The 60,948-nt window shown below is 31.0% G+C and overlaps 6 protein-coding genes across 10 annotated transcripts in view; all 6 read left to right on the top strand.

Moving 5' to 3' along the window:
- Positions 1-583: 583 nt before the first annotated feature.
- On the top strand, positions 584-8,421 carry LOC114924304 (uncharacterized). Of its 5 annotated transcripts, XM_029288300.2 has the most exons (10): positions 584-4,202; positions 4,338-4,742; positions 5,254-5,443; positions 5,607-5,754; positions 5,879-5,957; positions 6,543-6,597; positions 6,801-7,071; positions 7,153-7,195; positions 7,273-7,376; positions 7,850-8,421. In XM_029288300.2, exons 1-10 carry the CDS (start codon positions 737-739, stop codon positions 8,258-8,260), a joined length of 5,172 nt encoding a protein of 1,723 aa, XP_029144133.1. In that variant the 5' UTR covers positions 584-736; the 3' UTR covers positions 8,261-8,421. The 5 variants fall into 5 exon arrangements, 4 of the variants coding, with proteins under 4 accessions (XP_029144133.1, XP_029144132.1, XP_029144131.1 ...); XM_029288299.2 differs by having other exon boundaries at positions 584-4,742; positions 5,628-5,754; XM_029288298.2 differs by having other exon boundaries at positions 584-4,742.
- A 146-nt stretch (positions 8,422-8,567) lies between these two features.
- LOC112706018 (NAD(P)H-quinone oxidoreductase subunit M, chloroplastic) lies at positions 8,568-10,349 on the top strand. Its single transcript, XM_025757088.3, has 2 exons — positions 8,568-9,342; positions 9,982-10,349. The coding sequence occupies exons 1-2, from the start codon at positions 8,866-8,868 to the stop codon at positions 10,165-10,167; spliced, it is 663 nt and encodes a 220-aa protein (XP_025612873.1). The 5' UTR covers positions 8,568-8,865; the 3' UTR covers positions 10,168-10,349.
- Positions 10,350-11,234: 885 nt separating this feature from the next.
- On the top strand, positions 11,235-18,319 carry LOC112706017 (UDP-sugar pyrophosphorylase 1). The gene is made up of 17 exons (XM_025757087.3): positions 11,235-11,393; positions 11,477-11,581; positions 11,670-11,786; positions 11,996-12,136; positions 12,307-12,397; positions 13,081-13,208; positions 13,286-13,357; positions 13,501-13,565; positions 13,850-13,910; positions 13,990-14,107; positions 14,771-14,895; positions 15,124-15,200; positions 15,808-15,913; positions 16,065-16,124; positions 16,329-16,409; positions 17,250-17,489; positions 17,952-18,319. Exons 1-17 carry the CDS (start codon positions 11,346-11,348, stop codon positions 18,117-18,119), a joined length of 1,803 nt encoding a protein of 600 aa, XP_025612872.1. The 5' UTR covers positions 11,235-11,345; the 3' UTR covers positions 18,120-18,319.
- A 1,454-nt stretch (positions 18,320-19,773) lies between these two features.
- Positions 19,774-20,949, top strand: LOC112706015 (probable calcium-binding protein CML44). Its single transcript, XM_025757086.3, has one exon. It carries the CDS (start codon positions 20,173-20,175, stop codon positions 20,659-20,661), a length of 489 nt encoding a protein of 162 aa, XP_025612871.1. The 5' UTR covers positions 19,774-20,172; the 3' UTR covers positions 20,662-20,949.
- A 29,938-nt stretch (positions 20,950-50,887) lies between these two features.
- On the top strand, positions 50,888-56,441 carry LOC112706014 (chalcone synthase). The gene is made up of 2 exons (XM_025757085.2): positions 50,888-51,170; positions 55,253-56,441. Exons 1-2 carry the CDS (start codon positions 51,011-51,013, stop codon positions 56,260-56,262), a joined length of 1,170 nt encoding a protein of 389 aa, XP_025612870.1. The 5' UTR covers positions 50,888-51,010; the 3' UTR covers positions 56,263-56,441.
- A 2,124-nt stretch (positions 56,442-58,565) lies between these two features.
- Positions 58,566-60,948, top strand: part of LOC140174577 (chalcone synthase-like) — a 3,076-nt gene continuing 693 nt past the window's right edge. Inside the window, exons 1-2 of the mRNA XM_072200083.1 lie at positions 58,566-58,799; positions 60,505-60,948. The exon at positions 60,505-60,948 is cut by the window's right edge and continues 693 nt beyond it. Of these exons, the coding sequence (XP_072056184.1) occupies positions 58,646-58,799; positions 60,505-60,948 (598 nt within the window). The 5' untranslated portion in view covers positions 58,566-58,645. The remainder of the gene's footprint in view (positions 58,800-60,504) is intronic.

Genomic DNA, 60,948 nt, shown 5'->3' with positions numbered 1-60,948 from the left:
TAAAATTTAGAAGATCTAAATTCTCATCAAATATGACAGGATACTAATGGATAGAGTAAAAATTAGAGTTCAAAGACCTTGTACATGTAGTAATTCATTGGCCAACAACGAATTTTTTTAATTTTTAGTGTTTATTTAAATGTCATTAAACTGATAAAAAATAATGTTTTTAATAAAAAATATTTTTTTTTATTTTTAAACATATTTGATAAATTTTTAATAATAAAAATAAAAATTCTAAAAAATATATATCTTTTGAGAAGTTACCATTCATATTTTTTTAAATATTTTTTAAAAAAAATATTTTTTATATAATAAATAAATAATATTTATTATTATATTTAAATATAATTAATAAATGAATTATCTTTTCTTAAAAAAAATCTTATAGGAGTTTAAAAAAAGATAATTCAAGATAAGATATTTATTATTATATTTAAATATAATTAATGAATATAATTTTTTTAATAAAATATTTAAATATAAAATTATTTTTAATTTCTTATAAGATTTTTTATTAAAAAAGATAATTCAAGATAAGATTTTTTTTTTAAACTTCAGGCTATCAGCCTTTCAGGGTTTATCGTTAACTATATATAGCAGGAAGAAGGAGAAGGTTTGGAAAAAAAAAAAAAAAAAACCAAAATTAGAGACATTGTGATTTCTTCTGACGAGTGTGACTGTTGCTCGATTATCGATCAATAATTCTGTCCTTCTTTCTCCTCTCTCCGCCGCCATGGATCCCTACTTTCATCACTACCGTCGCCCAAATACGTACATTCCTCTTCCTCCGCAGTATAACCACCACCATCTCCGTCAGGTTCCCAACCACGTTCTTGTGAACCCTACCGCATTCAATTTCAACCCTCCCGTTTTTTTACCCGCCAATCCACTCTTTGTTCCTCAGGTTCCTGTTCTTTTCGAACATGATTCGCGTCACCGTAGTTCAATGCTGTCGCAGTCTCCTTCAAATTCTAACCCTAGCCGCAGTGCTTCCAGGTTCAGTAACGAGTGCTTTGGCGGAGCAAACCGCCGTTGCCGTGTGGTTGTTCCTCCGAATTCCGGTATCGAATCGAAACTTTGCTCGGAAGAGGCGCGAGACTCTTCTCTCGAGACTACGGCTTTGGAACTGGATAGGTACGATTACGATAGAGTAGATAAGGTTCATGAATATACTGGCATTCCAAAGAAACAGGTTAAGAGAAAGAGTGCTTTTCTTAGAATCCAGGCGCCAAAACCGAGCAATGGTGAGAATGAGGATGATGAACAATTACATTGTGATGATTGTGCTGTTGTTGACTCAAAACCTTGTTCTAGTTCTTCGAGAATTGAAGACAAGCATTGTTTGAATGATGGGAAGCAAGCAGAAGTGGGAGAAGAAATTCCTTTTGGGGTTGATGTTTTCTTTGAATCGAATTCTATGGTTGCCAAGGCTATTGTGGGGTCTTCCAGTTCTTCCTTTGTTTCTAATCCTGGAACCACTGCAGTTTCTAATACAGCTTTTTCTAATCCTGGAACCACTGCAGTTTCTAATACAGCTTTGAGTCCTATTGGAAAGACAAAGAAAAAGAAAAAGAAGGCTAAAAAAAGGAAGTGTTTGGTTTCTGAAATTTCTTGTTCTGATGCACATAGAGTTTCAGAACTACCAGCAAGTGCTGCCCAATCAAATAGTTCCCAGCACCTGGCAAACGACATCTCTATTTCTGGAAAGGACTTGACTGCACAGAAGGATGTGTCTTTGGTTTCTGAAATTTCTTGTTTGGGTACACATCAAGTAGAACTACCTGCCGACGGTTCTGTAAATTCTCATAGCTCTCAGTGTTTGGCAAATGGCACCTCGAGTTCTGGTGAGGACTTGATTGCACAGACGAATGCATCCTTGGTTTCTAAAAGTGGTTGTTCTGATTCACAGCTAGTAAAACTGTCTGAAGTGAATTCTATGGTTGCCAAGGCTATTGTGGTGCCTTCAAATTCTACCATTGCTTCTAATGCTGAAACAACTGCTGTTTTGAAGACAGATTTGAATCCTAATCAAAAAGGGAAAAAGGCTAAACGAAAGTCTAAAAAAAGAAAGCAATTGGTTTCTGAAAGTTGTTGTTATGAATCAAAGCGAATAAAACTAACTGAAGGTGCTGCCAATTCAAATAGCTCACACTGCTTGTCATATAACACCTCTTGTTCTGGGAAGGACTTGACTTCACAGAAGAGCGTAGCTTTGGGTTTACAGCAAGCAGAACAATTTGCTGGTTCTGGAAATTCACATAGCTCCCAATGCTTGGCGAATGGCACCTCTAATTCTAGTAAGGACTTGATCACAGAGGTGAATGTATCTTTGTTTTCCAAAGATTCTTGCTCAGAATCACAGCTTGTAAAACTATCTGAGTTTGCTGTGATTTCAAATAGTTCACAGTGCTTGGTAAATGGCACCTCTAATTCTGGGAAGGATTTAAGGCCAAAGAAGAATGTATCTGATTGCTTTTCTCATCTTCATCCGAGTCCAGTCCAAAATCCTAATGGAAAAACTAAGGTGGCACAATCCTCTAAGGGGATTGTAACAGAAGAAGTTGCCAATACAATTTCCGGTAAAGCAACTCCAAGGGTTGTTAAGAAGAAAAAGATTGTTAAAAGAGTGGTCAAAAAGGTTGTGAAACCAAAATCAAGTAGGTCAAGTTCAATATCAGCAAATATGTTTGATGGGATAGTGAAAGAAGATAATGTTCCTGTTAGTTCATTAACTGCTGCTGCTCCTTTGGACAAGATCCCAACGACTTCTTTTGAGGAAAAGACTGCCCCTGTTGACAAGATGTCAGTTCCAGATTATTTCCAGTCTTTACCAAGTGAAGGAAATTTGTTGCTTGAAGACAAAAATGCTGTTGTACACCTTGAAGAAAAGCATACTGAATTATTCAATGGAAATACTTCTGACATTAATCACATTGAGGCTTATAGTAAGCAATCATGCCAACATGAAAAGGAGAACTGTGACATACAATCAGTTCCAAATTCTGATATTTCCATTGATTGTGTTAAAGGGGACACAGGTACTGTTGAAGAGAGAGAGGTTAGAACTCTCTTAAAATTTTCTCCTTCAAAGATGGAGGGCATGTCTCTAGATGCAGAAAATCCAGTTGGTCTTGCAAATGTTGTCGACACAACCTCAGATCTGTTGAAGGGTCCTAGTCTTTCAGAAGCCTTAGATATATCTGTTCCAATGTTAGATTTTGGCTCACAATCCAGAACAGATGGGATCACAACTTTAACTGTGAAAAGGGGGATTTCTGTGGCTGATTTATATGAGGATGCAAACAAGATTTCACCCTTGTACAAAAGGCGCAGAACCACAGCTTGTCACTCTAGTATCACTGAGTGTCCATCTGAACTCAGTGATGTGATTGTGGCTTCCACCACATCTTGTGCAGAAGTCCCTATTCACTTTAGTGATATGCAAATACATAAGGAAGAAGTTGAATTGCTAAGCATGGCTGTTATGTCTACTCCGTTGCTGACTTATACAGAGGATATTGCTAAATTGTCTGACATTAGCTTGGGTAGAGATTCTTTTGAGTCTATGAATTTAAATAGGGAAAGAGATTCTCCCAAGAGTTTGGAATTGCAGCACTCAGGCATTGCCTCTAATTCTCTTCTTGAATACTCAGCCACTCCAAATGTTCATTTTCCAATGTTGGAAGGTGAACCGAAAGAAAATGCCACTTCAGTTGTGCCAATCAGTACGGAGACAAGCATTTTGGCTGTTGAAAATGTTCAGGGAGAAAAAATTAATTTACAGGACGTTGGGGAAAATCATCAGAAGAGAGTTTGTGTGCAAAGATCTCCAGATTGTGTCATTCCTAAAACTTCAAAGGACCAGTCCTCCTTTTTTCCCCGATCAAAGCCATTTACTTCTTCATCCCGTTCATTAAAACCTCGAACCTGGCTTCGAACAGGTAATAATTATCCTGGTTCTTTTTCTGGAAGCAAGCCTTCGTTGATAACTAGTCCTCCTAACAAGTTAATTCCACAAATGAAAGGGAACACTCAAAATACTCTTTATACCCGTAAGGGTAACAGTCTTGTTCGGAAAGTTATCCCTGTTTCTGCTTCAACATCAACATCCGTTGCTAACCAGTCACCATCTTTGGGCTTTGACAACTTTGGAAAGAGCATCAGATCTGAATGCATGGTTAATGTTCCAGGTCAACCAGGTGCTTTGAAAACTGGAGTAAATGATGTTCCTTTGAAGGGTCACATAATACTTCCACTACCCACTGACACCAAATTGGAGAGTGGATCTTCCCCATTTACAGAGAATCTTACACTTGGTTGCTCTGAATTTGCAGCTGATCCTAAGAATGTTGGAGAAACTAATGATGCCGCAAAATCTTATGAGGAATTGTGCAAATATTCTGAAACATACGAAAATCAAATTGGTTCAGACAATCGTGGGGCTGGCCAAGTTGAGATTTCTTCTTCAATTGCAAAGAGAATAGTATATATGAAGCCCAAGTCAAATAAATTAGTTGCATCTTTGGATTCTAGTAATCTCTCTGTCTCTACTGATGGCAAGACTCAAACAGCATACTCCAATGGCTACTACAAGAAGAGCAAAAATCAGATAATAAGGACTTCATTTGTTAGTCATATCAGCCCAACAGTTACAATGCAAGATAGTAATGTAAATTCTGATGGTCCATCGGATTCTAAAGAGATTTGCAGCAGGTTTACAAAGAAGTGGTCGCAAAAAGGTATGTTAAGTACCTATTTTTTAACCTTCACTTGTATGAATCTAGTCCTAGTTTCATCACGAACTGATTAACTGAAAATGAATGTACTTCTTTGTGCTTGAGACCATTATAGACATGTTCAATATGTTATAGTGGTTTATTTGATCAGCACTGCAGCAAATTGCCTTCTCCTTTCTGTCTGTTTGTTGGCAAAAAATTTCTTAAATCTTAGCACTTGTTTATGTCTCATGTATCTAGTATGCTTGTTTGGAAGTTATGTTCTTCGAAATATTGGCTTTGCGAATTTCTATTGTCTCTGGAGCCTTGCAAATATTGACCTCTTTCTTTTAGTTGTTTTCTTTGTGAATAATCATTTTTGTGTGTGTCTGTTCTTGGAGCTGATAGCGGGAAACTGGATATTTGGTCACCATTTTTCAACTATCTGGATGAATATGGAATGCTGTTGATGATCCATTTTTTAATTTCTTTCACTTTATTAGTTGTTAAAGTTAACTGGATATTTCATCTGCAGTTGCTGGGACCTTGTGCAAACCTTTAAAAGCCCCACTTGTTGGGACCCTTTCATCAAAAAACAACACTGGCTCAGGGCATTATCGGAAGATTTTGCCTCACTTTTTTCAATGGAAAAGATCAACATTTCGAAGAAGATTTGTTCACAATCGTGATTTAAGCTCCAATTCTACTCCCTCATCAGCAAACAGGTACCTAATATGTTACTGCTTTTCATCTTCGAATTTCTCCCCTCCTTCATCCCTCTCTTAGTTTGTGTCTCCTTTGGTTATATGCCTTAGAAATATTCACTTGAAACTATTAATTACTCTGAATTTATATCCCAAAAAAAACTTCAATTACTGTCTTTTTTAGCAAGAAATTGCTTCTTTTAAGGAAGAGGGATGCTGTTTACACTAGATCAACCCATGGGTTTTCTCATTGGAAACCTAAGGTATTACATGCTGGTGGATCCATAAAAGGGTCCAAATTTGCTGGCAGGCACTCTGAGAAGGTTAATGAGGTTAGTTTGGCTTTTGATACTAAAGCATTGTCCATTGAAGTTTTCCTTTAAATTTAGCTGGTTTTTATACCAAGTAAAAGATTTTTTTCTCAATAGTATTCATGTTTTCTTATGATCGATTCAGGAAGCACTTGCTGTTGCTGTGTTGGAGAGGAAAACAAGAGAACAGAAAGATGTTGCTTGTAACAGTTCTCAGGCAAAAGGTAGGCACAAGTGTTTGTCATGATTTCTTATGGTCCATGATCTGCATGTTATCGATTTCTGCCCTTTCAAAATAATGCATTTTCAAATATAGTTTTGTGTACTGTCTTTAAAAGTAGCAGCTGATGTAGGAAAAGTTATATTTCATATTGGTTCAGTTTGTTACAGATGGACCCTTTGAAGGCAAGCATTCTAGGATTTAATTTTGTCAACTTTTCATATAAATAGTTTCACTTGGTTCTTACATGAACCATCACATTTCTCAGTATTCTGTGATTAACTGAATGGTACATGCTTTTGGACATCTAGCAGTCTAGCACATTCTTAAGTACTTCAGGTTCACTATTTCAAAGTTTGATGTTGGAATCATCTTTAAATTTGATGATAACTTTGTAGTTTATATAAATGGACACAATGCGTCCTCATTGAGCTTTTGTACATTTGAGTTGATTGTCAGCCTAGACAAGGGGGAATTATGATTTCATCAAGTACCATTCTTTTGTTTTCATGTTGCGAAGTCTTCAGATTTATGCCTTTCCTTTTATGCAATTAATCTCCATCCCTCCTCTCTGCCTCTAACCTTGCAGGCTTGGCTGCCAAAGAAGGTTCCATCCAACGAAGATTAGTGATTGGGGAAAATGTGTATGTGGAATGTTCTTATTTGTTGCTTTGATATCTTATGTGATAGCATGATAATGTCAAATTTCATTAATATTGGTACTCTTGTATGTTTGATGATATATGATGGAGAGAAGAAGTGTGCATAATATTAACTCTTGCAGTTTCATTTGTCCTCCAGCATTTGAGACTTTGAGTATTGAAACTATTACTTTCATTGCTGCAAGGTATTTCCAAATTGGCAAAGGTAATCAGCTTATTAGGGACCCAAAGAATCGGACTCGGATTTTGGCTAATGAAAAAGTTAGATGGAGTCTGCACACTGCTAGACAGCGCCTTGCACGAAAGCAGAAGTACTGTCAGTTTTTTACCAGATTTGGGAAATGTAACAAGGATGATGGGAAGTGTCCTTATATTCATGATCCCTCAAAAGTTGTTGTCTGCACTAAGTTTCTAAATGGTTTATGTTCTAATGGCAACTGCAAATTGACTCATAAGGTTATATTCGTCTAGGCCAAAATTGAATTTGATCTACTGAATTTACTGATCTATCTACAGTCTAATTTATTTGTTGTTCAGGTTATTCCGGAGAGAATGCCAGATTGTTCTTATTTTTTGCAAGGTGCATTATAGAAATTTTTATCTTATATCAAGTGAATAATGTAAATGTATGTATCATTCTTACAAATTTCATGACAGGTTTATGCACAAACAGAAGTTGTCCTTACAGACATGTCAATGTGAATCCTAAGGCTTCTATTTGTGGAGAATTTCTCAGGGGCTATTGTGCCGATGGAAATGAGGTATTAACTCAACCATGTCAAATTTTCTAGTTAATGTACAATTTGAACACTGAATCTATTTCTCATTTACTGCAATAAAGTAAATCAATTTCTGTTATGATTGTGTTCTATACTCATTCAAGGAACCTGCTACTCTGCTATGTACTTTCATTTGATGATTCATTGCAGTTATAAACTTGTAATGGTGACTGTTTTTTATATTGTCAACTTGGACTTCTATATTGTGGTCCTCTTTTGAAGAATGACACATTAAATTTGTCTGCAACTTTTTTTTTTTCTTCTTGTTGCCTTGCTAGTTTTGATAGTCAGTTAAGTTATATTTGCAAGTGTATGGTTATATTTATATTCCCTTGGTAATTAATGCCCGTTGTAAAATTTCTGCATCGCCATTTTCGTCCACTTTTATTGCATGTCTCTGCCTCCTCCCGTGTTTGTGGTACCATGCTGATACCTGCATATATATGTGGTCTCAGTGTCGGAAGAAGCATAGCTATGTCTGTCCAACCTTCGAAGCAATGGGAAACTGCGAAGAAGGAACCAAATGCAAGCTTCATCACCCGAAGAAACTGAGTAAGGAAAAGAAAAGGAAGAGGTCCAGAGATGAGAATGTTGGTAGACGGCGTTACTTTGGTTCCGTTCTCACTGATATCAAAGAAACTGGGTTAATGGTGGCTCAAAGGCAATGGCAACAGAGTCATGACAAAGACGGAGATGTTGCTGACTATATCGGCTTCGAAGTTGAAGAAAGTGTTGATCAACCATATGAACAGGCAACACCATGTAACAATGATATTTGGGACTTGCAATTGGACAATCTTGATGAACCTATTAGACCTGTTCTTACGTTGAAAAACATTTTTATGGCTCAATCATCTTCAGTCTAGTAGTATACAGGCTTAACGAATTGGTCGGAAACTAGATACAATTGTAAATGATGCAATGCAGGGTCTCTTTTTTTTTTTTTGGTTAGGTTTCGTTTATGAATCTGAAATGTAAATGAATTTTTAATGAAATTATAGCAATGACAATTGTTATATTCTGAGCATGGAATTATCTTGAGCATAGTAAAATATCAAAAATATTCATCAAACTTTGGTTTGAAGATTGGGCTTAAGCATTTGTTCCCTTTTCATGATCTTCCATATCAGGGATTACTAGATGAAAGTAGATATGTTATAATAAGATGACAAGAGTTTATTCGTAAAAGAATAGACTAGCCCTGGCAACCCAAATCTGCATTTTAATTTTTTAAATATATCTCAAATTGTCAATGGATATAAAACATTGCAAGAATGCTTTTTAATTTCATTTTTAAATAGCAATATCTGTGGAAGAAACTTTTGTCATTTCTGACCACACAAAATCCTTCCTCTTATGTATATAAGAAATCTTATCTATAAGAAGGACCAAAACTACTGACAAGAGCTTCTAAATCCAGGGTACTAAAAAGCAAACCAACTAGAGAACTAAACTGACAAAGCATTAAGTCATGGCCACAAGTTGTTCGTACATGGTGTCAACAAGATTATCCATGCTTGGTTGGAGTGGAGGAGGAAAAAAAGAACTCAGGAACAGAAGAGCATCCTTCATTTCAGCTCAGCAGCAACAAACAGATGTGGAGGAAGCAGAGAGTGTGAAGGCACCGCCGCAGGAAGAGCAAGAGCAAGAGCAAGCAGAGAGCAGCCGGAGTTGGAAGCCGAAAGGGACGAAGCCAAGGCCGGTGGAGCCGCAGCTGAATGTTAAGAGCAAGAACATGACCAGGGAGTATGGAGGGCAGTGGCTGAGTTGCACCACCCGCCATATAAGGATCTTTGCGGCCTACATTGATCCGGTGACTTGCGAGTTTGATCAAACCCAAATGGATAAGCTCACCCTTATTCTTGATCCCAGTAATGAATTTGTGTGGAAACCTGACACATGCAACTTGGTCTATTCTTACTTCCAAGAGCTTGTGGATCACTACGAGGTAATTTTCCTTAATCACCAATTCAATAATGCTCCATGTCTTTTCTAGTTCTGAATTTGGGAACCAAATCTCCGTAATGGTCCTGAGATTCAAGACGTATATTGATTTAGTTTTTAAAGTTTTAATTGTATTATTGATGTCTTTATGATTGAGTTTCGAATACCATAGTAGTTCCTCAATCTTTTTTAGTAGTAACTCAACAAATAAAGTGATGAATTCGCACCCCCTTATCAAAAGGACATGTTTTTGCTTTGATTGGAAGTCAAAAACAAGTGTGATTTTCTTATTGTCCGTCATGGCAAGAGTGTGCCAACTCATCTCTCTATTTGTTGAGTCACTGCCGAAAAAGAGTTGATAAACCATTATGGTATCCGGAATTCAATCTCGAGAACAGCAATAATACAATTGAAACTTCATGACGAAATTAGTGTACGGCGTGAATTTCAAATACCACTTCAAATATTTTGTCGAATTTAAACTTACATCTAAAGAAGAGGTCACCTTAGTTTTTTGAGTTGAATTAGTCGAATTCGAGTATGATAATAGAGTTAGCATATTGGTGAAAAACTAACGAAAAACTACTAGAGCGTTTTGATGAAAATAATGATTCCTTCATGTTTTGATGAAATTATGAACCAGGGTGCTCCATTAACAGAATACACACTTCGCCTAATTGGTTCGGACCTAGAGCACTATATAAGGAAGCTGCTATATGATGGTGTCATCAAGTACAACATGGACGCTAAGGTTCTGAATTTCAGCATGGGAAAGCCACGCATCATGTTCAACAATGATAACCAACTTGAAGAGCCACCGGAGAAATGAGCAAAGCAAAGTGCATTTGCATATTGCTGTAATGACAGTTCCTTTTTAAAGGTGTATAAAATTGTTGTACATTAGAATTTTAGGGACTGAGTTAAACCAATGGCAACCTAAATATCATTATACTTATAGCACATAGTATTGTCTATCTACATATATTAATATAAATATTTTCTGGCTTTCAATATTTTGGTTAAAGATATGATATTTGAACATCAAAAGCGAGGTATTTATAGTTAGGGTTATTATGAGATCCTTGTGAATTTAATTTTGATTCTATGCATTAACTTTCCTACCAAAAAAAAAATCACCTTTACTTGGAAAAAGGAATTGAGTAGATATATATACTTTTAATTCAATTTAGGTTCTTATAGTTTGGGTTTTTATAGTCCAAAAGTTTGTATTAAATTTTTAAATTAGATAAAAGAAACTAATTAGATTCCTTTTAACTATTTTTGTTAAAAAATATTTTTTTTAGAAGTATGTATTTTTGTATTTTATTCAAAATGATTAGTCTAATATTCTAAAAGTAAATATCTTAAAATTATTGTGTTTTAAATTTTAATTTTTAAAAAAATAACTAATAAAAATTTAATTATAAATTTTTATCTAGAATAATGATCAATTATAAATTTTATACTATAAAAATAAAATTAAAAAATAGGTAAAATTATAAGAATTAACAAAGTAATTAATAATTTAATTTAATACTATCAAGTATCAATCTATCATTGTGTTCAACAATTCATCATTTTTTTCTACAGATAAAACAACAATAATAAATAATATCAAAATTCAAAATACTCAATTAAAAAAAAAAAAAAGAGAAAACCCCAGAATTCAGAAAATAAATAAAACAAAGGGGGAATGCCACGTGACATGATGTTGAGTGGGCCCAATTAACTAACATACCGTGACCCGTGCCATCCGGTCAGAGACAGGTAAACTCGGTGGGTATGAGACTGAAACCGAGAAACATTGACATCTCATCAGATCCACAAGCTTCACCGTCCCATCCGGTCACACACTAATCAACTATTCAAAATCACTAATCATTAATTAATTAATTGATTAATTAATTAATTCATAGTGTACTATCCTCTTCACCACCTTCTTCTACCCTCTCTCTCTCTCTCTCTCTCTCTCTCTCTCTCTCTCTGTTTGCGATCTGATTCGGTTCCATGGCTTCCACTCTCGGCGACAATTTCAGCCTCCTCTCGCCGAAACAGGTTCTTTTCTTCTTCATTTTTTTATTCCGAATCACTCTAGATTCTTGTATTCTGAATTATGATACTGATTGTTGAGGATTCAGCAAGAGCTGGTGAAGATGCTGTTGGATAATGGCCAAGAGCACGTGTTTCGCGATTGGCCGGGTCCCGGCGTCGACGACGACAAGAAGAAAGCGTTCATCGATCAGGTTCGTGTTTCAGTGCATCCTGCATAATTAATGCTCTGAATAATTTTATTTCAAATAGATCTCTAAACGGCATTGCGTTTTTGTGCAGGTGACTCGGCTGGATTCCAGTTACCCTGGCGGCTTGCAAGCTTACATTAAAAACGCTAAACAACTCTTAGCTGATTCTAAGGCTGGCAAGAATCCTTTTGATGGCTTCACACCTTCGGTAAGTCATTATTTTCATTAACATGTATGCATTTATGTGCATCAACGTCTTATGTGATTTGAATTTGGAGATGCTTCATATTTGTGTGATCAACAATGCAATGTAAAGGATGTAATTCAATTCAATTTGAACTTTTGGTTGGGACATTGAGGTTATCTGTAGATTGTGTGCGTGTGTGTGTAGAATGTTGTTTGATGATGAATTTGCAGGTTCCAACGGGTGAAACCTTGACATTTGCCGATGAGAACTTCATAAAATACGAGGAGGCGGGTGTTCAGGAGGCTCAGAAAGCTGCCTTTGTTCTTGTCGCTGGCGGTCTTGGGGAGCGCCTTGGATATAGTGGGATTAAGGTAATATCTGGTCACTTTGTGTCATTTGATAGTTTTATTCATAATGGGATGCCTTGCATATATCATTGACTCTGTTTCTGATGTGCTGTAAAGGGCTTTTTGGATTAGCTTCAGATTAAAGATTTGAAGGAATTAGCTCTTGAATTTTGAGCATGCTCTATATTTTGCAGGTTGCTCTTCCTGCAGAAACCACTACTGGGACATGCTTCTTACAGCATTACATTGAATATATATTGGCACTTCAAGAAGCCAGCTCACAAGGTTAGTATTATTCGTAATTGGTGTATTGAACTAGAGTCATAGTTAGATTTTTTTACTCATATGGTAAAACAAATGACACTTGTACAATTTAAGGACCAAGGATCCATTTGTTTTGATGGAAAAAAAACACCTTAGTATAATTGTCTTTCTCCCTAATAACATTCTGCTGCCACCATATCAAAATTGATATATTCTGTCTACACTATATTTTTCTGGAAAATTGCTTCCCTTTTTAGAAGGATATGCAATTTTTTCCTCCTTAACTGTGTTGTAACTGTTGCCTAAACTTTTAAAAATCAAGCATAGGGCAAGTGTTATTTTGTTAAAAAAAAAGCTTTCTTAAAATACTCTCCACACTATGCACCAAAAAATACTGAACATATATTTCTCTATAGAGTTTTTCTGTATAAACAAATTCACCTCTTTAGCAATTAGAATGGTACAAAGTTCATGACTTCATATATCATAGATATCTTATGAAATCATAGTCCATGTTCATGTAGCGCATAATGATAGGTTCTACAATTGTTGGCCCTTGCTTCTTTTTTTTTTTTTTTTTTGGAGGGTGGGGGTGTAAAATAACATAAATCCTTAGGATTTCTTTCTTTGTTCTTATTCTTTTTTCCCTCCTTTTCTTGCAATGTTTCAGACTATAGCTCACTCAAAGTCCTTTCTTTTATTAGGTAAAAACCAGACACAGATTCCTTTTGTTATTATGACATCTGACGATACCCATGGGCGTACCTTAGAATTATTAGAATCAAATTCTTACTTTGGTATGCAGCCCAAACAAGTAACGCTTTTGAAGCAGGTATGTCTTTTGGTGTCTCACAGAAAGTTCAAATTTTAATTTATTTTAAAAATTTCTTATATTTCTGTATGATTCAGGAAAAAGTTGCATGCTTAGAAGATAATGATGCCAGGCTTGCATTGGATCCTCAAAACAAATACCAAATTCAGGTATTGTTGTGCATGGTGATAAAAGTAAAACTATGACTGATATGTATATGTCGCAAAAGACAACAAATGGAGTGTTTCTTACTAATTTATCATTATTATATTTTCAAGCACGGTCAATCTACTAATGATTTCTCTTTATGTAGACAAAACCACATGGCCACGGAGATGTGCATTCTCTTCTCTATTCCAGCGGTATTCTGAAAGTATGGTACGGCTCAGTACTGTTTTCTGACCCTTTTTTAAATCTGCATATGCATTTCCGATCTCACTATTTTTTGTTTTAGATAAAGCAAACTTTATCTGTTTGAGTAATTCTGGAGATGTTATAATTGGTAGATTAAAAAAGCTCTTATGTAAAACTAAGATGTTGGTTGACGGTTGTGTATTTTGATGGATTGTCTCCAAGAATTCCTTGAAATTAAAAGAACAAATGGATCTTTGTCTTCTGTTGATATGCTTTGTTAGATTTATATCTTGATATGCATTTGTTAGGAATGATGCTGGGTTGAAGTGGGTTCTCTTTTTTCAAGATACAAATGGACTTCTCTTCAAGGTTAGTTTCTTTCTCATCTCTTCATGCTTTTGGTTACTTTTTCCGGTCCCCTTTAGTCTTCATTGCTTAGTAAATACAGGCAATTCCATCAGCACTAGGCGTAAGTGCTACTAAACAGTACCATGTCAACTCTCTTGCTGTACCTCGGAAAGCAAAAGAAGCCATTGGTGGAATTACCAAACTCACTCACTCTGATGGTAAATTTTAACTTTCCATCCCTAATCTGGTAATCCTAATATACCAAAAAAAGGGCTGCTTGCTTTTGGTGTATGTTATGGTGGAATACAACTTTTTCCTTACCTGTAAATGATTTGCATCTATGTATCAGGATTTTGATATACTCTTAATGAGATCAAATATATACTTATTTTATAACAAATGTATAGTTTTAATAAATTTTGGGAGTATATACATTTGCATTGTTGCATAATAATTAATGGCAAGTTATCTGTGCTTTAAAGGTTACCATCTAATTTTCCTGTTCAATGGTAGTTTTAAAACAATACTTTTGTTCTTTCATGCTAGGAGGTGGTATTTTATTAGAACTATGGAGGTTTCTTTAGTACCTCCTTTTTTTAGGGTACGAAGTATCCCATAATGATACGTGGTTAATATTGCCCATATATGCTATCTTATTAAAATATAAATGTAGAAAATTACTTTAAGATTTATATTTAATTAAATGTGGCATGGCAAATTGGGGACACACTTGACCCTCAAAAAAAAAAAAAAATCAAGGGCATTTAGGGGTCTTAAAATATTATGTTACTTATAATCCATCTTTATCTTGACATCATTATGTCACTTTTAATTGATTTTCCTGCACCCATTCCCATTGATTCCAATGCACTTAATCATAGGGAGATCTATGGTCATAAATGTGGAATACAATCAGCTAGATCCTCTTCTGAGAGCAAGTGGATACCCTGATGGTGATGTCAATGCTGAGAATGGCTACTCTCCCTTTCCAGGAAATATAAACCAAGTAATTCTCTTTCATACTTAAACATTCTCCTTTGTCCTGAGTGGCATGAAATCTACCACTAGTGGATGTGAGCCCTCAACTGACCAATTCATAATTCACTTGGAATACTAGAAATATCTTGATGTCGTCAGTCATTGTTAATTATTGTTTTATTTGTGGCATCCATGTCCTTATTTGGTTAAATGTGCCAATGCGATTACTGCATAGTGACGATATCTCATTCAACAGTTGATTTTAGAACTTGGTCCTTACATTGAAGAACTCTCAAGAACAGGAGGTGCTATAAAGGAGTTTGTTAATCCAAAGTAATGCTTCTTTTTTATACTCATTGCACTTTGTTATTTACACTTTGCTGTGCCATCAATTTTCTTTAACACCAATTCTTATACTTTTCTCGTGCATTACGCTTTGCTTGGAAACTTTTTCACTTCCTCTCTTTTTTTTTTTTTTCACTCAACTATATTAATGCCATTGTTAAAGGGAAAATTACAGTAACCTTGGTTAACATTTGTTGAAATTCAGTGTTGACCTTCTATTTGTTCAGGTCACAACTATTAGACCTCCTTCTATGTGATGATAGTGTTATGTTTGAGGGATTTGGTGTCATAATTTATATTATTAGGGTATCGGGACAACTATTGTCTAAACCTTAGGGAGGTCAACTTATGTTTTTTGTAAATTGGGGAGGTCACAGTGAATTTTACCAAATTTCAGGGGAGGTTAGTGTAATTTCCCCCTTATTAAACCTTCTTGTTATTCCTATGAATTTGCAATAGAACTAACAATTTTTGGCATTTTGAAGAAAAGTCTATTTGGCTTAATATGGCTACATTTTGAAACAGAAACAGAGTTAGATGACTTATCTGTGACACCTGTTATATCATATTATCATGCTATATTTCCTCCATGCAGATATAAAGATGCCAGAAAAAATGAATTTAAGTCCTCAACCCGACTAGAATGTATGATGCAAGACTACCCAAAAACACTTCCCCCATCAGCCAGGGTTGGATTCACAGTAAGTTATCTTCAGTAGGTTACATAAATTTTCACTAACCAAAGCTCAAGGTTGTCCTTTCATTCATCCCTGGGGCTTTCATGTAACAATATCTTTTTTGAATAGATGCTGAGTTTACTATTTTTGGTAGCTCACTGGAACTATTCTGCAGGTGATGGATGCTTGGCTTGCTTATGCACCTGTGAAGAATAATGCTGAAGATGCTGCCAAGGTAGTACTTATATTCTAATGCAATTAGTTGTTGCAGTGATTGACCTCATTGTTCATTGGCTTGCAAAATATTTGATATGGAGAATCAAATGTACAGCAAAATAAATGCAGAATACCAGTTTGAGCACTTGAATAACAGTTTTAACTTGCTAGGATTTTTCAGGAGAGGAATTATTTCTAATTAATTTTTGTAATATTACTGTAGGTGCCAAAAGGAAATCCATACCATAGTGCAACATCTGGAGAAATGTCCATCTACCGTGCGAATAGCCGTATTCTCAAACAGGTATTTTAGTCCTTTAATCTTCTAAATGTTGAATGTCATGACACGCTAGTTTTTTGTTTCAGTAATGTTGTTTATTTTAACGTTACTGTTATTTTCCTCTGAATCTAGTTGAAAATATTAGTCATTTTGGGAATTAGTAAATATTTATGATATTTATTGTCTACTTGAATTCATTTAGGGTACTTTGGAAAGTTTAGAAGAACTTTTACTTGAGTTACTCTCTAATATGCCTATATTTTTTTCAAGGATAAAGTATATTTCTTGTCCCCAAAGTTTGGTAAAAGTTTTAAAAATAACCCTAAGTTTTATTTTGTTTCAACTTTGTTCTAAAAGTTTTCGATTTGCATCAAATATATTCCCGACAGCTAAATTTTCAAAAATTTTAAGACCAATATAACAACAATGCATGACAATTATGTTCGATTTGCTTGTGTTGAAGGTTGTTCTTATGAAATTATTGTTGAATTGGTCCTAAATTTTTTGAAAAATTAGCCGCCATGGGGTATATTTGATGCAAATCGAAAACTTGTAAGACAAAATTGAAACAAAATAAAACTTAGGGGTATTTTTAAAATTCTTGCCAAACTTCAGGAACAAAAAGTATACTTTACCCTTTTATCAAAATAAGATACAACTTATATTTTTATTTATGATTTATGAATGGTTTATTTCAAGGAATTTCGTTGTCTCCATATAATTTCAGGGTATCAATCCATTGTCTTTTAGCAGCTTCTCCTATCTCTTGTGCTTTTATCTGACCTTCATAGAAGTTAGCTGCTCGAACTCGATGATATGGTTCAGGTTGTAAAAAATTGCATTTCCTTTTTGTTTTTCTTACAGGTTGGTGTCCAAGTAGCTGATCCAGTAGTGCAGGTTCTCAATGGGCAAGAGGTTGAAGTTTGGCCCCGCATCACATGGAAGCCAAAATGGGGTCTGACCTACTCTCGGATCAAGAGCAAAGTTAGAGGAAAAAGCTCTATTTCCCAGAGGTCTACTCTGGCGATTAAGGGTCAAAATATTTTTATTGAAAATCTGTCCTTAGATGGGGCTCTTATCATTGATGCTGTTGATAATGCGGAGGTATGATGATAGTTTTTTGGTATTTTATCTGCTTGTGTGTCCTGCATATTGCATCTTAACTGCTTAGAAGGAATAGTTATTAGATGTAGCGCAGATAAAACAATTAGAGCTTGGTGAGAGAAGATAATAATTTAAATTTTTAACACCATAACATATATAGACTGAAATAAAATTAAGTCAATCCTACAATCTACTGGACTCCAACTTATCCAAATAACTAGTGAAGATATCCCAGTTTTAAAAAATAAAAGTTTTGAATTTTTCTATGAATATCCTAAATACTTTATATTGTCATTCGCCTTATAATTGCATTGTTTCTATTTCATTTTTATTTTACATACCCCAAATTAATCAAATCTTGAAATTTTTCTTGTTCAGTATTAATACACATGCATGGAAGACCTTGTTTTTTATTTAATGTTTAGATTAATGCGAGTTTTTTTTTCTCTTCTTTTTTAATAGGTTAATGCAAGTGGTTCAGTTCAGAACAAAGGTTGGACCCTTGAAACTGTCGACCATAAGGATTCCAAGGAGCCTGAGGTATTGAGAATCAGGGGTTTTAAATTTAACAAAGTTGATCAGCTAGAAGCAAAATACACCGAGCCTGGCAAGTTTACCCTCAAGCCTTGAACCTGCATCTGCTCTTAAGAAATTTTAGCCTCTCATCTGTAAGTGTTGTTATGGACTGGGTTTGGAAGTGCCTTTCTTGTAATAACGTGTGCTCAGCAGTTAAATTAAGAGTTTTGCAGGTCTGCTTATTGCACTTTTTTTTTTAGTTTAATATTTTTTGGATGACTGGTTGTAAAGTCTTTAGTATTTTGGTTCAAAAATTTTGCATCCCAAACCCCCCCCTCCCCCCCCCCCCCCCCCCCCAAAAAAAAATCTTCCTCCTCCTCCTCTGAGCAGGGAAATTATTCTTGCGTTTCCAGCTAATTGTAAAAAATCATAAGCTCATCTGAGTTGGTCCCCCTTCTAATTGAGCATGTTAGCTTGCACACGGAGAATGGGTGATGTAAAGATAACCAGGGCAAAAGGCCTTGCTGATTGTTTCCCATCCAATATATTCCAGGGACATTTTATGCAGCAATATTATCAGTTTGAGACGAGCAATCAACTTTTGTCTAACTGAAGGTTCAATTGAATTACGTAGTGGTACATAGTGCTTGCAGCTTTTCTCATCATATTGACATCGAAACTGTAATGTGAACATTACATTAAGCCTGGGCCCTAGTCACAGAAACTTTTAACAACGTATAGTAGTGTTTCCTCAACCCTTTAATATGGATTTAGAATTTTATTTCCATTTCATGCAACCAAACTGATCGATTAATTATTGAGAACCGGAATTATCCAATCAATATTAATATGTTATCTGAATTCAAATCTGGTTTGAAGTTGGAACATTAGCGAATATCCCTCATTTGGTAGCAGTAAATTCCGTGCAAGGTGAAGATGTCAAACGGCACGTAAAGGCAAGAGGCTTGCCCCACGAGGAACTAATAAGGAATTGAGAAACAAATGCATCACTTTTTTTTCCCTTAAAAAAAAAGACAAAAGACAAAAACGAACGAAAAGTGTTCAGAACAAAACATGATAAGTTTTCGTGTCTTGAGCATATTGATTTATCCATGCTATCACGTAGCTTAAAAGTTAGTGAACAAAGTATAACTAAATTATACAAGCGCCTTATTATGAAATGGCACTTCTTCATTCTTTTGATGGTGTATTTGCTCTCAAACAAAACTCAGGTCATTGAAGACTCCCTGTACCAAAAATGACAAAATAAAAAATGAATGCATCCAATGCTCCATGTCGATAGCACGTGTTCCTCATGATAAGAGCAGAAAATAGGCACGACGCACGCACCCCACACGCATTTGAATGTACTTCTTAGTCCTTTGTTTGAAGTCTATTTCGAAAAATCTATGCAGTACCCTTTATTCTTAAAAAGCATGAAATCACATGGAAAAGAGACCTTAGATAACTTCCACTAAAATATTAATATAAATAAATAATTAACTAATTATACTCCTACACGATTAGGAGAATATAAAGAAGTTTTTTGCAGTTCTTATGTGATTGTCTGGTTACATTGCCTATAAAATTACCTTAACCTGAATTTACTTAAATTTCAAATCTAGGCATTTAGGTTCAATCTGATTCACTCAAATGATATTCGATTTCGCTAAATTTTGTAATAGCACCCAACTTAGATCAACTTAACTTGTATTTATTTTGACTGATTTTAGTTGATTCATCTTATTAGATATTACTATCAGCTATATGAGATAGGTTAACTGAACCTCTTTATTCCATGTAAAAATATGTTGACTCATTTTTTGGACAATATGTTTCAGAATAGTATGATGTAACACATACATATTTTATATCCCATAGTAGATTTTACTAGAATAATAATAATAATAATAAAGTTGCTTTCAGAGCAAGTGCACAGAAACTTCATGCATCTATCTTAGACTATTCTTATCCTTATTCTTAAACAATTCATGTGGGCCAAATCAATTCCTGTTCCATTTGTGCGCATCTAATATTCACCAACCTATACGTTTTTGCAACCATTATATAATTTTTTCTTTTATATATAAATACCCTTACATGGGTGACATTAGTTGCAAGTATTTTGATTACTAAGAAGCACAAAAACAAGAGAAGGTTTTTTCACATGTTGTTTGCAAATATGACGTCATCAGTTCTAACTGCCACTGATTTGCGGCGGATATTTGAGAAGCTTGACATGAATTGCGACGGTTTCGTGAGCCTTGAGGAACTCAATTGGCTCCTCCACAACATAGGCTTCCAATTAACGTTAGATGAATTGGAATCCCTTGTTGAGAAGAAAAGCCTTAACTTGAACGAGTTCTTGTTCTTCTATGACTCAATAATATCCAAGAAGAATTGCAATGATGAAGAGATGGATGATGAGTTGTTGGAGAATGATCTTGTGGAAACGTTCAAGGTGTTTGATTTGGATGGAGATGGATTCATAACGAGCAACGAGCTTCAGTGTGTTCTTAAGAGGCTTGGGTTGTGGGATGAGAGAGGTGGCAAGGATTGTGGTTCCATGATTCGATTCTATGATACCAATTCCGATGGCCAGCTTGATTTTGAGGAGTTTAAGAATATGATGTTGCTCACCATCACCACCGCATGAATCTATATCCATGCTCCTTCTCAATTTTCTCTTCATAATTTTTCTCAAAATTTCTTTGTGTCACTCTAAAACAGAGGATTTGTAATGTAAGCCCATGATTGTTTCATCTTTCAGCTTAGACATGTATATGCAGGAATTTGTTGGTCAGTAACAAATTTTTTAATCTGAAAATATCATGAGAAAAAAAAAAACCTTAGACCTTGGCACAATTGGCCTATAATTTTGTGTGTATATATATTTAATAATCATAAATAATATGTACATTATTGTCCCGTTATGAGGATCAAATAATACTAGCCTATATGTATTGATTATTTATTATTTATTAGTTTATTTTATTTTGCTTCTCAATGTGTCTTAAAATTCGATAGATTAAGAAATAATTTATGGTCGAGTTTCACTTTGGATAATGAATTATTATATATATAAAGCGAGATTTAAACTTTTGACATTTATTTAAGTATGAAAAAGTATATAGAACCAACTCTAAATCAGCCAAGAATGGAACAACTTAATTAATTATAAATATAGTAATTAATTTTATTTATTTATAATTTAAAATATTAGTTATTAAATGTTTCACCACATTTAAATTAGGAGGAGATATGTTTAGTATCATTGCAACGTGAATCACAGAAACTGATTCAATTAACTTCTATTTCTTCACCCTCCTTCTCTCTCCAAATGCCTAAAACATGATAAATCAGAAAATAAATTCAAAATCATCTAATTTACAAAAAAAAAATATCTTAATACCTATCATAAACACTATTTACGTAGAGATTTTGGATTCACCTAAAAACATTTAATTGGTTTTTTGCTGGAACTATCTTAGTTCCCTAGTATTATTAAGTATATAAGTGAATTAATCACTTGACTAATCTCATTGAGTTATTTATAAGTTATTAGTTAATTGGTTTTTACTTGTTAATAAGCTATGTAACTAAATGTTGTCTTATTAGGAGTGTATTATAAGTATGCAGTTCTGTATATATGGCTAAATGAAATAGTGTATGTAATCCTTTAATCAAAACAATGTACTTCAATCCTCTTTTCTAAATAATGAAGTAATTGAAGATTTTTCTGTGTACTAAAACCATACAATGTTCAGTGTGCCAAGTTACATAAAATGGATTTTTCTTTAAATGCTAAACGCCATAAAGAATTTCTTTTTTTCTTAACTTTTTTTCAAAGAAGAGTGTGTTAGGGTGGTACATTTATTCATGAATTTTCCTTAAAATCAATATTTTTGTAAAATCTTTTTGCTATATATGTGAAAATCTTTAACATTTGTAACCATTTTATTTTCTTCCTTCATATATAGAGTAGAAGTTTCATAGTGTTTCCTAGTTTTTATTGCAAATGCTTCTCTATGGATGTAATTAAACGTTCACAAATAAAATTGAATGAAATTAAATATTAAAAATATTTTAAAAACAAATTATAAACATCAGAAATAAAAAACATATTTAAAAAAAATTACAAACATCATATTCGTTTTCAAAGTCCCCACAATAAATTTAGTGTAAATACTAAATACCCCCGTAAAAAGAGACTTCTAAAACTTCTAATAATCAAAGATTTTTCTAAATCCATGGGCGGTGTGCTGTTAACGTGGCAAATATTATATGGTTTGGAAAATAAACATAAAATGTCAAGTTCATTTAGTCTTTTTTTTTTTTCCCAAATAAAGTCGTACATTATACATGGGTCACAATGGTAGTTTCTGAGGAAATTCATTCTTTGATTAATGACATTATTTACTTTGAAAACCTCGTGCTACATCATTAAGCTAAGCCCATCAAACATAAATAATCCGTGTGTAATGTTGGAAACTTAGAATCCACATTATCATTTATCTATTAAGTTACATTTATTTATAGGCACGAAACACTATATTTAATAAATAAAATTTATATAAAAATATTATATCTAAAAATATTAAATTAGTATATTATATTTATCATGATAAAAAATATAAAAATATTAATAAAAATATAATTTATTTTTTATTATTTTTTATAATTATATTTTTAAAAATTTTTTAAATTAAAAAATAAAAATAAATTAAATTTTTATAATTTATTTTAATTTATTATTAAATAAAATACGAAAACACATATATATTTTTTAGTTCTTTTTAGTATTTTGCCTTCCTTGATTTCATAATACAACTCTATTATATATTTTCTTGAAGCCACTTGTCAAATGTTTAAATTCCTTTTTATCTAATGTGTCAGCATAGTTGGCTAAAGAGATATAATTAACATATATAACTCATAGATATATGCTATATATGTATGCAACTTAATTATTATTTGCATGTAATTATTAGGTATACAATTTCGTTAGATAAACAATAGAAATTATTGTGAATAATATAAATAATAGATTCTATTTTAAATTTATTAAATATAAATGAATTTAATTAATTTAAAATTAAATGTTAAAATTAAAATTAATTTTTTTAATTTATTATTTATATTGTTAAAAAACGTTATTTTTCTGTACTTTCTCATTAGAAAAGGCATTTATTTGAGTTTTATTAAATTGTCTAATTATGTAACATGGCACACGTTCTTACTTGAGATAATTTAAAAAAAAAAAAAATAGGTCCAATCTACATTAGGACCTAAACCTCAATGAGTACGGCCGTAATAGTAACAGAGACATGAAAATAATTAGATTGAAATAATATTTATTTTTATTAAAAGAGAAGTCTTATCTGGATATAAGTCTTAAGCACTATTAAAATGACTAATTTCAAAATTAATGAATCATACTATTCGTTGACCAAGACTCGTTGATAATAACTCAAGTCGTCTTCACAATTTCATCTAGTATATAGTATATACACATGAGGAGGTAAAGAGAAGGAGAAATATCTCTAGACATTGTAATTAGGCAAAGGTTATTTCTTTTTTCATCATGGGTAATTCTTTTACTATTTAGACCTTTAGTTAGAGTATACTTAAAATGAAATATTTTTTAAATTAATTTGATTGAATTTATAATAAATTATGAATTGTGTTTAGAATCAATTATTTAAAATATAAATTGATTTGATTTATAAATTGATATAATAATAATATAAGTTTACCTTTTATTTTTATTTATCAATTATCGCACATACTTCTATCACCACCAATAATCATCATGGACGACCTCCAAACTCTTCTTTTTTTATATTAATACCTTTAATGGTAAAATTAACTTTTTATGTATTTAACACATATGCCAAATAACCAAATCATTTTAATTCTAATCAAATTTTAAAAAGAATATTTGAGCCAAATATTTTAACTATTTTTTATTAATTCAAAGCAAAGAATTTAATTTTAAAATTAAACTAAGTATAATTCCATTATATACCAAACACGTCTTTAAAAGTAAACAATAAACTATGAAAATCTCATAGTAATCGAATCGGTGATCGAATCGATCATGTTATTATTGATTTATTAGTTTATTAATTAGTTTAACTGATAAATTATTAGTTAAACCGGTAGAACCAATCTTATATAAATAAAAAATATAAAATAATTAAAAATCTAAAATTAAAATTTAAAATACATATTTTAACTAATATTTTAAAAATAATTAAGTTTTAACGGATTATAATCAATAAGCTATAATTCGATTATTATTAAATAAGTATATAAAATTTTAGTATTTTTTATGATAGATATTTTTAATTTTATTTTTATATTAAAATATTTTATATTTATTATATTATTATATACTAGATGTATTTATTAAAAAATAATATTAATAAATATTATATAGTCATTAAAAAATAATATTGTAATTAATAAAATATTTAATATTTTTTATTTTTATATACTTAATAATATTTATTTTAATAATTATGAATAACAAAAATATAATTAATTTAAATATAATTGAATATAAAATTAAAATAATATCTAAAAAAATTATTATACAATTTTACTATATAATTAATATTTAGCATATGAAATAACAAGAAATAACATAGCACATTACAAGAAAGACCTAAGTTCAAACCACATCATTTTCGTTAATTTTTCGGTCGAATTGGTTGGTCATATCCAATTTTTTACCACCATAGAAAATCTATCTATTCGCAAAAAAAAAAAACTATTTAAGTCAAAGCAAACTCATAATTTTTTTATGGTAAATTTGATGCGATAAATAATTTAGTCTAGTACATTATTTTAATCTTCTTTTCGAATACAGTCTAATAGTTTGCATAAAACTCGTCTCGTCTTTATTTATGGGTAATAAAAATCTATACCTTAATTCATTCCTACAAATACTTATTCCGTCTTTATTAATTATTAAAATATAACAAATAAAATTAAATTTTAAAATTTATATAATTATAATTATATACATAATATGAGGTAATGACTAAATCAGTACCCAAAAGATTTAGACGCTGATATTTTGGTATCTCATTATTATTATTATTGACAAAATGGTACCTGGATGATTTAAAAAATTGTCAAGCGTGTCCTCGTGCTTGCCGGACCATAGCTCCGGCGAGGACGATGCTAAGCTGGACACCGATTTTTGATGATAAGATAGGTTTTATTTTAGCTAGAATTTATAATTAAATAAATTATAAACCTAGTTGAAAATAAACCTAATTGAAATTGATTTTGCCCCGAATCAAATGAATTTGTCCTAAACCCTAAATTGACAAGTAAATGGCAGCTGACTGGACTACCATACTGTCATGAGATTGCAGCTATCCAGAGAAAGAATGAGAAGTCTGAAGATTATGTCCATCACAAGCTCACCATTAAGGCATACAATAGGACTTACCAGTTTCACATTAACAGTATACTGAGTCAAGAGTATTGGGAGTATCATGAAGGGTTGTCATGTCTACCTCCTCCATACAAGAGGTCTATTGGCAGATCTATAAAGAAGAGGAAAAAGGACAGCACTGCGCAATATTTTGAGAGCCAATACAATGCCAAGAGAAAATATGGACAGATAACATGTCAAATCTGCAAAAGAGTAAGTCAAACAAAATCTTTAATTAATATCTATTTACAAAATATGATTGAACTGTTTCTGTCTATGTGAATGCTAATTTACTTTATTCATTGTCTCAATGTAAGGCTGGACATAATAGTAGAACTTGTCCTGAAAGACCAACTGGAACAGCAGCTGAAGAGCAATACATTGATGAGGAAGAAGGTAGAGAACAAGAAGCAAACTGGGAGGAGACCATGAAGACTGCACATGCTGCACATGTTGCAAATGAGGAGGAACTCACTCAAAACCATCCATAAAGTCAGCTTGATCAGGTAAACAACGCAATTTAGCTTATCTTTTGTTGTTAACAAAGTGTTGGATCTGAACCTATAAAACATTTTTTTAACTAATGACTAAACTAATTCAGAACACTATCAATGATAGAAACACTACAACAAAGGCAGCATTTCCTAATGCAGACACTATACCAGTAGGATCCACTTTGGTTAGACTAGCAACTAGCTCAGAACCATCACTTTCAGTGACTACAAGACCAACAGCACCAACACCAACACCAACAAAAAGAGGCAGACCTATTTTTGTAAGGAACAACCAGTTCTGCCAAGAGGAAGAGACAGCACCACTCGAAGTAAGCTGGCAGCCACCTTAACCACATCTCTAAATCCCACACAAAATGCAGCAGCTACACCATCACCCCCTACTCAACTTAGGGTTGTCAGGCCTTCTGTTGGGTCTAAATCTCAAATTCCATCCTTATCATCGAGTGTTGCAGTTCCATGTAGTGGGTCTGGGTCAATGACACAATGTCTAAGGCCCACTCTTCAAGCCCAACCTTCAGCTCCATTTAGGCCACCAACTGTGACTAGAAAAATTATGGCAGCAGCAAACTCAGCCACCCAGAGCAGGTTTACAGACTTCATGTCTATCCCATCTTTGAAGAGGAAAAAGTCATCTGGACCACCACCATCAAAGCCATCCACTAATGAGAAGAAGTGATATGAGAATCTTGGGTTTTCAGCTTGATATTAGTTCCATTTCGGGTCTTAATTAGTTACTATAAACTTAAGTGACGTTATGACATGTTAGTGCTAACCTAGTTTTTGTGGTTTGTTAGTGTCATTTTGGGTCTGTAGTAGTTAATATGAACATAAGTGTCATTATGACATTTTAGTGCTATCCTAGTTTTTTATGGCTTGTTAGTGTTATTTTGGATCTGAATTATGTTACTTTGAATAGTTATGGATTATAATTTCATGTTATGCTACTGGTATTTTGTTTAGTTTTTGTTGCTACATCTATTTTTAAATGCTTACCTATCTTCTATATTGCTTGCTCACATCACAACAACAATAATTCAGTCACAGAACAAGAATAAAATAGCTTTCATTAAATTATCTTAATTACAATAATTTCAGCATTACAAAGGAAGAAAGTGTCATTGTTAAACTCTTAAACTATCCACTATCTACTTACTTAACTAAATAAAACATAGTCAAAACCAGATTTAACCAAATCAATATACAAATGAAAATCAAGAATAAATCAACCCTTTTCAGATGCTCCCTCATTTCATTCATCATAGATAGCACCATCATCATCCTATCAATTTTCAGGCCATCCCCATACTCGACATTGATTCTGCTTTTCTCTTTTGGTTCTAATTTGCCCACCATGTTACTATTCTCCAAAGAAACTTCTCCTTCCACACATTGCTCTTGTATTTCATCTAACCATTGAAAATACCCACATCGCATTTATGTGTTCTAGCACAACACAAAAAATTCATGGATCAGAGAACAATTGAAAACTAAAACTAAATAACCAGAGAGGACGAAACAAGGAGGGCTATTGCATTACTTCGTTACATATCCATCAACATTCCAAACTTACCTTTTACATAGGGCAGCGTAGAAACTATCTATCAGGTTTGCTACTTGTCTTCGACTTTAACAGAACCACTGAAAGGGGACAAAAGCAACAACCGTCATAGATTTTGCTCACAATACCTGAACCATCATCCACGTCGAAGGTTTGTATCGATGACTGCTTTCTCACGGTTGCAGTTTTTTTCACGAACCCTAGCTGTATGCATCTTCCAATTTTAAAACCTGTAGTACGCGTGAACGGAAAGCGCAATTTAGGGCTTAGGGCAAATCTATTTGATTTGGGGTAAAATCAATTTCAATTAGGTTTGTTTCCGACTAGATTTATAATTTATTTAATTACAAATTTCAAATAAAATAAAACCTATTTTGTCAGCAAAAACTGGTGTCCAGCTCAGCATCGTCCTCGTTAGAGTTGTGGTCCGACAAGCATGAGGACACGCTTGACAATTTTTTAAATCATTCAGGTACCATTTTGTCAATAACAATAGTGAGATATCAAAATATCAGCGTCTAAATCTTTCGGGTACTAATTTAATTATTATCTCTATATAATATAAATTAAACTAACCCCTTAAAAATGATATAATATCAAACAATATTATTAATAATTTTATTATTATTTATATATATATATATATATTTATTTATTTATTTATTTATTGTGACGAATAAAAGCGGCTCAAATACCATGCAAATTTGAGTAGTTTTACCATCCCTATTTGACGGTGTGCATTTAATGGGAATAAATTCTTTTAAGTATTAAAAGAAATTGAGAGTGTAAAGTGTGATTTTTAATCTTTTATTGTTCTCTCTTTTATATTTATTCTTAGTCCCACTTATACAATTAATTATGTGAGATCATATTTTACTCCCTCAATTGTTAAAAAAATTGAGAAGATCCATTCCCATTCAATGGCTCCAAAAAGTTTGGACCTTCAGTAAATCTTTGAATTATGGTTAATTGGATTGTGTGGCTGTGGTGATTTCAATGGGATTAATGTAATAGAATTTTTTTAATAATAAAACAAAAAAAATTTATATTTCTCCCGACATGATTTTTGGACTTTAATTCCTAAATTATAATTTTTTTTGGCACTTAAGCAAGTTCGTTGGACCTCGGCGAACTCTATAAAAATTGGCAAGTTCGCCTAATTCGCAGCAAACTTTATAAATTTTATAGAGTTTGTCTAATCTGGCGAACTCCCTCTTACATTTTTTGAGTTTTACGTTTTTAATTCATTATCGTTATTTCCAAATGGTATATAGATCTACAAATAGTAGATAGGAATACACATAAATACACTGACAATAAACATGGCTTCTTAAAAAAAATTAATTATAAATTAAAAAAAGTCATATTTAACAATAGTAAGTATTGTTATTGTCTCTAAAAATACGTAAGTATATCGGAATAAGTCATATTCAATAATTTTTTTAATTACGAAGGATTAAGAACGTGGAACTCAAAACACGTAGGATTAGCCGAACTTTATAAAATTTATAGAATTTGTCGAGATTAGGCGAACTTGCTCATTTTTATTAAGACAAACTTGTTTAAATGCAAAAAAAAAAATCATATTTTAGAAATTAAAGTTCAAAAATTATGTTGAAAAAATATAGATTTTTTTTAATTTTATTATTGAAAAAAATCCTGTAATTAGCTGCGTGTTTTCGTTTTACTTCATTTAAAGGAGGATTCTTATACAAGATATATAGGAATAATAATATTAGAGATACGATAGTATAAATGATCTTATTTTTAATTTAATAAAAATATTTGAGAAATAATAAAAATTAATTTAAAGTTATTTTTTATTAATTATTGTTACAATAATTATTTAATGTTATATGTAATAAATATATAATTATATATGTTATATGCATAAAATTGTAGCTATCAAATTAAATAAAATAACTGAGTTATTATCTCTCTTGCACTATAGGAATTCAGTTTCTATAATTTTATATATATAACATTAATTTTATATATTTATTATATATAATATTACTTAATTATTGAAGAAATACAAAATAAGATAAACTATAATTAAAGAATGAAAAATAAAGCAATTTGGACTTTCTGTTATTTTCCAAACAATTTTTTTTTATAGAAATGGTTTGATTAAAAAGTTGCTTCATAAACTGTTATACGTTGTTTTCATTGTTTCTCTTTCAATAATTTGCCGCCCAATTGCAACTAGTCTTGGCTCTCCAGCCTCCACACTCCACTCCACCCATTTGGTGGCTGCTCGAATTGCTACAAGAGATGACATCTAGCATGATGGCAGCCCCCCGCGATGGTGACGCCGGAAGGAGTTGGGGATGGTGGAGGAGCCCGGCTAGCTAGGCACCTATATTATCGATAAGAACAAATAAATAAATAAGCAAATTATGACGAATTTTCAAAATGTTGAAAAGCTCCACGTGCCAAAAAAAGATTTTCATAATTCATAACAAAGCTCCTTTATTTTTTTTTTTTTACACTTATTAGATTAGATAGATTTTAACTTTGGTTGTGTTGCAACGTGGATGTCCATTAATTAAATATTGGAGAGTGTTAGGTAAATAATGATCATCTTAAATAACATGAATAACTACCAATCAAATAAAAATATATTATATTTTTAAATTAATTATTTAAATTTTAATATTAAAATAACTATCTATACACCTAATAAAATAAATATCTAATATATCTATTATTTATATTATTTAATAATTTCATTGTCTATCTATATTTCTTCTTAAATATTTATGACTTATCAAAATCATTTAGGTGATTCAAAATTTTAATAGTAGACGGTACAAAATTTTTAAAGTTGGACTCAACATTAATAAAATTAAAAATGAGAACATTTTTACGTATCTAAATAAAATAACATAACATGAGGCAAACTACAAGAAAAATACAATAAAAGTCACGTACACTTTTACTTACATAATATATGAAAGAGTGAATGTAATATTAACTTGTGTATTATTTCAGTTATATAGAGATAATTATATTAAAAATATTAATAATAGAATTTTTTATTTATACTTCTCTCTTTTATATTTATTATTTATTTATTTATTTATTTTGTAATAGGTTATCACTTCTTCGGCTTTGAATTCATTTGCATTAATAATTGGCGACATCACTTACTTTAAGAGAGATTGAAATTTTCAGTCCCAAAATTAAAATTTTACTTCTAGTCTTAACTTAATAAATATGATATTGAGTCCAAATCTACTTCAAAACAAATACCATCTTATATTCAATGAAAAATGATAGGGTGTGGATTGGAATTCAAAAAAGAAATATCTACAGCTATGAATCATGTCTGAGCTATTTTTCTTAATGACATTTATTATTGTGATTTTTCTGCCTTTCTCAGAGCTGACTAACGCGGACAACAAACTTAAAATTAGAGTGTGAATTAAGTGTTAATGAAGAGTTTTGTTTTGTTTAGACCCGTTGAGATTGATCCAAGCAATAATAAACATTATAAATTGTTTCTTTTTTTGGTGTTTTTTTTTTCGTATTTTCTACATGCACGTTTTTTTTTCCTTTCTTTCTTTTATTGTCGTCATTCGGTTTTTTCACCAATGAAACTTTTTGTTTTACAAAAAATCAATGGCAATGGTAGAATAAAACCATAATAACATCTTAAAAAGAAAAGCCCAGAACGTATAAGGGCCGTTTCTGCTTAGACCAACTTCATTTGGCCCAACCTAAAAAGATAATACTCTTCTCATTAGCACTTAATACAAAGGTTCTGAAAATCGGTTCGAACCGGCCGGTCGAACCAATCGAACCGTAAACCGATAAAGAAAACGGTTCGAATAGAAGTTATAACCGTTTGTTTTAAAAACCGTAAATGAATCGTTAAACTGGTCAGGAACCGTCCAATCGAACCGAACCGGAACCCGGCCGGTTTTTCTCCTTTTTAACATGAACGGCGCCGTTTCATTCATTAAGATAACGCAGGAACCCTAATCTCCTTACTCACTCACGCAATCACTCCCTACCAGAGTACTAGGCAGCAGCATCTCTTCCTTCTCACTCCTCTCTCACTCCCTCCCTTGCTCCGTCCAACATCCGCCGTGTCACCGCTGCCGTCCGTGCTTCTCCAGCGTCGTCACAACGCCTCTGTTCACCCGCTTTCCGCCGCGCTTCCGTGTCTGTTTTGTCGAGCTTCTCCTCTGTTTCGCCGTGCTTTTTCCGCCATTTTTCCGTGCTTCCACTGCGCTCCAGCCATCGCCTTCCGGCCTCTGTTCAGCTTCGGTTCCGTTGCGTGGTACAACCTCTGTGTAGACGTTGTTTCACCACTGCTCAGCCTCCTTTCCGCCGCAGCTCAGCCCTCTGTTCAACCATCTCCATCGAGTTATAAAGTTCTAGCTCCCTCTCCCTCCTCTGTTTTTAGTTATTATTTTAGTTTGTCGTTGTTTTAATTATTAGGTTGCTGTTCCAGACTTAGAGCTTTTGTTTTTCGTTGGTTTACTGTTTTGTTAACTTGTTTTGATTATTAACTCGTTTTGTGATGTTCTTGATTTGATTATTAACTGGTTTTGATATGTTCTTGATCTTATTAATTTGTTAATTTGATAAATTGTTGTGGTGTTGTTCTTGACCTTGTGATTGTTAGATTGTTGTGTTATTATATCAGTGGTAGATTTTGATCTATGTCTGTCAATCTTTAGTACCCCAGAAGCAGAATCTCCCAAAGGTGAATTATTTTTTATTTATTTCTTGGAAAAAAATTAATTTTGTTTACTCCCCGTGAATTCTGATAGCCATCAAGAGTGGAAGAAATCTTTTGAGGATGCAGAATGTAGCATCTTTGATGTAATCCACAATGCAATTGATGCGGCTGCTTTAGATTATCCCAAAATATTGAATATATTGTTTTGTATTTGCTCTGTTGCCATTAGTTCGTCTCTATTTTTAATTATCCAGCACTAAATTGATTCAACTGATCCTGCTAAACTGAATTGTGAACTTTGGTTAATAATTGTTGTTTATTGATTACTGAAACTGAACTGATTTTTGGAGAATTTCTTGATTCCTCTTACAAAAATTCTACAAGATAAATTTGAAATGGAATTGTTTGTTTTTCTGTTTCCATATACATATTTATTATGCCATTAAACATGTTCATGAATTGGACAATTTCTGCAGAAAAATTTAATAAAGAATAAATAACTTCAACATAACAGGATTGAACACCTTTATCTACAGGTTTTGAGGGGCCATCGAAACATGCAAGATCTTTTTCCAAATATTTTGCTAGACCTATATGATTAGCCTTCTCTCTTACATTTCTTTTTAGTGCACTACTATGACAAACCTCAGAAGCATGTTGAAGGAGTTTCCTATACAGATATTACTGTTTTTTTCTTAGGGCAATATAGACAAGTGAAGGTCTCATATGATATTCTCACAATGTGAATTCCCTTCTTGAGCTCTTCATAAGATTCATCTACATACCATGAACTTATTTGAGGTGCACTTGCACTAGTATCCGTGTTAGATGTGGAGCAATGAGTCATTACAATTTCTCCCAGCCAAGGTATTACAATAACTGAAACACAGATATTAACACTAGAACAGTGTACAGATGGTTGCCATTTTGGTTTACCTATCGCTTCCATGAAAAAAATAAAAAAAAACATTGTGAAGTACCGAATTTCTTCAAAAAATTCTCTAATTTAATCAAATTTAATGTGTTTATTTATATTTATTTATTATTTTATTATAAAACGGTTTTTTCGGTTCAATCACGGTCGAACTGGTTGAACCTACCAGTAATTAGAACGGTTCAATGACTGGTTCGATTTTCAGAACCTTGCTTAATACACTTAAACCAAATTAGATTGATCTAATAGTTAGCTCACTAGTCCTCTTAAATAAATATCGAGAATTCAAATCCCATCTTGTGCATGTAATAACCTATTAACCAGCAACAAATATTTAAATGAAGCTCCGATCCACAACATCGCATCTAGCTATAAATGTTTATCCGATCCACACTTTATAATATTATAAATTAACAACTTTAAGTCTATTGATCCGTATATTTTTAATCAGCAAATTGCAGATCCGCGATAGGTTAACTCTTAGCCTTTCGTGAAAAAAAAAAAAACAATGTTATCCATTTAATCATATATATGTGATAAGTTAAATGCATATTCATTTTCTATATACATCAAATTAACCTACATTTCCATCCCCGTTAGATTAGTATTATTAAACTTTAAATAAGTTTTTGACAGTGGAAGAATGCAAGGGCCACATTCTCTCACGGAGAATAGAATCAAGGGCCAAAGTGTCTTTTTGGAAGGAATCACGGAGAATAGAGAATGTTATGTAAAATTTTCAAGCCATTAAAATTTTCAAACCGATCTCATGGCTCCTCTAAACTGATGAGATTTGTAAGGTGAGAAAGTGAAGAATTAATCATCTTTAATTTACTTTTTTTGGTGTTTCGGATTTAAATCCCTTTAATTTTCTCACTTTCTAAATCTCTTTCCTTTAAAAGATCCAAATATACAACAGTACAACAGGATAAACTTTTTAAAAACAAAAAATATATGAAATGGCAAATAAATAATATAATCCAAAATAAGCTCCAAAGAAATGCAGCAATTTTCGATTTCGCAAACCTTAAAACAAATAATGAAAACAAAACTTTCAGCAAATAATATCAACAATTGCTTATTTATACAAAACCACGAAAACATCACATCCATTTCACTAAAAATATCAGCATAAACTATATTAAATAAATTGTTCAATTCATTGCTAAATTGAATACAATAAGAGATATCAATTCATTCTTTGTTCATAACACATTACATACCTAAATAAAGTTAAAATCTTTATAGCACTATTACTTAAAAATATAAATCAATCCTATAACTAAAATCACAATTATCACTCCAATAGATAAAAGTTATTATCATATTCATCTTCATCAACCCACTTGAAGAAGTTACAATGACTATCTTTCTACAGAAATTTAAAGAATATTATGATTAAAAATGCCTACAACTAGTAAGAATATTGAAGATAAAAAAATTTATGAGAACAATTCACTCAGTATATCTTAGACATATATGAAACAATTTATCTAAATTTTCTAAAGTTTTAGATTTTTTAATCAATGTCTTCAACCCACAATAACATATAAGATCTTCATTCTTCCTCTTTCCTCGCATAAACAAACTAAACCCATAGCTATCAAATGAGTGATAAGAGACTCCTCCATGACGACTTTTATTTTCACCACCCATCATGCCGGTGATTTCCAATATTAGTCTCTAAATCTCTGTAATTTAATTCCAACATAAAAAAATATATATGCACTATCAGAGATTAAAATTTATTAGTTAGAAATTAATTTAATGAAATTTCATAAAATAATCGTGTTAACAGACAATTGGAATAAATAAAATGTGCTAACATGGATCCTAACATATCACGTTAGCTTTCGTTAACATAAGAAAATATCCAAAATCCAAAATATTTAAATATCCTATCTCAACTTATTCCTACCTCAAATAATAAATTTTAGTGGTAATAAATTTTGTGCTGTTAACTTTCTTGCTGACAATACAAATCTAAGAAACTTATTAAGAGGTACCACGTACACGACTTGGCAAGAACCATTGTATAAAAAAACCATTGTATAAAAAATTTAAGAGTGCATTTAGTCTATATTTTTATTTTTTATATTTAATTTTAATATTTTTATTTTTTTAAATTTTATAAAAAAAATAAAAACAATAAAAATATTAAAAATAAAAATAAAAAATAAAAACAAAAACCAAACCAAATATATCCTAATTATAGGATCGCATGTGATAAATCTAGGGATGGCGAAGTAACGAAACTTGTTGTATTTGGGTATTTGGGTAAGAGCTGACATGTCTCGATAGCTATGATAGAGAGGTTTAGATAGAAGGTATTTTATTATATATATAAAATTAGTTTTTAAGTAATAATTTTTTTATAAAATTATTTCTCTTAACTCTCATTTTTTTAAAAATTGAATTTAAAAAAAAATAAAAAATAAAAATAAAATTAATTTCAAAAGATTAGCTGATATAATTTAAAAAAATAAAATATTAAAAATAAATAAATTATATGATATTAAAAATGTATCATAAAACAAAAATTGGATTATCCATGTGTAATTCAGACTCTTGCAGGAGAAATGCTAACTTCTAAAAGAAATTATTAATAAAAAAGTCTATAAATCAACATTTTTATTAAAATTTAACTAATATTTAATTAATAAAAAAAAGTGAATAATCTCACATCATTAAATATAATCTCATATTATTAAAAATATTAATAATAACTAATTAATAATTATAAATTACAAAATTTTTTGACCCTAACACTTCTCCTAATAACATCCAACTTTTGACAAGGCATATGATCCACATGCTTAAAAGAAGATAAGACTTAAGAGTAGAGGTAAGTTTTAAATTGGTCTTTAAGACTGCCTGTGTGCATTAAAGCAGTTTTCTAAGTCTTAATTACATCAATTATTTATTTGAAATTAACAAAATACATCACATTATAGTCTTTAACAACATGATAAATCATTTGACTAAAAATTTGAGACACTTGATAAAAAAAAGTGAAGGAACTAAAATAATACACTTTTTTTTTACTTAAAGATATAATTGGGATTTCACAAATTATTTTAACGTATATATATTGTCGTTCTAAATAATTATTTTGGAGCTTCATTATTCACTCGATGAGAGTATTTGGAGCGATTTGTTTATTCCAATTTGACATTGAGCTTTTCTTGATTTTATTACCTCATTGTCTTGTGCTAATATTCAGTGATTCATAGAATCATAGTAGATTATGAGTTGTGATGATGATGTCGCTCATGCTTGATTATTTCAAAGCTCACAAGTCATAATAATGCAATTAAAAAGAAGAAGAAAAGTAGTAATTACTTACTACTCTTGTGTGAGTGGAGCCTTATCTTTTCTAAAAAAACGACAAACAATCAATCATATGTATCGCACATTATTAAATGTAATTACTAAGCCTTACTAATAAGCATCATGCCCATATAATAGAGTAGTAACTACAACGATATAGATTATTTTTTAGGGTTATAATGTGTTAAAAAAAATTAAAATTTGTCAAAAAAATAAATTTTAACATTATTTTAACTATGAAAATATGTTAATAAAAATTTTGTCAAAAATAGTATTTTTAACATATAAGCGATTGTGAAAAAAAAATTAAATCTTATTTTGATAAATATTAGCTGTCAAAAATAATTTGTTAGAAAAATTTGATAACATATTTTCTGTGATATTTATTAATTGTCAAAAATACTATTTATTTTGACACTTATTGACTATAAAATATTCTCAACAAAAAATTTTAACAAAGAATGAGATGTGATCTTGAAACTAAAGAATAAATTGAGATTTTGAAGATAAAGAATGAGTAGTATAATCCTAAACTAAGAGCAGTGTGATGTCAAAATTAACAGAGCCCAAAAAAAAAAATAGTAGAGTAAATTGAAAACAAATGAGTGTCAAAATTGAACAGTAATTTTCTACAGTCAAAATTTTTGTCAAAAAAATATAAAAAATTTGACATTTGTAATATTTATCAAAAATATATATTAATTTTAATATTTAATTATGATGTTAAAAAATAAAGTGTCAAAATAATTCTATTTTCTTGTAAATCACTTCCGTAATTGATCTAACAACATTTTAACCAACGACAAAAACAGTAAAAAAATGCAATCAGAGCCAACGTAAGTGTCACAAAAAGAAAGGGAATTTGGCTGATATCAGCAAGCTTGCGACATCGGAAAAAAACGACAACACGGGACTGGGACCTATTGGCCCGCATTACATTATTATCTAGTATTAAAAAAATACGGCCAAATGGTAAGAAACAATAGATACTATGTAAAAATTTTATAATTATTTTTATATAAAAGTATACTTTTTTATTATTAAATGATAAATTATAAAATTTTAATTTTGCTATGTTATAAAAATATTATTTTTTTAAAATAATAAATAAAATATATTTTTAACATAAGATTTTTTATAAAAAAATATTTTTAATATTTTTATTTAAATAGATGTCTTAAAAAATACCATATATATGAGATATTTTATTATTTTTTCACTTATGTGGACAAGACAAACGGCTCAAAACATGCAATTAGAATTTCAGAGGTGACATTTATTTAAAAAATTAAAATCACTACTGCAATTTAGGTATATGTTACGTTTTTGAGAAATTTTAATCTTATAATTTCGACAAAAAAAAATTTAAGAATGACCACATTATCTAAATTTATAGGTATTTAATTCACTTCTATTTAGTTAGAACACATAATTATTTGATTTGGTATGGGACGAGATTTTGAGTAGAGTCAGGTTAGAGAATATCTGTTTTTTTTTATCTATTTTTGTATTATATATAATAAAATAATTAATAAGATGTTTGACATTGTATCATTTTTATATTTTTAGTTTAATTTAAGTTATATACATTATTATGGTTATATAAATTTTAATAATATAAAAGTAGATAGACGTAAAATGACTACTTACAGAAACGAATTAAGATTTAATTTTTTTTACTATCAATAGATAAAAATAAGATAAATTAAAATTTATGCACTACAAAAAATATTAAATACGGTTGGAATTAGCGTCGAACGTTAGCAATAGGTTGATCGGCGGATTTATCGGCAAATATGGTGTTGAGTTTGAAAAACTTATATTTAATTAAATGATGATCAAACATTATTAAAATATAAATTAGAAAATTATTAAAATTATTATTAAGTGTCTTATTTAATAGCTTTCAATGAGTTGTTTGATATTTTTATTAGTGTCCAAGAAGAAAAATAAAACTGTTATCTTGGCCTAAGTGATGAAAGCCCAGTTTGGTTACTAAACATGCTTAGCCCAATAATAATTGTTCTCTTCAAGTGGCTGAATATTAAAAGAGAAAGAAATATAAAGGAGTCCAAATCTCTCAAAGCCCAATATTATTGTTCACTTCATGTGGCTAAAAGACAAAAAAACTCAAAGTGGCCCAAAAATTTCAAAAGCATGCTTCGTTGCTCCATGCCTTGGTTATTTTCAACTCAATTAACTTTATTCTTTGGTAACCAAAAGTCTAACATGTGACTTTATGCCTTGGTAACTGAAAGCTAAAATTCAATTGAGTTTAATGTGCTTTGAAAGCTTAACATGTCTTGGAGAATGGAAGTGGGAATTCAATTTGATTTAATTCCACTTAATGCTTCCACCAAAAGCTTTCTTCCTTATCTCTTCTCTCTCCTCTCTCTTTGTATTCAGTTACTTCAATCAGAAAAGAAGAAAATACAAGTTATTAAAAAAAGTAAACAGAAAAGTTATGGAAGAAGAAAAGGCTAGGATGATGATAGCATTTGAAGAAGGAAGATCTGAAGCAAGGCATGGCAAGATCTTTGCCATTGAAGGCAAGATTTGAAAAAGAGCTTCAAGATCTTGATACCAAGAAAAGAAAGGATCTCCCTCGATTAGAGAAGAAGATCTCAGTTGTAAAAGTTCATTTCTATTTTTGTTTATCAGAGAAGGAAGCTAGCCTCTGAAGCTACAGATAGAAAGAAGCAAAAATAGAAGGAAATAAGCACTCCTAGGTCAGAGATTCATCAAGGGTCAGAGTTCTTTCTTGGAGCCAAAGTCAAGATCAAATGCTCAAATTGAAGAAGCTTGATGAAAAGGGTTGAGAAAGGTACATGCATGTTGATTTGATTTTGGTTTTCCTTCTCTCTTCTCTCTGTCCGAACCGAAGCTGTTTTTTGGTTGGAGAAGAAGTTGTTTGGTTGAACCGGTTTTAACCTTGGAAGCTTCCCCTTCTATATTAAGGGTGAACGGCTAAGGGTTGGAATCAAGGAGAGAAAGAAAAAGCACAGAGTTCTCATAGCTACCCAAGCTTCCTGAGTTCTTCTCCTTCAATGGTGTTCATTTTATTTTTTTTAGTATTGTCTGTCTGAGTCTCATTGTGAAAATGGCAAATATGGTGAGGTTTGTAAGAAAAAAGTCACTGAGAGGAAAAAGGCAGTGATCAATATTAGAGAAAAAGCCATAGATGTCTCAGAGTTTCTTTGTACATCTATATGTTGTGTTTCATGATCCTGTGGGGATTCCCTTACAAGTTGGGTTAACACTTTGTGGTTGAAAGCTTGGTAGGAGTCCAAGTCAAGTTCAGATTTGGGGATAGAATCTGGATTTGTCCCAGATAGGATTGGGTAGATCCTAGGGAAGAATTGGTGTTTGTACAAAAATGAAAAATATCTCCTAACTCGTTACGAGACAAAAAGAAAATATCTCTTAACTTGTTATGAGACAAAAGCAGAAATATCTCCTGGAGTTTCTTTGAAAAAACATAAATTAATATTCAGCAAAAAGGGGCTAAGATTCAACCTCCTTCTCTTAGCCACGGATTACCATCAATTGGTATCAGAGCTTGGTCTCAAAGAGATCAAACTTTGCAGTTTGGAGAAAAGATTCTGATGGCAGTCAATAGTGGTTCAAATCTGGTGGCCTATACTCTGACAGAAGGGTAGTCAGCAATAGACCCCCATTCTTCAATAGGAAGAACTACAGTTACTGGAAAGAAAGAATGAAGATAATCATTCAATCTGTAGATTACAGACTGTGAGATAATCTTGGAAGGCCCATAATTTCCAACCACTACAGGAGCTGATGGTGTGGTTGCTCTCAAAGTTGAGGCTAATTGGAATGATGATGACAAAAAAAGTAGAGCTCAATGCCAAAGCAGTCAACTTACTCAATTGTGCGGTCAGCTTCGAGGAATACCGACGGGTATCAAGATGCACAACATCAAAAGAAATCTGGGACAAACTTTAAGTTACTCATGAAGGCACAACCCAAGTTAAAAGATCCAGAATAGACATGCTGAACAGAGACTGCGAAATGTTCTCAATGAAGGAAGGAGAAACGATTGATGAAATGTTTGAAAGATTCAATGTTATCATCACTAACTTGGATGCTATGAGAATCAGACATCCAAAATCTGCGCTTGTGAGGAGAATATTGAGATGTCTCACTAAAGAGTGAGAAACCAAGGCTATAATAATAGCTGAGAGTAGTGGAATTGATGAAATGACCTATGATGATCTGAGAGGAAACTTATTTACTTTTGAAAATACATATTTAAAGAGAGATATTAAAAAAAAAGAGTTGCTCTCAAATCAGTCACTGAATCTTTGAATAATGAATCCAGTGATAATTTTTCTGACAATGACTTTATTTTGTTTGGTAAGAAATTTAGAAAAATGATGAAGATTAAGGAACGAAACAAAGGACGCAGTTCAAGGAAGCCAAAGAGGGACTTAAGCAAGGTGATCTGCTACAACTGTAAAGAAACTAGACACTTCAAGTTTGATTGTCCTAAACTGAAGAAGGAGGACAAACCGAAAAGAGAAAAGATGAAAGGACTCATGGCGTCATGGGAAGACTTGGAGAACGATTCGGATGAAGAAGATGAAACAGAAAGCAAGTCTCAAACATGTCTTATGGTCGATGTAGTCGATGAGGTAATATTTCCTGAACCCTCAACTGAAGACCTTCATCTTATGATTAATCACCTCTTTGAAAAAATCAGATGCTTCCTAAATGAAAACCAAGATCTTGAAACTCAAGTAGAAATACTAAAAGCTAAAAATAATTTTCTTAAGGAAAAATTAAGAGAAGTTGAAACCGTTGTTGATCTTGTTGAAGAAAATAAGCGATTGAAAGCTGAAATCAAGGCTTGTGAAAAACAGCATTCTGTGATTGCATATCTTAACTTTTTGAGGAAAATGAGAAGGTGATCAAAAAGGTAAAAAGACTTAAAGAGGACTTAGCCACCTTTGCTCAAAGTTCTGAAAATTTAAATCAACTATTGACTAGTCAAAAACCTCTTTATGATAAAGTTGGTTTGGATTTTCACAAATTTAAAAAATTTATTGAAAAATATTCTTTTACCAACATGGCATCCTCTTCGGATTCCATATGGTTTCAAAACCTAACAAGCTTTAAAAAACAGCAACACAAAAAATTTTGTAGATTATGCAATCGGAATGGACATTTTCCCATTCAATGTTTCATAAGTGAGCGGATGGTTGGTGATAAAGTTTACAAGATTATTTGTGACTATAATGGTTTGGGACAAAGAAGATGGTCACTTAAGCTTTTTTGTAGGTTTGTCTAGTATCCAAGAGAAAAGACAACATGTAGCATATGGATAGTGGGTGCTTTAGGCATATGACCGGGAAGTCAACATTATTCATCAAGCTTGATGAGTATGATGGAGGTTTTGTTATTTTCAGTGACAATGGAAAGGGAAAGATAGTGGCCATAGGTAAAATGGGTAAGAACTTCTCTTCTTTCATTAATGATGTTTTGCTTGTTGACGGATTAAAGCACAATCTAATAAGCATTAGCTAATTGTGTGATCTTGGATATTTGATTATTTTTAGAAAATTGGATTGCTTGGTTATTTACGAAAAATTCGGTGATATTTTGTTTGAAGCAAAAAGATGCAACAATGTGTATGGATTAACTATAGAGGATTTAAAGGATAAAAAAGTAACTTGTTTTACCTCTCTTGAATATGAAAAATGGTTTTGGCATAAGAAATTGGGACATGCTAGCATATACCAAATTTCTAAGCTTGTTAAAAAGAATTTAGTTAGAGGAATTCCAAATATTAAATTTGATAAAGATATTACTTGTGATGCTTGTCAACTAGGCAAACAAGTAAGATCATCTTTTAAACCCAAAGATGGAATTTCCACTAAAAGGCCATTGGAAATGTTACATATTGATCTTTTTGGTCCTACTAGAACACAAAGTTTGGGAGAAAAACATTATGGTTTAGTAGTGGTGGATGATTATTCTAGATTTGGTTGGGTTCTTTTCTTAGCTCACAAAAATGATGCATTCTATGCTTTTTCCTCTCTTTGCAAAAAGATCCAAAATGAAAAAGATTTAAAAATAACCCACTTGAGAAGTGATCATGGAAAGGAGTTTGAAAATCAAGATTTTGAAAATTTTTGTGATGAATTTGGAATAGCACATAACTTTTCATGTCCAAGAACACCTCAACAAAATGGGGTTGTTGAAAGAAGGAATAGAAGCCTTCAATAAATGACTAGGGGCAATATTTTGTGAAAATGATGTTCCAAAATTTTTGTGGGCTGAAGCTGTAAACAAAGCTTATTATATTCTAGATAGAACCATCATTAGAAAAGGTTTAAAGAAAAATCCATATGAGCTTTGGAAAGGAACCCACCTAATTTTAAGTATTTTCATATTTTTGGATGCAAATGTTTTGTACTTAACAATAAAGAAAATCTTGAAAAGTTTGATCCAAAATCTTATGAAGGAATGTTTGTTGGATACTCCACCACTAGCAAAGCGTTTATGGTTTACCTTAAAGAACATAGAACAATTGAGGAATCCATACATGTGTCTTTTTGTGATTCTAACTCTATTCCAAGTGCTGTGTTAGATGATGATACAGGTAGTGAAACTGATGTGAACCATAAAGCCAATCAAGAAAATCCTAAATCTGTCTTAGTTGTTGAATCTGTCTGTTTAGAAACTTCTCTTCAGAATGAAGGAGACATTTCTATTTTGTCTCCTGAACAAGTCAGAGAATCCAGAACAGAGTTGCCTACTGAACTCGTCAAGGCAAAACCTTTTCTCAAAGGCCACCTGAATGGAAATTTTTGAAGGGTTACCCTCATAAATTCATCATTGGTGATCCTTCACAAGGCATAACCACTAGATTCTCAAGCAAGAAGCAAATAGAACCAAGCAATGTTGCCTTCTTGTCCCAATTGAAACCTCTCAATATGAAGCAAGCTCTTGAAGACCCCTCATGGGTTAAAACCATAGAGGAAGAGCTAGCACGATTTGAAAAGAGTGAGGTTTGGAATCTTGTACCAAATCTAAACGGTAAAAAGGTAACCGGTACAAAATGGATTTTCAAAAATAAATTGGGTGAGGATGGTAGTGTTGTTTGTAACAAGGTTAGACTAGTGGTCCAAAGTTACGATCAAGAGGAAGGTATAGATTTTGATGAGTCATTTGCCCCGGTAGCAAGAATGGAAGCAATTAGGTTGCTTCTTGCCTATGCTGTCCACAAGGATTTTAAAATATTTCAAATGAATGTCAATTGTGCTTTTCTTAATGGTTTTATAGATAGGAAAGTATTTGTGACACAAAGAGTTTCCAAATCATGGTTTTAAACTTTCAAAGGCTCTTTATGGCTTTAGGCAAGCTCTAAGAGCTTGGTATGAAAAGCTTAGTGCCTTCTTGTTAGAAAATAATTTTTAAAGGGGTACCACCGACACTACTTTGTTTATAAAAGAGTCTAATGATGATATCTTGCTTGTTCAAGTTTATGTGGATGACATTGTATTTGGTTCGGCCAATGAATCCTTGTGTGAAGAGTTTGGAAAACTTATGACTAGTAAGTTTGAAATGAGTTTGATGGGAGAATTAACTTTTTTTCTTGGTCTTCAAATCAAACAAACACCTAGTAGTATTTTTATTCACCAAGATAAATATGCCAAAGAGTTAATTAAGAAATTTGGTCTTGAAAATTCCAAACCAATGGGTACTCCTATGCATCCAAACACTAAACTTGACAAAGATAAAAATGGGAAAGATGTGGATGAAACAAAGTATAGAGAAATGATAGGATCTCTCATGTATCTTACATCCTCTAGACCGGATATTGTTCAAAGTGTGGGTGTATGCTCTAGATTTCAATCTCACCCAAAGAAATCCCATCTTTCGGTCGTTAAAAGAATCATTAGATACAATAAAGACACATGTGATCTTGGGTTGTGGTATCCAAAATCTAATGAATTTTGTGCAGTAGGTTTTTGTGATGCAGATTATGCAGGTGACCAAGTGGATAGAAGAAGCACTTTCGAAATGTGTTGCTTCCTTGGAAGCTCACTCAACATGTGGTCAAGCAAAAAACAAGCCACAGTTGCTTTATCCACTGCTGAAGCCGAATATATCTCTGCGGCTGCTTGTTGTTCTCAACTTTTATGGCTTAAAACTTATTTGGAGGATTACAAATTGAAAATCAATAGTATACGTTTATTTTATGATAATATGAGTGCTATAAACATTTCTAAGAATCTTGTACTGCACTTTAGAACTAAGCACATTGAAGTGAGATATCATTTTATTAGAAAACATGTGCAAAAGGGTACTATTGATATCCAATTTGTGAAATTCGAAGAGCAACTTGCTGACATCTTCACTAAACCTCTGTGTGAAGAGAGATTTTGTTCTTTGAGAAATAGATTAGAGATTATGGATTTAAGTTCTATTGAATAAAATCTTTGTTTCATACCTCTGTTTGTTTTTGTCTCGTAGGCAACAGGGAGACAAATCTGGACAAGTGATGAAATCTTCAAAGAAAGACTTGTATAAAGTCCAGAAAATTTGTGAATTAAACATAGAGAATTGTGCCCTATTGTCCACCATGCTGAAACCACTTTTTGAGCCTATGTAAGACAAACTTTGTTCACATGATATGGGGTCATTATTTTTAAATCATAAAACTCTTTTAATTTTTTAGAAATAATTTTTCAACATGTAATCACTTCGTTCCATTTCAAGTCATGACAATTTTAATATTTCATCATTCCTCATAACTTGTCTTTTCAGCTTTCATGGTTTTAAGAATCCAAATTAATTTTTAAAAACCGTTTTCATTAATAATTTTGCTTTAAAAGAGAAGGTTTGCACATAACATTAATGACAGTTTTTATTCCTAACCTTTCTCTCTCCCACTTCCTACCTTTAAAAGAGGCACATAGCATGTTTTTGACTTATGTGTTTGAATATTTTAATATTGATTTGAGCAATGAGTCGGTTGATAATAGAGTGTCCACAATCAAAGGTGGTGGTGTACCGAAACAAGCAAAGGGTAAAAATGTCAAAGGGACTAAGGCCTCGGCCATGTTTGAAAGTGAGGATGAAAGCCTCCCCTCTCCTTCAGTTGCTGGAACATCTGATTCCTATAAGTTTCTATTCTCTAGAATGGTTAAAAATGTTCTCTTGGAGTTTGCTACCATGACCAAGCAAATGATAAAATCCAGCAAAGAAGCTAGAAAGCTTGCATTGCAAAATAAAAAGGCTTGGTTAAAATCTCATGAAAGGGTAAACTTGCTCTTAAAGTATTTGGATTCAGTGGATGAGGACATGGCTCCTTTCGAGAAAGAAAATGATGTTTTGGAATCTAATGAAAAAAATTCTGATGCCTAAGTTTACTCCCTGTCGCTATTGTTGTTGAATGCTATATTATTTTGCTCTCTGTGTAATTGACTCAGTAGAACTATTTTCATTTGTCTTGGATGACTTTACAAAACTTAACTTTGATGCTATTATGTTTTATGCTTGAATTATTATGGACTGCATTGCTTTTCTCTATTTTGTTTGCCGGGTCCCTCCTTAATGACAAAAGGAGAAGAAAAAGATTAAAAAAGGGCTGAACTGAAATTGAAATTGGGACTGCTGGTTGCTCTGATTTAGCTCTGATTTATTATTATTTTGTGCTCTGTTTCATTATTTTTGAGCTGAGCTCTGTATATGCTCTGTTTTATGATCTGTTTTAAGCCATGCTTTGATATGCTCTGCTCTATTTTTATGTTCTAATTTATTGTGTTAAGTATTTTATTTTAATAGATTAATTTTCATCTGAGCATTGAGTATAGTAATCTGCTCAAGTGCATGTGTGATGGATTATGAATTTATATTAAGATATTTTGATAATCCTTTTCACTTGTAAAAATCTGGCTCTGTTTTAAAAGTTCCATTTTTTTTAAAAATTCCTTTTGGAACTCTTTTGAGCATGGATATAAGTATTGTTTCCTTGATTATCATGTTAAATTAGGTACACATTAAGGGGGAGCTCACCGAAAGGGGGAGAGATTTTGAATATTCTTCAAAGGCAAGTTTTCTAATCCTAACCATTTCAATTCAATTTTAATAATGTTTGTCATTAAAGGGGAGATTGTTGAGTTTGAAAAACTTATATTTAATTAAATGATGATCAAACATTATTAAAATGTAAATTAAAAAATTATTAAAATTATTAAAATTATTATTAAGTGTCTTATGTAATAGCTTCCAATGAGTTGTTTGATATTTTTGTTAGTGTTCAGGAAGAAAAATAAAATTGTTATCTTGGCCCAAGTGATGAAAGTCCAGTTTGGTTACTAAACATGCTTAGCCCAATAATAGTTGTTCTCTTCAAGTGACTGAATATTAAAAGAGAAAGAAAACCAAAGGAGCCCAAGTCTCTCAAAACCCAATATTAATTGTTCACTTCATGTGGCTAAAAGGCAAAGAAACTTAAAGTGGCGCAAGGATTTCAAAAGCATGCTTCGTTGCTCCATGCCTTGGTTATTTTCAACTCAATTAACTTTATTCTTTCGTAGCCAAAAGTCTGACACATAACTTTATGCCTTGGTAACTGAAAGCTAAAATTCAATTGAGTTTAATGTGCTTTGAAAGCTTTACATGTCTTGGGGAATGGAAGTGGGAATTCAATTTGATTTAATTTCACTTAATGCTTCTACCAAAAACTTTCTTCCTTATCCCTTCTTTCTCCTCTCTCTTTGTATTCGGTCACTTTAATCAGAAAAAAAGAAAATACAAGTTATCAGAGAAAGTAATCAGAGAAGCTATGGAAGAAGAAAAGGCTAGGATGATGTTAGCATTTGAAAAAGGAAGATTCGAAGCAAGACATGGCAAGATCTTTGCCATTGAAGGCAAGATTTGAAGAAGGGCTTCAAGATCTTAATACCAAGAAAAGAAAAGTTCTCCCTCGACCAGAGAAGAAGATCTCAGTTGCAAAAATTCATTTCTATTTTTGTTTATCAGAGAAGGAAGCTAGCCTCTGAAGCTACGGATATGAAGAAGCAAAAATGGAAGGAAAGAAGCACTCCTAGGTCAGAGATTCATCAAGGGTCAGAGTTCTTTCTTGGAGCCAAAGTCAAGATCAAAGGCTCAGATTGAAGAAGCTTGATGAAAAGGGTTGAGAGAGGTACATGCATATTAGTTTGATTTTGGTTTTTCCTCTCTTTTTTCTCTGTCCGAAGTGAAGCTATTTTTTGGTTAGAGAAGAAGTTGCTTGGTTGTACCGATTTCAACCTTGGAAGCTTCCCCTTCTATATTAAGGATGAACAGCCAAAGGTTGGAATCAATGAGAGAAAGAAAAAGCACAGAATTCTCATAGTTACCCAAACTTCCTGAGTTCTTCTCCTTCAATGGTGTTCATTTTGTTTTCTTATTCTTAGTATTGTCTGTCTAAGTCTCATAGTGAAAATGGCAAACATAGTGAGGTTTGTAAGAAAAAAGCCAGTGAAAGGAAAAAGGCAGTGATCAATATTAGAGAAAAAGCCATAGATGTCTCAGAGTTTCTTTGTACATCTGTATGTTGTGTTTCATGATTCCGTGGGGATTTCTTTACAAGTTGGGTTAGCACATTGCAGTTGAAAGCTTGGTAGAAGTCCAAGTCAAGTTCAGATTTGGGGATAGAATCTGGATTTGTCCCAGATAGAATTGGGTAGATCCTAGGAAAGAATTGGTGTTTGTAATTTGATGATTATAGTAAAATTCTGTCACTGTTGTGATGGATACTAGATGTAGGCTGCATTGAACTTAGCAGCTGAACCAGGATACATCTGGGTGTGATTCTCTCTTTCTCTTCTACTCCTATTCTGTTTCTGTTGCGTTGGAGACAAAAATGAAAAATATCTCCTAATTCGTTACGAGACAAAAAGAAAATGTCTATTGACTTGTTATGAGACAAAAGCAGAAATATCTCCTGAAGTTTCTTTGAAAAAACAGAAATTAATATTCAGCAAAAATGGGCTAAAATTCAACCCCCCTTCTCTTAGTCACTGATTACCATCATATGGCAATAAATTCGTCGGGTAAAAAAGTTACCATCAGATTAGATTTTTTTTACTGTAAATCCGCTGGTAATATTTGGAGAGAAAAAAAAAACAAAAATTGACGCAAAAATTACCATCAAAATTACCGGCAGATTTGAAGCTCAATTAATGGAACGTTGCGTTTTGGTCATACGCAATGCATTACCGTGGGATTTATTTGTCAGAAAATCCGACGGTAAACCTGATCTAAATCCAAAATGCACGACCCTCACCCCTTACTTTTAAGAACACTCTTCTCTCTCCCCCATTATCCTCTCCCCTCACTCTCTGGCCTCTCTGGCTCATTATTTCTGCTCTTCTCCTCCCCTTCGCTGCCAATTCAGGTAAGGACCTCCCTTTTATCCTCTTCATTTTAATATTTAATATCTTGTATTTGTACTATATTATTTTTTTGTTTTGTTCTGAATATGTTTGTGATGTATTATCCATGATTTTGCTAAATTTTATTTATAAATCCAATCTGTGATACTTATTTTGTATTAAATTTTTGTATGATTGAATATTTTCTGTTATATTGAACTGAATTTATTTATTAAATTTTTTAGTTGAATTTTATTTGTTTTGTATCTTATTTTAGATTGATTAAAATAAATGATGAAATTTTTATTGTTGTTGACATTTTTTGTTGTTGTTGAATATTCATTCGATTAAAAAGAGAAACAAGGAACTAAAAGAAAAAAAGGTTAGTGTATTTGCTGTTGGTCTATTGCTACTGTGCATGAGATGATAATTTTATTGTTTACATGAATATTACTTTGGTGAATGGTGATTATTGAAATTAATCCTTATATGTTTTATTAATCATGAACTACAGTGATGAATTTTTGTTATTGCACTAAGTTCAATTGTTGAATTTTTGTTCTTATACTTTGACAATTTCTTATCTTGATAATGATGAGTTTGAAGAACTTTTTACAAGAGCCTCCTCCTCCTGCTCTTGATAATGAAGATGGTAATGCGAAAGTTTGCGAAACTTGTGAAGATTTTATGATTGATGAAAAATAGAATGACTATTAAATGATTTGTTTAGACTTTAGTTAATTAGTTGTTCATTATAGTAGTTTGGTTAGTTTATTTGCTACTTGAATTTATTTTAGTATCGTATAAATTTGTGAGTTGTGAATTTATATTTTAATTTGAGTTGAGTTGTGAATTTGTGTTATGAGTTGTGACTTTTGACTTGTTATGGTATATATTATTTATAATCCTATTGGATAATTTGGTTTACTTGAGATTTATTTTATTATTTGTGAAATTAATTTTTGCTATTAAAATTTTTATAATTTTTGTATTTAATGAGGTACGTTTATGTTCTGTTTTATGATTCAACGAATTACGATTATGAACTAATTTAGCGAGTCGAGATAAAAACTATGTGTTTATTATTACCTTGAATATATCAATTAATTAAAAAATAAAACAGTTTGACAAATTATGTGTGTAATTATATTAAAAAATTGTTACAAAATAAATATTGTGCTTTTATAATTAAAGGAATGAAAAATATTACAAAATCAAATTATATTTTGTAACAAAATTTTGTGATAGAAAAAATTATATTGTTATAAAAAATATTTTAAAAGTAAAAGATTGTTATCACTCTTGTTGTAATAAATTTTGATTTTTATATTAAAAAAATTTGTTACAAAATATTATTTTATATTATAACGGTTTTATTTTTTGTTACAAAAATTTTATGTGGTAGAATATATTGCAACATCTCCTTTATTGTTATAATTTTTTTTTTTTGTTTCAAAATTCATATTTTTTGCAACTTTTTTTTTTATTATAAATACTAATTTTTTGTAATGGTAGTGCAATAAATTCTGTTTCAAGATGGTTTGTGTTGTGTATGTGTGTTTTCTTTTTATTTTTTGCTTTATTTTGTAGTGGGTTAATTTTTTGAATCCTTATACCTTGTGTCGAGTATATGTGTGAATTATAAAAAAAAAAAATCTGTCAATAGTTTATTTAGTTGCTTCTATCTCTCACGGATATGAAAAATTTAACAAAATTCTCGTGTTATTTATAGGCGAGATTTATTTTATTTTTCAAATATTGCACAATAATTTTTACTGTATATTTTTTTTTTTCTGTGTTTTCAACTTTTATATCGTAACTCAGTTACTGTGCACCAGCACAAACACGTTTTGCACCTCATTTTCTAAAAAAAATTCACTTTTTCGGTTTTTCCACATAATAACGTTTCAAAATTTTTTTCTTCGGTCAAACTTCCAAACATGCACAGTAATTCAATAATTGTACAAATAGTGATGCCGAGGCATACCAACTTTAATTAATCGTACCAGAATATACCACATCGATCGCTATAAAAGCCATTTACATGTTTCAAACCTTAGAAACAATATTTGATAAACTTGCACCTTTCTTGTTAATCAAATAACTATCATCAACCCTCATACTATAACGAATCAAATGGGGAGTGTAGCAAGGAGTAGTAGTGTGGCTGCGATCCTAGCCATTGGTACTGCAAATCCACCTAATATCATCCTCCAATCTGAATATCCCGATTTTTATTTCAGGATAACCAAAAGTGATCACATGCTAGACTTGAAACAAAAATTCGATCGCATATGTAAGTATACGTACCATTTGAGTTTGAGTCATTTTTCCTGTTTTCGTTCACGGAAATTTTGTAAATAAGTAGCTTTATATAAAAGTACGTTTATTTGGTTGAAGGAAAAATGAAAAAGGAAGAAATTAAAGTGTAATGTAAGAGAATTATGTTATTTGATTGAAAACATACCTTTTTTTTTATGGGGAATGTTCTGGTAAAGACGCTTAAAATGTCTTTTTATAAAGACGTTTACGTGTCGTATTATTATTAGATGTATTAATGAATCGGTTATTTTTGAATTTCTTAATAAATTAAAATAAAATTTATTTTTTATAACAATAACAATAAACCTATTTTTTAGGAATTTAATTGTATTTTTAAATTTGTAGGGATTTAAATGTTCGCAAAACAAAAAGTCAGGGATATATTTGCCTTTTTATAAAAAAATTTAAAGATATTCGATTTAAATGATATAATTCGACCAGATTAAATTTGGTTTAATAATTATAATGTCGACAATTGGGTTTATTATTGTTACTATAATAAATCAATTTTATTCTTATTTATTAAAAAATAAATTATTAATCAATTTAATAAAGATATCCAATAATAATATGACACATGTAAACGTCTTTAAAAAAAAGATATTTTTAATGTCTTTATTAAAGTCACCTATTTTTTTATATATAATTATGTTATGAACTTCATTTTGATTAACTTAGTATTAAAGAGTTTTATAGCACACGGTCATCTAATTTAGATAATTTGTAATAAGTTAATTTTTTTAAATATAATGGTCCAATTATATATATTTGAAATGTAAGTATCTATTTATAAATTTAATAAAATTATGGGGCTTCTGAATTAAATAAACCTCAGAAATTTAATATTGTTAGTTTGTTAGTTTAATTAAACACTTATTGATATCAATTATTTAATAAATAATGGCAAACCTTATGTTCTGTCTACATACATATTCTTGGATGACTTCGTTTGAAGTTGTTGAATTTATATACGTTGGGTGATTTTAATTTGAATTTTAGTTAGATATAATAATTTTCTACTTATCGGCTTAAAAGGTTTAAAATAAGTTTCATATGAAATAAAAATTAACTACTAATTCGATACTAAAAATATTTAGTCCTCGACAAAAAATTCTTAAAAGATGTTATCAATAAAACAGTTTTTAATAATTTAAAAATACAAAAAAGCTAATAAATATTTTAAATTTTATAAATAACAAAAAAAATTTATATTTAACAAACAACTTATTTGTTTAATCTAAATTTTTGTGAATAAATATTTAAAAGATGTAAAAAAAATTCAAAACAAAATATAATTTTTAAATTCTTTTTATTTAAAAAAATGTGATCATTTACAATACATTTTTTTTCAGATATAATTTTGTTTTTATATTCTTAATGATAGTTGTTGGTAAAATAAAAGAAAAAGAAGAGTATAAAATGATAAAAAAAAAAGAATGACATAATCACACCATATTATTGCACCAATGCAAATTAAAATTGTCAACTTTTTTCTTGTATACAATTATGAATGTTATTTTTAATCTTAGGTAGAAGTGAATCTAGCAGATTTGGACATTAGTCCAGTTCATTAATAACAGCTTGATAAGCTGAATTTTAATGTATATATTATATAAGACGAATTTAAATTTTGAAATTGGATAAATTTAATGAGGAGTCTTAAGGATAGCAAGTTTTGTAATATATAGTTATTAATTAGTTATTATTAATGTTTTTAATAGTATAAAATTTTATTCAATAATGTAATGAAATTATTCACTTTTCTTTTGTCGATTAAGTGCTACGCTTGTTTTATTTACTTATACTTTTTTATTAATTATTTGTATTAAATTTAATGATAAAAAACATTGATTCTGTTTAATTTTTAAGATAAAAATAGAAGGTTTAAAAGATTAGAGGCCAAATTAAAATTTTATTGGCTCAAACATTAAATATCAAAATAGTATTTTATCTTAATATATATTTAAACAACTATATTATTTAATTTATATATAAAATATATATTAAAAATAAATTAAACATGTTAAAATACAAAATAAACAAACACATATATTGACTGATTTTTGTTATACATATATTATTTCTATATTTTTATTATATATACTCATTTTATTTAGGCCAATTTTATAATGTATATAGTATTTGGTGTCTAATTTTTATCTAACATAACTCTTATAATAAATTTTAAATATTTAAAATTAGTTATTTTTATATTTTTAAATTAAATATTAATTTGTATTCTTTTTTTAACAAATTAAACTCCACTTCTAAATTCCATAATAATCCCTTTTATTTTATAGCTTTAATTTGTTTGTATGTATATATAGGTAAAAACTCGATGATTGAGAAAAGACACTTTGTCTACAGTGAGAAGGAAAACCCTAACATTACTACTTATGGGGCTCCTTCTTTGGAAAATAGATCTCATTAGTAACCGACTCCACTTTTGGAAGGGGCCTTAGCCCTTACTTCATTTCATATCATTCCAAATATTGCGTGTTTGGAATTATGCGACGTTTTTCTTTCATATTGGCATGAACAAGTTACTGTGCACAAACACGTATTTCATGCTAGACTTGAAACAAAAGTTCAATCGCATATGTAAGTGCCATTTGAGTTTGAGTCATTTTTTTCTGTTTTTGTTCACGGAAATTTTGTAAATAAGTAGCTTTATATAAAGTACGTTTATTTGGTTGAAGGAAAAATGAAAAAGGAATAAAAGTGTAAGATAAAAATAACTAATGAATTGGTTGACAAATTCTAGAATAATTTTGTTTTTATATTCTTAATCATAGTTGTTGGTAAAATAAAAGAAAAAGAAGAGTATAAAATGATAAAAACAAAAAAGAATGACGCAACCACACCATATTATTGCGCCAATGCAAATTAAAATTGTAAACTTTTTTTTATAAAATTATGAATGTTATTTTTAATCTTAGATAGAAGTGAATCTAGCAGACTTGGACTCTAAACCAGTTCATTAATAACAACTTGATAAGCTGAATTTTAATTCATATATTATATAAGATGAATTTAAATTTGAAATGGGATAAATTCAGCTCAGGATCATAGACTAGTTTGTTTATAATTATATATATGATAAAGTATTATTTTAGCTTTCAATATTTGAATTAAGTCTTAATTTAGTATTTAATGTTTCAAAAGTCTTATTTTAATTTTAAAAATTTTTAAATTTTTTATTTCAGTCTCAAAAATTTTAAATGTATTTGATGTTATCCTATAATTAAATTTGACACGAATAATTAGTATATTGAAGAGTCAATAAAATTAATCTACTAACCGATTATTATTGTACAATTGTTTATTTTTCTTTTGGATAGTTGATGATTGATTGATAAGATTTGAGATTTCTTTATAAGGAGACCAACAAAAAGAAGAGTTAGAAGAAGGTTTTGTTTTTTTTTTAACATATGAAAGAAGATTTGGCTTAATAATAATATTGTTAACATTCAAGTCAATTATTTTTTTAATTATTTGTGTCAAATTTAATGATAGAAAAACATTAAATCTGTTAAAAATTATTGAGATAAAAATAAAATATTTGAAACGTTAGGAATCAAATTAGTATTTGGCATGAATATTAAAGATCAAAATAATATATACTTTATTCTGATATATATTTTGAATAAGTATATTATTTATACATAAAAAATTAGTTAATTAATTATTGGTATAAAATATAAAATATATATTAAAAAAATTAAACATATTAAAATATAAAATACAGAAATACATATTAATGACTAATTTTTTCTGTGTATATATTATTTTTATATTTTTATTATATTTACTCATTTTATTTTTGCCAATTTTATAGTGTATAATATCTATTATTTGGCGTTTAATTTTTACCTTCTATAACTCTTATAGTAAATTTTAGATACTTAAAAAATTAATTATTTTTATATTTTTAAAATTAAATATTAATTTTTATTTATTTTTTTTAACAAATTAAATACCACTTTTTAAATACCATAATAATTATCTTTATTTTATACCTTTAATAGTTTAATTTGTTTGTATGTATATATATAGGTAAAAAATCAATGATTGAGAAACGACACTTTTTCTATACTGAGAATTTTCTCATGGAGAACCCTAACATCACTACTTATGGAGCTCCTTCTTTGGATACACGACAAGACATACTCATGGAGGAAGTATCAAAACTTGGCAAAGAAGCAACACTGAATGCGATAAGAGAATGGGGCCAACCCTTATCAAGAATCACACACCTCATCTTCTACACAACTTCATGCTTATGCAACACTCCCGGTCCGGACTACCATCTTGCCAAGCTTCTTGGCCTCACCCCAACCGTGAACAGGCTCATGATTTTCAACACCGGTTGCCATGGCGGCGGGACCATCTTACGCGTTGCCAAGGACACTGCAGAGAACAACCCCGGATCGCGAGTGCTCGTCGTGTGGGCAGAGATTACATTGGCTTCTTTTCACGGTCCTAATTCTAATGACATGGATGTACTTGTAGGGCAGGGCTTATTTGGAGATGGTGCAGCTGCTATCATCATTGGTGCAGATCCTAATAACTGCACTGAAGTTCCTCTCTTTGAACTTACCTTTGCTTCACAAACAACCATACCAAACACCGAGAGTGTACTCCGTGCACGTCCAGAAGAAAAGGGTTTGGTTTATTATATAGGAAAGGAGGTTCCTTTACTTGTGTCTGAAAACATAGGGAAGTGTATAATTGAAGCATTTGATTCCATTGGCATGATGAGCAATGATGTAATGGATTGGAATAACTTGTTCTATGTTATTCATCCAGGTGGGCCGGCTATTTTAGATAGGATCGAAAAGAAGCTTGGGTTGAAGGAAGAGAAATTAAGGGCATCAAGGCATGTGTTGAGGCAATACGGAAACATGATGAGTCTTAGCGTGATTTTCATATTGGATGAGATGAGGAAGAGGTCTAAGATTGAAGGGAAGAGTACAACCGGTGAAGGGTTAGAGTGGGGTGTGTTGGCAGGTTTTGGTCCAGGGGTATCTTTGGAGGTAATAGTGCTTCGTGGTATATGTGTCTAATAGCCCTAGTTAATTACTCAACTAGAATAATAAAGATTTGTAATTGGATGTGTCCATCCCTTAGCTTGCATTTTATCTTTACGTCACTTTATTCTATGCATAAGTAATGTTTATGTATGTCTTCAGTTTGTAATAATTAAGTATTTTAAATGAATGAGAGGTGTGTAAGCTAGCATAAATTATTTCTTAAAAACGATTATGCAACTGTTACGAATTCTTCTGTTATTCTAAAAATGTGTGAAGTCAAACTTTTTTTGTAAGGTTTAAGTCTAATATTTTAAGAGTATCTCTTTGTACTTATTATATCATAATCTTAATTAGATTTTGGAGTCTTTTGAGAGTAAGAGATTGTAACCACCAAGTGAGAAAAGAGAGAAAAATAGAATTTCTGTTTTTATGTAAAACAGTAACTTTTAAATAGCAGTTTCTCATTTATTCACTGTTGGATTGGCTTGAAATTTGAATTACGTGTTCTTCTCATCTTGTTCTTTATTCTGTTCGGTTGAGATGTTGATCGGAAGTTTTCAGTGAGAGAAATTGACTTTGCAAGAGAGAAAATAGATTTTCCGTTTTTACACAGAGCAGCAATATTTGAACAGTCGTTTTTCATTCTTTCACCATTGGATCGACGTGAAATTTGTACTGCAGATTCTTCTTATCTTGTTCTTCATTTTGAACGGTGGAGATTTTAATTAGAGATCTTTAGAGGAAAAAATTGGCTTCAACAGCAGTTCTATTTTTTGGGTATATTTCATCTTCTTGCTTCTCATTTGTAAGCTTTGGTAATTTACTATTTTGGCTGGTTATATGCACATTTTTGTGCTTTATTTGAGACTCTCTTGTATCTCATTTGATTATAGTAAAACTATTTCATTGGTCTGGACGATCCATAGTTTTTACCTTTCACATTGAAGGGGTTTTTTACGTTAAGATTTCGGTGTGTTCTTGTTATTGTCTTATTTATTATATTTGTTTGTTATAGTTGCTACCATATTATATTGTAAGTACTTTCATATTATTTTTTGTGTTGAATATTTGTGTTGTTTCTACTGCTAAACTCTTTCACCGATTAGAACCTAAATTAACTCAACTTAATTTTTTATATTTTTTATTTTAAAATTTAAAAAATTAAAATAATAACTAAAGAATTATTTTTTCTTTTTTATAATAGATAATTTATCTTTTAACTAATTAGCTTTAATTGACTCTCTTTTTAGTTGGTTCTCTAATGGAATTAAAGCCAATTATATGCGTCCTAGACGTAAGATTAGGCTTACTTTTTGTAGTATTTTATAGAATTAGGACATGAGGCTTTGGTAAATCTTCTTATTCCAGGTAGATTAAAATGTATCCGGAGGAGATTCTAATACTTAAATTAATATAGTGTAAGAGATACAATAATAATTAGAAATAGATAATATATTTTAGATGTTTGTTAAGCCTTTTATGTATAGTGTTTAGAAAGACTATCTTAAAAGATTCGGATAGAGATCTGTGCGAAATATATAGGAATTTTGTGTGGATATATATAATCCAAATTATGTTCTCTATGAATCAATATACTTCCAGGAGAGACATTCTTAGATTAACTATAATGTTGGATCCAGTTTAAGAATTCGCCGGTAATAATATAATTCCAGCATTCAACATGTCCTTTTAACCTCTCTTATAAATTGCACATTTCTTTTTTCAATTAGGTTTCAAAATATTTTCTCCAATTATATATAATATTTAAATAATATTATTTGTTTAATCTATTTTAATTTTTGTCTTAGAATTCCTCAACAACTCTGCCTAAAATCCGATTGTCTCACCCACCTCCAAACCCCACTATATCAACAAAGAACCAATGAGGTTTTGGCAAATAGGCCAAAAACAATATAAATAATATTTATTGAAACTTTTTTTTTAAATAAGTGATATGAAGTTATTTTTGAGTTATTTAAATACTAAAATTAAACTGTATTATTTTATAAGTTTTAATGTAATATTTAATTGTTAATATCAACATTTTATTAATATTTTAATATTTGTGTGCTAAAAATTGTATAATTAAAAACTAATACAAATTACGTTTATAAAATTTAAAAACTAAATAAAGATAATTAAAACTTAAAAAATTAAATTAAAACTCGTATACAAAATTCTGAGTAAATTGAATATTAACTTGCCCAAAAAATGTGTTTGCTGTACCATTTATATAGTGCCAAACTTTAATTAATTCAACAGCAGGTATACCCACTTTAATTAATGCTACCGGTATACCACGCAGCTATAAAATTCATTTAAATGTTTCAAACCTTATTTACAACATTTTGTAAACTTTCACTTTTCTTATCAATCAAATAACTATCATTAACCCTCATACACTAGACTGAATCAAATGGGAAGTGTAGCAACGGGTGTAGCCACAATACTAGCCATTGGTACTGCAAATCCACCCAATATCATCCTCCAATATGAACATCCTGATTTTTACTTCAGGGCAACTAGAAGTGACCACATGCTAGACTTGAAACAAAAGTTCAATCGCATATGTAAGTGCCATAATTTGAGTTTGAGACATTTTTACTGTATTCGTTGAAGCAAATTTTGCCGTATATAATAAGAATGTGTTTAGAAACAACTTTAATAAAAAAATTTTGAAATACCAGCAGAATTTATTATCTTTTATCAATATTTTTAATTATAATCTAATTTCTTTAATTTAGCATCTAATAATATATTTTCAATCTATATTTTTAAACTATTAATTAATTACTATATAAAAATAATAAATTATATTGACTTCACTTTTAAATTTAAGCAGAAATATTATTTAAGACTAAATTAATTTTTTATTCGTTTTTACATGATATAATTTCAGAATTTTTATAATCAATGTCAAGTTAAAAATAAGCCTAGCGGACTTGAATTCGAATCCAATTCATTAACAATTTAGTTTGAGTTCGTATATTACATGAGACGAGTTTAATTTGAATTTAGATAAACTCAATTTAGGCTTGTAAAATAACTAGTTTGTTTATAATTATATATTATTTAGGATTTAAATATTCTAAAGTTTGAATTTTACTTTAAAAAGTAAAGTGTGATCTCTCACCATTGATTTCATAGGTGGGACCAAGAATAAATATGAAAGAGAAACTATTCAAAGGTAGAAAATCATACTTTACTCTCTAAAGTGAAATTCAAACTTTAGAAAATCCAAATCCTATTATTTATTATAAATAAAATATTAATTTAATTTTTATATACAGTGAGTATAAAGTTTTATATAAATAATTATTAATTATATATTACTATATTAACAAAATAATTAATTTTTAAAAGAGAAAGTTTATGGAACTAGTTCTATATATAGCTAAATAGCCAATTTTTCAAAAAATTCTAGTTTTAAAATTTGAAAAACTTGTCTTATGTTTAAAAAACATGCGCCTCTCGCTTTCTTCGCCTCTCCCTTCGTATTTTTTTTTTATATTTTTTTTGGATATTTTTGTTAGATTTTAGATTTTTTTTAATAAATTTAAATATTTTTTTGTATAAATTTAAATAATTTTTTATTAAATTTTAAATGTTGTTTTTAAAATAAAAAAATTTAAAAATTAAAAAAATATACCTCTGAAATTATTTAAAAAAAATTATTCAAAATCTAAAAAAAATACCTAAAACATAAGAAGAAGGAGAAGAAGAGAGGTTTGCCTTACTATATTTGTAATGACACGCGCTGCTGCAAGTGACGGAAGGTGATGCATTGTGACGGTGGAGGACTTACGGCTGCTGGTGGCGAAAGAGGATGCGCGGCCGATTGCTGGTGGCGGAAGAGGACGTGCGGCTGCTGGTGATGCATGGGAGGTCATGTCGTTGATGGTGGAGGACGCGCAGATGCTTGTTGATAGTGCGGATCTGACGCTAGTGATACATACGTAAATTAAAGAAGAAGGATAATTTTGTAGTTGTCTTTTTTTTTTTTTTACTGTAAATAAAAGTCAAAGTGAGATTAGAGTTACTTTTGATTTAGGGTTTTTGTTTCTTTTATTAGACTTCTTTGGCAGTTCATACACTAGTTAGCTGTAATTGACTGGTACCTTAATTGATTACTTAACAGAATTATTTTTAAAAATATTCCTTAAAAATCATTTAATTACATGAATATAAATTTTATTAAATTAAACTCATGGAATATTTATATTAATCTATACTCATTTTATTTTATACTTTTAATTTATTTGTATATATATATAGGTAAAAACTCAATGATTGAGAAACGACACTTTGTGTATACGGAGGATTTTCTCAAGGAAAACCCTAACATCACTACCTATGGGACTCCTTCTTTGGATGAACGACAAGACATGCTTATGGAGGAGATACCAAAACTTGGCAAAGAAGCAACACTGAATGCGATAAGAGAATGGGGCCAACCCTTATCAAGAATCACACACCTCATCTTCTACACAACTTCATGTTTATGCAACGCTCCCGGTCCGGATTACCATCTTGCCAAACTTGTTGGCCTCAGCCCAACTGTGAACAGGCTCATGATTTTCAACACCGGTTGCCATGGCGGCGGGACCATCTTACGCGTTGCCAAGGACATCGTGGAGAACAACGCCGGATCGCGAGTGCTCGTCGTGTGGGCAGAGGTTGCCCTGGCTTATTTTCACGGTCCTAATTCCAATGACATGG

The sequence above is a fragment of the Arachis hypogaea genome, chromosome 8, assembly GCF_003086295.3.
Source record: "Arachis hypogaea cultivar Tifrunner chromosome 8, arahy.Tifrunner.gnm2.J5K5, whole genome shotgun sequence".
Classification (NCBI taxonomy): domain Eukaryota; kingdom Viridiplantae; phylum Streptophyta; class Magnoliopsida; order Fabales; family Fabaceae; genus Arachis; species Arachis hypogaea.
Note: the sequence above shows the minus strand (reverse complement) of the source record. Positions and strands in the feature narration are given on the sequence as shown.

What these genes read in the sequence shown, in the direction of transcription:
- LOC114924304 (XM_029288298.2), top strand. Translation starts at nt 737, where the DNA reads ATGGATCCCTACTTTCATCACTACCGTCGCCCAAATACGTACATTCCT. An exon ending in TTGTTCTTATTTTTTGCAAG is followed by an intron (nt 7,196 to 7,272) that starts GTGCATTATAGA and finishes ATTTCATGACAG; the next exon opens with GTTTATGCACAAACAGAAGT. An exon ending in ATTGTGCCGATGGAAATGAG is followed by an intron (nt 7,377 to 7,849) that starts GTATTAACTCAA and finishes ATGTGGTCTCAG; the next exon opens with TGTCGGAAGAAGCATAGCTA.
- LOC112706017 (XM_025757087.3), top strand. Translation starts at nt 11,346, where the DNA reads ATGGCTTCCACTCTCGGCGACAATTTCAGCCTCCTCTCGCCGAAACAG. An exon ending in CAAATGGACTTCTCTTCAAG is followed by an intron (nt 13,911 to 13,989) that starts GTTAGTTTCTTT and finishes TAGTAAATACAG; the next exon opens with GCAATTCCATCAGCACTAGG. An exon ending in ATGCTGAAGATGCTGCCAAG is followed by an intron (nt 16,125 to 16,328) that starts GTAGTACTTATA and finishes ATATTACTGTAG; the next exon opens with GTGCCAAAAGGAAATCCATA.
- LOC112706014 (XM_025757085.2), top strand. Translation starts at nt 51,011, where the DNA reads ATGGGGAGTGTAGCAAGGAGTAGTAGTGTGGCTGCGATCCTAGCCATT. An exon ending in ACAAAAATTCGATCGCATAT is followed by an intron (nt 51,171 to 55,252) that starts GTAAGTATACGT and finishes GTATATATATAG; the next exon opens with GTAAAAAATCAATGATTGAG.
- LOC112706015 (XM_025757086.3), top strand. Translation starts at nt 20,173, where the DNA reads ATGTTGTTTGCAAATATGACGTCATCAGTTCTAACTGCCACTGATTTG.
- LOC112706018 (XM_025757088.3), top strand. Translation starts at nt 8,866, where the DNA reads ATGGCCACAAGTTGTTCGTACATGGTGTCAACAAGATTATCCATGCTT. An exon ending in AGCTTGTGGATCACTACGAG is followed by an intron (nt 9,343 to 9,981) that starts GTAATTTTCCTT and finishes ATTATGAACCAG; the next exon opens with GGTGCTCCATTAACAGAATA.